This window comes from Lissotriton vulgaris, chromosome 1_1, assembly GCF_964263255.1.
Source record: "Lissotriton vulgaris chromosome 1_1, aLisVul1.2, whole genome shotgun sequence".
NCBI classification, from domain to species: Eukaryota; Metazoa; Chordata; class Amphibia; order Caudata; family Salamandridae; genus Lissotriton; species Lissotriton vulgaris.
Window position 1 is genome coordinate 18,725,176 of NC_141685.1, and position 72,089 is coordinate 18,797,264.

The window sequence follows — 72,089 nt, forward strand, 5'->3', positions numbered from 1 at the left end:
ACAGACTAATTTGCATGTAGCCAGGTTCTGAGCTGGGATGGTGCAGTGAGCTAAAAAACGGCGATGGATCAAGCCCTGATCTTTGGACTGGGTAAGAGTGGTCTGCTTAATTCAGACACTCTGTTCATCACCACCCCCTTTTCTGAATCATCTTTTCTACTTAGGCATATAACTGTCTAACATAGCTTTAAAACATTGCCAAAGTCAATAGCTCTGCCTAAACGCATATTAGGTCCCAAAGGTTTATTTTGAAGGTTTTATATAGCGCTAGCTCCACCCGAGGGTATCAGAGCACTTTACATTTGCAAGGTTGTAAACAAGAAAGCAACAATTGTTATGAGAGAAACAAATGATACAAGGTGGTCTTACAGAGCAAAAAGAAAAATTTAGAGTACATAGTGAGATGAGTAAGTAGAAGGTAAACAATGAAAAGAACAAGAATGTCATTATTGATAACAATTTTACAGTATACCAAGTAGGGCTCGGCAGACTTGGTTGGGTGTGAGAGAATATAGGAAGGCGAAGAGTGGAGGGATTGAGAAAGGAATAGGCTGGTAAGGGAGGTGAGAGGGGTGTGTCAGGAGGGGGGTGTGTGAGTGCGAGAGGTAGGCGGCAGAGTTGCCTGAGGAATATTTAATGAGAAAGTGTCTTTTAAGGTCTCTTTTGAAGCTGGTGAGACCTATTGGCTATGCCAGTGCTTGTTAATACATGTACGTTACCCCCATGATAGGCCCTGGATAGCCCCAAAAGCATGGTGCAGTTTTTAAAAAGTTGGGCATGTACTTTTATGTTTTGTGTGTCCTGGCAGTGAAAAGCTCTTACATTTGTTTTTTACTACAGTGCAGCCTGTCATCCCATAGGATAACATTGGAGTAACCGTGTTACATTTTAGAAGTGTAATTTCCTAATGGTAAGAGATGTTTGGTTTAAGTTTGGTGTCTCTGGAATCCTAAATTAAAATCCTAACTCATGTTGATGTCGAATTTTAAATTACAATTCCAATAATGCCACTTTTAGAAAGTTAACAAAATTGCACTGTTAACTTAATAACACTGTTCCCAACTGGCATTCCTTGGATACGTAGTCTCACGGTAATCCACAATTTGAATCCACTTGCAAAAATGAAAACAGTAAAACTTTTTCTATCTTGTTCCAATTCAAATGTTTGTCATTTAGTGCATCAATTTCATTGTTGCTTCGCAATGTTTACAAATTGTTCATATCTTTGTTTCTTTGCTCAGGTTACATTTTATTCATGTACGCTGTTCACATCCTGAAATTTACATCCCTATGCATTTCGGGACTAAGCCCTTCTTCAGGGGAGATAGGTTCAATCTGAAAATAAAGGGAGGGGATGCTGTACTGTAACCAGGTATGTTTAGTCTGACACAATCTAGAACAAAACTAGATTGTGGATTACCCTAAGACTACATCTCCAAGGAGTGCCAGTTGGGAACAGTGTTATTAAGTTAACAGTGCACTTTCATTAATTTCAAGTTTAACTCCCTGGGGTCAGAGGGAGCTACCCACTAGCACCCAAAACGCATTAAACTAGAGTAACACGCCTACATGTAGTAAACTACAGTGGAATATAGTGTGCCACACACCACGAATAGCACTTTTAGAAAGTTACCATAAAAAATAATAGGGTTGCCCCAGGTCCATCAGAACCTGGGTATTTAATTATATTGGCTTCAATGTGTTCAGTTGGGTGTTGCAATTGCTTTGCGTGAAAAGTTGGTTCTAGAATATATCACCAATGTATGCAGATCAATATAAGGCCTGGAAAATTAAAGAAACAAAATGTACAAGCACCTAGCTATCTGGCACAGAAACTGGCGCTCTCATGTGGGGCCAGATCTTGAAGAATTGCTAAAAACCTTTCACTGAAATCGCAAAGATTCAACAAGAAGAAAACATGTAACCGAACCTTTTCAGGGATGGCGCCGTGAATATGGAATGCTATACCCCCAGAAACTCGACTTAATCCCTCTACGACATCTTTAAAAAAAGAAGTGAAATCGCTTCTCATGGCTAAATTCACTTGAGCATGGACTACTATTATTATACGACCCAACGTATGTTCCACATGGAACCTTATAATGTCCACTGTTCAGCCAGTTTCATGGGTACTGTATCTATATTTTGCTTGATATACATTGAACGTTGTGTTATGTACCTTATGCCCACGTATCTATGATGGGATGTTTATACTATCATTGATCAGCATTGATCCTTATGTTATTTACTTTGTATTTTTGTAACTAAAACACTTACCTTGTAAAGCGCTCTGATACCCGCAAGGGTCTGGTTAGCACTATATAAAACGTTTAAATAAATAAACATAGATAGAGTGTGACCCTATCTCGGATGTAGAAATATTTTACAAATGTAGTTGTCCAAGGGACAATAAGCTACAGAAATCTACTAGCACTGCACATAAATCAATTTGCCTGGCCTACTTCATAAATCAATTATACGGGCTTCCAAAAAAATGTACCTCTTATGTGTAGTGCTGGAAAAAAAGTTCTATAAAATGACATGGTGTCCGCTGTACTGGAAAATCAGTATCATATATTTACACAGTATACATTTTGCCTAAGGTATTGCAAAGCAATAACATACAATAACAAGCATTTCAGACCCAAGCTGGTATTTACAAAACATCTGTGATCCAGCCGTAAGTCAGAAATGGACATACATGTTTGAGTGTATCTCAAGTGCAGCTCTGTTTTCTCCGGCAATGCGAAGGTTAGCTTTTCTAATAGATAGACAAGAGCAGGGGTGTGAGGAATCCTTTCTTAGGAGACCGTTCTGAAGATTTAATTTCAATTTAAAGCAAAGTATCATCTCACAAGGTGTGCAGGGTTCTCATTTGAATGACTGTGACATTGCAACACATAATGGCCATATAGAAAACTTATTGGTGTACCCCAGCTTGACCTCACCGTGAGGCAAGCGGCGGGGTAGACAGGTTTATGACTGAGGTATCGCAGTCTCACCAGCAGTCCCAAACAGAACTTATAGTGATACTTGGTGATGTGTTTATAGGATCGTCAACGAACAAGACCTCCTATTTTTTACAGAGGCACAAAAAAAGCATTAACACTTCCCAAAGGAGAGTTCTACGTGAGAGTCGTGGAAGGCTTGATTAGATCCCAGAGCCATTTCCGTTGCCTGTGCTAGCGAGGCACAACTGACCCGAGAACAAGCGGTGTAGCAATGCTCAAATATGAAATGGCTACACTCGTGATTAGGAATTCTGTGTTTGGAAATGTGTTTATATGCTTATGATACACCGCTGGATGAATCCTGCGTTATCAGTATGAACAAGGTATCAGAAAAGAAGGCAGTGCCATCTAAACGGTTGTGGTTGGAGCCGCGAGGTTTCACCGCTAATACTTACCACAGAGCTGTGATAGAATTAGACTACGGCAGCAGCTTTACCACAAAGGGCCATATGGATGAACACATTTTCCCATAGACACAGAATAAGCAAAACCCTTTGATGCATCTGGCCCAATGATTCCATCTTGAGAGGCCAGCATTTGTCATAATAGTCGTCCTTCAGTGAGGGCCGTCTGCTTTGTAAGAAAATACAGATCACTGCCCAGAGTGTGTCCTGAACCATACATGTCAGACAAAAACCAAAGATTCCTCGCCATCAGAACATCAAATGTTTACCTATTACGGTTTAGAGTATGGTTTGGCCCAATTACTGCTCACTTATGGTGCAGAGGAGGAGAGGCCTGTCCAGGGGTGCAGAGAAGGAGAGGCCTGTCCAGAGGAGGGGCAAAGAGGAGAGGCCTGTCTGAGGAAGGGGTAGAGGAGGACAGGCCTGTCCATGGGTAGAAGAGGACATGAGGCCTGTCCTGAGGGCAGAGGAGGTGACAGGCCTCTCCTCCTCTGCACCCCTGTCTAGGGGGTGCAGAGGAGGAGAGGCCTGTCCTGGGGTGCAGAGGAGGAGAGGCCTATCCAGGGGTGCAGAGGAGGTGAGGCCTGTCCTGGGGAGAAGAGGAGGTGAGCATAACCAGGGGGAGAAGAGGAGGTGAGCCTGTCCAAAGGGGTGCAGAAGAGGTGAGTCCTGTCCAAGGGGGTGCAGATGCGGTGAGGCCTGTCCAGGGGGTGCAGGGGAGGCCTGTTGTCAAGGGTTGAGTTTACTCACAGTGCCGACTCTCCCATGAGCAGAACGATGAGATTTTTCAAATTCCACCACTGGTTTTCCCACAGCCACCAACTAAAGAGTTAACTAGTGGCCGTGCGAACCCAGCCGGGAGAAAGGGGAATGGGACGGAGAAGAGACTGTCTGACCTTCTGGCTCTTCCACTCTACTCTTCCTTTCTGCCGTACTCCATTTTATGCCGTTCTTACTCCCTCTCTATCTTCAAGCATGAGTGGAAATCGCTGTACCAGAAAAGCACACCATTACTAATTTGATTTTTGGACTGTGTACCCCCCTGGACTTCTTCTGGCACTTTGATTCATACTAACTGGGTCACTCTCATGGACTTCTTTACTTTTGTCCTGCCCGCCATTTTGCTGCTGTGTTTTCGGCCGCTTTTCTCTGGACCCTGACCCGCCATCTTATCCATTCCCTTGTCCTTTAACCCTTTGTCCCTCGTTTCCCCTTTGATGATCCTCTGATTTGCCTTTTCTCCATTCCCTTGTATCCCTCCCACCCTCCCTTGGTGCTGTGACTATGTCCCCCCTCCTTAATGGAACTCTGTTCTCCTGGTTTTTTGGGTCTTGACCAGAGAAAATCTACTATTTGTATATTTATGTATATAGAGAACTCTAACTACTAGTATATGTAGTAGGCCTGTACTCTCTACCATTCCTATGTGACTCTTAGAGTTTATCCATTTGTATCCCTTCCCTATGTATATAGAGATAACTCTAATCACTAGTATGTGCAGTAGACCTTTGTAGTCTCTACCATTCCTATGTGACTCTTTGAGTATATCCATTGGTATCTCTTCCTTGAGTGACTTGCAACTTGTACGTTTGCAGTTTTTTCTGTGTTTATCTCTTCCGTGTGTGACTCTACATCTTGTACATTTACAATTTTTTTCTGTTTGTATCTTTTATGTAACTCATGTAATTCCAAGTCCTTATGTATCGCTACCGGTTCTTATGTAAAGCGATCTGACACCTTCGGGTAATGTTCGCGCTATATAAAATCGCATTAAATAAATAAATAAATAAATATATATATTTCCTTACCCAGAGTGCCTATGGCATTTGCCCCTCTTCCATTCTTTAATATAGGTACTTTATTCTTTGGTAACCTGCATTATAAACAACATTTTAGCACCCTTTAACTCTGTGAGTTAATTTATTCTTTTTCACTCATTGGTTCATTCACTCTCTGCCTTACTTTCTTATCTGAATTCTTCTTACTTCTCCCTTAGGAACCTTCTGGAGCCTCCGCCGTCAACCAAGCAACGAAGAAATCAGGAACTGAAGTATTCAATGGGTAAGTATTAATTCTTCTCTTTATATTTCTTTTTTCCTATTTACTTTAAATTGGTATTTCTCTCTAGTTCTAAATTACCGAACGAAGTAACCGACGCACTGAAGCGCTCTAACCTGCGCCTAAGCCTGGCACAAAACTGCACTATTTCTATCAAACTAGACTACAGAAAGAACGTGACTAATCTCTGAAAATCCGTTGGTGAGTGCCTCGGTTCTAAAATCAACCGGCGCACTTCACAGCTGGTCTAGACCTTGCACCCGTGTCCAGGAGCGCTGGACTAGGCCAGCAACTTGCACCGCTGTCCTCCCCGTTGGTAGTACAGGGGAGAATGCCTGGTTCCGCTCTATAATCACCCGCGACCTTTAGCGAGCGGGTGTTCTTTCCAATGCCGGTTCAATGGCAGATACTGTGGAACAAAGAAGAGCTTTGATTCCTTTTTTCTGCGCCCTGACATCTGTCCAGGGGGTGCAGAAGAGGTGAGGCCTGTACTGTGCTGTGGAGGTGAGACCTGTTCAGGGGGTGCAGAGGAGGTGAGGCCTGTACTGTGCTGTGGAGTTGAGACCTGTTCAGGGGGTGCAGAGAAGTTGAGGCCTGTCCTGGGCTGGGGGTGCAGTGGAGGTGCAGCTTATCCAGGAGGGGTGCAGACAAGGTGAGGCCTGCCAAGGGGGTGCAGAGGGAGGGAGAGTGAGACAGAGGGAGAGTGAGACAGAGGGAGAGTGAGACAGAGGGAGAGTGAGACAGAGGGAGAGTGAGACAGAGGGGGAGTGAGACCGAGGGGGAGTGAGACCGAGGGGGAGTGAGACCGAGGGGGAGTGAGACCGAGGGGGAGTGAGACCGAGGGGGAGTGAGACCGAGGGGGAGTGAGACCGAGAGGGAGTGAGACCGAGGGGGAGTGAGACCGAGGGGGAGTGAGACCGAGGGGGAGTGAGACCGAGGGGGAGTGAGACAGAGGGAGAGGGAGAGTGAGACAGAGGGAGAGGGAGAGTGAGACAGAGGGAGAGGGAGAGTGAGACAGAGGGAGAGTGAGACAGAGGGAGAGTGAGACAGAGGGAGAGGGAGACAGAGGGGGAGTGAGACAGAGGGGGAGTGAGACAGAGGGGGAGTGAGACAGAGGGGGAGGGAGACAGAGGGGGAGGGAGACAGAGGGGGAGTGAGACAGAGGGGGAGTGAGACAGAGGGGGAGTGAGACAGAGGGGGAGTGAGACCGAGGGGGAGTGAGACAGAGGGGGAGTGAGACAGAGGGGGAGTGAGACAGAGGGAGAGTGAGACAGAGGGAGAGGGAGACAGAGGGAGAGGGAGAGTGAGACAGAGGGAGAGGGAGAGTGAGACAGAGGGAGAGGGAGAGTGAGACAGAGGGAGAGGGGGAGTGAGACAGAGGGAGAGGGAGACAGAGGGAGAGGGAGAGTGAGACAGAGGGAGAGGGAGAGGGAGAATGAGAAGGAGGGAGAGGGAGAATGCGACGGAGGGAAGGAGACAGAGGGAGGGAAGGAGACAGAGGGAGGGAAGGAGACAGAGGGAGGGAAGGAGACAGAGGGAGGGAAAGAGACGGAGGGAGACAGAGGGTGACCGACAGAGGGAGGTTGAAAAAGGGTGACAGGCAGAGGGAGTTAGTCAGAGGGAGGGAGACGGAGGGAGGGAGACAGACAGAGACAGAGGGAGGGAGACGTAGGGAGAGAGGCAGAGACAGAGGGAGGGAGACAGACGAAGACAGACAGAGGGAGGGAGGGAGGGAGGGAGAGAGAGAGGGATACAGAGCGAGGGAAACAGAGGGAGGGAGAGAGAGAGAGAGAGAGTGTTCAGTTAACCAAGGCAACCCCAGGATGATTCCAAACTGTGGAGCATCAATCAAGTTAAATTGAATCTCTTCCTTTTGAACTTCGACAGAAACAAGTTCCACAATTTCCGTGTGACTGGTTATTGGGCCGGAAGATGAATTTGTACAGTCAACAGCCCTAACTGCCTCACTTCTCTTTTTAGGTAATGCCTTCAGACCAATTTTCGAGGCATATTTGAGGTCACAAAAGTTCCCCGTAGCACCGGAGTCCAGCATCATGGCCTTCCTGAAAGAACTCTGTCTCGAAATCTTAGGGTCATCGGCAGAATGAGGTGTGGAGTGGAAGATCGTAGAGTATTGGTCACTTGATGAGAAATTGGAGTTATATCCTTGTTAGCAACCACCAGCCCAACACCTTCTACTGGTGGTGCAGAGTTTTCCTTCTTGAAGGTTTTTGGCTTCTTGGGACATTCCCTTACAAAATGTCCACTGATACCACAATAAAGCCATAGATTATTCTGTCGACGCTTTTCTTTCTCTTCTTTGGAAAGGGGGCCTCTAATAGTTCCAATTTGCATAGGTTCGACTCCATGTTTTCTCTATCACAAGATTTAACAACCTCTGCTCTGACCCGGTCAAAGCGTGGTACACTGGACCGAAATACACATCATCTTTCACCCCTTCTTTCTGTTTGTCGATAGCCTATCTTTAAAACGAGTTCAATCAAAGCTGAAACTTCTGTAGGCGATTTGGGATCAGTGACAAAGCATCCTTTAAGTCATCTTTCAAACCCCGATAGAACAAAGCTGCCCTTTTGGCCTCCGGCCATTCAGTTTCTACAACAAGTTTGTTAAATTGGGCCATGTGAGTGACAAGCTCTCGATTCCCTTGCCTCAACTCCACTAATTCATTATCCGTAGCCTGTGCCACCTTCCGACGATCAAAAAGTCGCAAAACCTCTTTCTTGAATTCTTCGAAGTTATGTAAAATTGGTGAGTCTTGGGTGACCAGGGGCATTGACCACAGGTTGCGTCCCCATTGAGATACGACAAGATGAATGCTATACGAGATTGTGTACTGAGAAGACAGTGGGCCGACACATGAAGTACAACGAGCACTGAGTTAAGAAAATGTGGGCCTTCATTTCAAATTTGATTTCCTTATTTTCCTCTCTGACTGCTATTAACTCTTGTTGAATCTCCTTAAGAATATTTCCTAAATGTTTGAAATCGAACTCTTCAGCCATTCTGCTCGGGCGAGTATTGACGTGGGCACTTCACTCTGTCAAGGGTCGTGGTTACTCACAGTGCCGACACTCCCAGGAGCAGAACGATGAGATTTTCCAAATTCCACCACTGGTTTTCCCACAGCCACCAACTGAAGAGTTAACTAGTGGCTGTGTGAACCCAGCCGGGGGAAAGGGGAATGGGACAGAGAAGAGACTGCCTGACCTTCTGGCTCTTACACTCTTCTTCTTCCTTTCTGCCGTACTCCATTTTATGCCTTTCTTACTTCCTCTCTATCTTCAAGCATGAGCGGAAATCGCTGTAACAGAAAAGCACACCATTACTAATTTCCTTCAGTTCCTTCTCCACTTTCTTGCTCTCTCTCTATAATATATATATATTTCATTACCCAGAGTGCCTTTGGCATTTGCTCCTCTTCTATTCTTTAATATGAGTACTTTATTCCTTGGTAACCTGCATTATAAACAACATTTTAGCACCGTTTAATTCTGTGAATTAATTTATTCTTTTTCACTCATTCGTTCATTCACTCTCTGCCTTACTTTCTTACCTTCTGAATTTTTCTTACTTCTCACTTAGGAACCTTCTGGAGCCTCCGCTGTCAACCAAGCGACGAAGAAATCAGGAACTGAAGTATTCAATGTGTAAGTATTAAATCTTCTCTTTATATTTCTGTTTTCTTATTTACTTTAAATTTGTATTTCTCTCTAGTTCTAAATTACCTAATGAACTAACCGACGCACTGAAGCGCTCTAACCTGCGCCTAAGCCTGGCACAAAACTGCACTATTTCTATCTAGCTAGACTACAGAAAGAACATGACTAATCTCCGAAAATCAGTTGGTGAAGTGCCTTGGTTCTAAAATCAACCAGCGCACTTCACAGCTAGTCTAGACCTCGCGCCTGTGTCCAGTAGCTCAGGACTAGACCAGCAACTTCCACCGTGGCCTCCCTGTTGGTAGTACTGGGGAGAATGCCCGTTTCCACGCTGTAATAACCCGCGACCTTTAGCGTGCGGGATATCCTTGCAATGCCGATTCAATGGCAGATACTGCGGGACAAAGAAGAGCTTTGATTCCTTTTTCATGCACCCTGACACCTGTCCAGGGGGTGCAGAAGAGGTGAGACCGGTACTGTGCTGAGGAGGTGAGACCTGTTCAAGGGGTGCAGAGGAGTTGAGGCCTGTCCTGGGCTGGGGTGCAGTGGCGGTGCAGCCTATCCAGGAGGGGTGCAGACGAGGTGATGCCTGTTAAGGGGGTGCAGAGGAGGTGAGGCCTGCCCAAGGGGGTGCAGAGGAGGTGAGTCCTGTCTAAGGGGGTGCAGAGGAGGTGAGGCCTCTCCAGGGGAGTACAAAGGAGTTAAGGCCTGTCCTGGGCTGGGGGTGCAGTGGAGGTGAGGCCTGTCCAAGCGGATGCAGAGGAGGTGAGGCCTGTCCAGGGGGGTGCAGAGGAGGTGAGGTGTGTACAGGGGGCGCAGTTGAGATGAGGCCTGTCGAAGGGATGCAGAGCAGGTGAGGCCTGTCCAGGGGAGTGCAGAGGAGGTGGGGCTTGTCCAAGGGGTGAAGATGAAGTGATGCCTGTCCAGGGGGTGAAGATGAAGTGATGCCTGTCCAGGGGGTGCAGAGGAAGTGATGCCTGTCAAGGGGGTGCAGAGGAGGTGAGGCCTGTCCAGGGGTTACAGTGGAGGTGAGGCCTGTCCAAGGGGGTGCAGAGGAGGTGAGGCCTGTCCAGGGGGTGCAGAGGAGACGAATCCTGTCCAGGGGTGCAGAGGAGGTGAAGCCTGTCCTGCGCGGGTAGGAGGAGAGGCCTGTCTTGTCCTACTGGGGTGATGCAAAGGAGGTGAGGCCTGTCCTGTGCTGTTATGAAACCTGCCATGTTGGGGTAGGAGGAGAGGCCTGTCCTGGCTTGTCCTCTAAGTAGGAGGAGTTTGGAATGCCTCAGCCGCTGCTCTCACCGCTCAGAGATGCTCCTTTCCAGACATATAATTTTATTTTAAGAGCTCATAATCCGAGTTTTTGAAAAGTACCCAGAGTTATTATTGAGCCCCAGATGGCTCATGACAAAGGCACACATCTCCTCCAAGCAAGGAGTTTATTTTTTAAACCTGTCTTTAGTGAAGTAACGGAGACTACAACCCCCAGAATGCACTTGCGTATTACATGAAAGTACAGGCATGAATATTCGGGGGATCACTCTACAGAAATATTTGGTACCTCCCAGGGCATCGTGGCAGAGACGAGTAGAACAGTTAATGTGCAAGGACTCTCATTCTCAACCTCTTTCTGCAGATTGTGAGTCCAGTGAGATCAGAGATAACGTGGATCTCTCTCAAGGTGATTTCACTCATTTTTATCTGTTTTGGGGAGAAATACAATGAAAAACAGGGGGTGCAAGTCCAGCGCCCCAGGCTCTGGTGTCCTTGGATCACTGTGCTGGCCCGTGCCTGGTCCTGCAAGAGAGGACGAACCGGGTGTTTAGTCTGACCTCACAAAGGGAGCGAGAGCTGGCTCAGTATCCTAGTCCTCCAGGCCCCCGGCTCAGCAACCTGGTCCTCAACATACTTCGGCTAATGTCCTGGTCCTCACCAGGCTCCGGGTCACATCCTGGTCCACCAGGCGCCGGGTCACATCCTAGTCCCCTAGGTCCCAGCTCACGTCCTGGTCCACCAGGTCCTGGCTCACATCCTGGATCCCACCAGGCCCCGGCTCACGTCCTGGCCCTCACAAGGCTCTGGCTCACGACCTGGTCCACCAGGCCTTGGCTCACGTCCTGGTCCACCAGGCCCCAGCTCACATCCTGGCCCTCACTAGACTCCGGCTCACATCCCGGTCTATAACAAGCCCTGCCCACATGCTAGTGCTCACTAGACTCCAGCTCACCTCCTGGTCCCAACCAGGCCAAGCCAGAGAGGGAGATCAACTGGTTTTTGGCCACAATGCGACCTCAAACAGGAATCGGCCATCTGCAAATCAGCTTTAGACTCCTTCCAATAAGGGCATTCCAGCCTGAAGAGCCAATCCAGATCCTTTCTGAACCGGAACAGAAGCAACCCAAGACTGGTTTCAGCCTATCTGGGCCTCGACTGTAGGGTGCGACTATATTCCAGAGGTGTAGCGAGCACGGGACCCACATCTGGGCCCTGACTGTAGGGTGCAGCTTGATTCCAGCGGTGCAGCAAGCACGGGACCACGTCTGAGCCCTGACTGTAGGGTGCAGCTTGATTCCAGCGGTGCAGCGAGCAAGGGACCCGCATCTGGGCCCTGACTCTAGGGTGCAGCTTGGTTTCAGCGGTGCAGCGAGCACGGTACCCACATCTGGGCCCTGACTCTAGGGTGAAGCTTGGTTTCAGCGCTGCAGCGAGCACGGTACCCACATCTATGCACACCTGTCGTATTTAGGAATAAGAGAAATGATGGGTGGAATGTTTGAGTTCATCGCAGGCTCTAGTAATTACTCTGGGACACATCCCTGTCCAACCTTCTTTTTCTTGCTGTCCGTCGCACCTCAACGTGCAGCCATTCATAGCGTTTCACCCAACATTACTTCCAGATGTCTGCTCCAGTAGTCACAGCAGTTCTAACTCTAATGATCAGCCTGTCTCTCTTCTCCTGATGTTCACCAAAGTAACTGAGGCCAGGGTGAACAAGCAGCTCACCAAATACCTTGAGTCCCACCCACCTCTGCACAAAGTACATCTAGGGCTCCCACAAAGCTCTCTGCAGAGACCGTGCTGGCTAAAGCCACGTGGGATATTAGAGACATTATATATGGGGGTGGGGAGGTGGGGGCTCTGATCTGATTAGATCTGGCTGCAGCCTTTGACACCATCCCCCACTCCACTTTACTACCGAGATTGGGGATGGTTGGTCTTAGGGGAAAGTGTCTGCTTGGTTATTTTCCTCTTTAAAAGATCTGACCCAAGGGGTGGCATCAGCTAACTTCAGCCCCTGAGACGATCACCACAGGAGCCCCCCAGGGACTTGTTTTGAGCCTCAATCTTTTCAATCTTTACTTGGCCAGCCTGATCGAGTCATTCGACATCACCTCTACTCGAATATACACAAAGCATTAGATTAGAATTAAATGCAGATAAAAGGCCCAGTAATTTCAGGAGCTGCCGCCAGGAAGTTGATGATTGGATGAGCTCAAATCCCTGACGCTGAAAAGTGATAAAAACTGAAATAGTGGTATTTGGGTCCGGAGCCTCACGGCACAAGGGTGGCGGCTGGTGTCGTTGGGATCTCTGTCCACCCATTCCATCTGGTCATTAACCTGGGAGTTTGGGTGGATTCGCATCTGTCCTTAAAAGAATACTTTACAATCACCTGCTCTACAGGCTTCTGACTGCTGAAAGTTATCAGAAAAATACTTCCGTTCATCCCGGCTTCATCCCGGCTTCATCTAGGAAGGACCTGGTTCTGGTTCTAGTTCTGGTTCTATCGAGAACGAATTTCTGCATCTCTTTATACGTATCGCCTTCATAGATTGCTGCTGCTACAAAAACAGCAGCTGGGTTGGTTCTGAGGATAAAAAATCAACGTTGATCTCCAACAAACTGGTCAAATTGCACCGGCTTCCTGTCCTGAAACGATGTCAATTTAAAGCACTTTATGTCATAAACACTCTACAATCATTCTTAATTGTCCTTTATTTTTGCCTGGCATCAGCTTGCCGACTGGTGAGATACCACCATGCTTTTCTGGGTAAAGTCTCTAAGTTTAGCAAAATCAGAATAGATGGCTGCTCTCTGCCTGTGGTGACTGCAGGTACCTGGAATGGAATGCCGTCCCACCTGCCCTGTGCACCCAAGAAAACATGAGTTCTTTCAGGAAATAAATCAAAACCTTTCTGCTTTTGTTCAGGGGCTGTGGGATTTTGATACTTATGTGCTCATATTAGTGCCAGGACATTTCTATCCCGAACTAGCTGTGCAGTGCTATATAAATTGGCTCTCATATCCCGTCATAAGCCATCGCTCTCTGGGCCACAGATTGTTGCCGCTATAGACGCCCTAGGAGGAGGAAAGGCACCGGGATCTGAAGGTGTGGTGTCGAGTTTTACAAACAAATACCAGCTGCATACCTGCTGGAGGTGTATGCTGAGTCATGGAAGGGCGGTGTGTCGCTGGCGCCTATACCTGATGCAGTTATATCAGTGCCCCCTAAGGTTGGAAAAGACCCTTTAAGTGTACCTCTTATCGCCCTCTGCCACTGCGTAACAGTGATAATAAATTCTTGCCTGAGGTGATGCGACTTGGCTATCCCTCCTACTAGAGAAAATAGTCTCCACTGTACAGTCGGGATTTGTCCCACATAAATCCACAGCGGTTCATCTACGGACTGTGAGAAAGTGAGTTTCTGTTGCAGTACCCCCCCACCTTTTTTACCTGATACCTGATGCACTTTTTCTTGGTGTGCTCTGGGTCCCTGCCAATCAGGTGCCCAGGGCCTGTGTTCCTTCCCTAAAAACTGTACTAAAGCCTAAACCCAATTGGCATCTCTGGCCACATGTCAGCCCCTAGTAAACGGTACCCTAGGTACCCAGGGCATTGTGACCAGAGAAGACCCCTAAGGGCTGCAGCATTTATTGTGCCACCCTTAGGGGGCATGCACCCTGACACACACACACACACACTGCCTTTGCAGGCTGAGTGTCCTGGTGCAAAACTAAACAAAGAGTCGACATGGCACCCATCCCTGGGTGCCATGCCCACAGAACCCACTGCCCTGGCATACTTCAGTCACCCCTCTAGCTGGGTGCCCTATGCCAGTGGTGTGGGCACAGATGCATGAGCCCTGTGCCCCTACAGTACCCAGAGCCATTCCTGGGCACAGTAAGTGTAGTGATGCCATTAAGAGTATATGGTGCTGGGAGGTTGTGATTATGAACTCCACAGCACCATGATGGCCACACTGAAGACTGACAAGTTTGATATCAAACTTCTCAGCACATTAAACCCACACTGATGCCAGTGTGGGATTTAATGTCAAATCCGAGGGGCCTGACAGCCCTTGCAGGGTATGCACAACTTCATGCCCAGTGGTTACTGCAGTCTGTCATATGCATGTTTTCATGAACTCTGCATTGCACTGTATTTGTTGAAACCAATAAAACAAATTTAAACCTAAAAACCTTAAAAATCGTACCAAATACTGAAACGTAATTACTTATCTGTCTTAGGTAGAGACCTGAATACTGAACCTAGGAGTCCAGCCCTGGATTAGAAAAGTAACGAGAACCTACTTTACCTGTGACTTGAATTTCCTTCCATTGGATATCATTGCTAGTTTTTCACTGAAAAGTTTGTGTCAACTTTTAAAATATTGTTATATTCTTTAAAAAATCATTGCAATAACTAAAACTTTTTTACTAAACTGTTTTCAGCTTAGACCTCAGGACTGAATCTAGGATCCAGACCTGGAGTTACAAAAGTAATCAATAAAGTAATCAGCTGCATTTATGTAGAAAACCCCATTGAGCTCAATGCTATAGTGTGTTTAGAATTGTGTTGCCTACTGCAACCCCTGTACCTATTGTGTTTACAAAGTTTATTGCCTCTTTGTAAAGTAATTACCTGAGATCACTCATATTGAGACAAGTATATTTTGACACCTGTTGGTTCTAAAAATAAAACAGCTATATCTTTTGATACAAAACAATTGGCCTGGAGATCAGTCCTTGAGTGAGTGAAACCTTTTGCTGACTGAGTGTGTACAACAAATGCTTTACACTGTCCTCTGGTACTGCCTTACTGCTTGACCAAGCTAGCACTTTAGAGAGTAAGGTCAGCCCTGACTTTAAGTCAAGTCAAGTCAATGAATTTATATAGCGCGCTACATACCCAGAGGGTCTCAAGGCGCTTGAGGAAGGATGGGGAATTAATTGTCAAATAACCACGTTTTAAGTTGCTTTCTGAATGCTAGGTGGTTCTGAGTAAGGCGAAGGTGAGTGGGAAGTGAGTTCCAGGTTTTAGCTGCCAGGTAGGAGAAGGATCTACCTCCCATGGTGGTTTTGTTGATGCGAGGTACAGTGGCGAGGGCTTGGTTGGAGGATCGTAGCTGGCGGGGGGGGGGGGAGTAGAAGGACATTCGTGTGTTGAGGCATTCAGGTCCGATATCGTAGAGTGCTTTGTGTGCGTGGGTTAGGAGCCGGAAAGTAATCCTCTTATTGACGGGGAGCCAGTGGAGGTTTTTCAGGTGACCAGAGATGTGTTCTTTATGCGGGATGTCTAATATGAGCCTTGGCTGAAGCGTTCTGGATGCGTTGGAGTTTTTTCTGGAGTTTTGCGGTGGTACCAGCGTAGAGGGTGTTTCCGTAGTCCAGGCGGCTCGTGACCAGAGCGTGGGTGACTGTTTTTCTAGTTTCGGTGGGGATCCAGCGAAATGTTTTTTTGAGCATGCGAAGAATGTTGAAGCAAGATGAAGAAACGGCGTTGACTTGTCTGTTCATTGAGAGAGAGGAATCCAGGATGATGCCCAGGTTCCGTGCGTGGTCCGTCGGGATGGGTGCTTTCCCAAGGGCTTCTGGCCACCAACAGTCATCCCAGGCGGAGGGGGAGGTGCCTAGGATGAGGACTTCTGTTTTGTCTGAGTTCAGTTTCAGACGGCTGTGCTTCATCCATTCTGCTACTTCTTTCATTCCTTCATGCAAGTTGGTTTTGGCAGTGTTAGGGTCTCTGGTTAGTGATAGGATCAGTTGAGTGTCGTCGGCGTAGGAGATGATGTTGAGGTTGTGTTGGCGTGCGATGACCGCGAGGGGGCTCATGTATACGTTGAAGAGGGTGGGGCTGAGTGAAGATCCTTGTGGGACGCCGCAGATGACTTCAGTGGCCTCTGACTTGAATGGTGGAAGGCGGACTCTCTGTGTTCTTCCGGTGAGGAATGAGGTGATCCATTCCAGTGCTTTTCCTTGGATTCCGACGTTTTTGAGGCGTTGTAAAAGAGTGTTATGGCAGATCGTGTCGAAGGCAGCGGAGAGGTCGAGGAGGATGAGGGCGACAGTGTCTCCATTGTCCATTAGAGTTCGAATGTCGTATGTTGCTGCGATGAGGGCGGTTTTGGTGCTGTGCTTGGCTCGGAAGCCGGATTGTGAGGAGTGGAGGGATTTGTTGGTTTCGAGGAAGGCGGCGAGTTGGTTGTTGACCGCTTTCTCGATGACTTTGGCCGGGAAAGGAAGGAGTGAGATAGGACGGTAGTTTTTGAGTTCGGAGGGGTCAGCTGTGGGTTTTTTCAGGAGGGCGCTGAGTTCGGCATGTTTCCAGCTTTCCGGGAAGGTTGCGGAGTTGAGGGAGCAGTTGATGACGTCTCGGAGGTGCGGTGCTATGATGGAGTCTGCTTTGTTAAAGATGTGGTGAGGGCATGGGTCTGTGGGAGATCCTGAGTGGATGGAGTTCATCAGACGGATGGTGTCCTCAGTGGAGATTGGCTTCCAATCATTGAGGGTGTTCAGGGGGGTGGGGGTTCTGCAGGTGTCCTTGGTGCTGGTTGTTGGGTCTTTTTTCCAGGCCTTCTCAAGGGAGCGACAAAGTTTCTTGGATTTCTTAAGATCATCGTTGAACCAGGAGGCCTTCTTGCTGCCTAGTTTGATTTGTCGTTTTTTCAGTGGTGCTAGGATGTCGGCGCTGTTGGAAAACCATTGGGTGAGGTTGGTGGCTGCTTGGTCTGGGTTTGAGGAGTGGGCTGGGGGGTTTTGAAGAAGCGATGAGGAGATCCGGTCGATGGTGATTTTGTTCCAGTTTCTTTGCAGAGTGGGTTGGGGGTGGTTGTTGGAAGTGGGCTTGTTGTAGGTAAAGTGAACGCAGCTGTGGTCAGTCCAAAGGAGAGCTGTGGTGTGGCTGAAGGAGACATGTTTGCTGGAGGTGAAGATAGGGTCGAGTGTGTGACCTGCGATGTGGGTGGGGGTAGTGACAAGTTGTTTAAGTCCGAGGTTGGCGAGGTTGTACCTTACTTTGGTCCAGTATATATAGAGCCACTTTCTCACACAGACGGTATTCGCAGTGCTGCATCGGGTAAACCCAGACATGAAGTCTGCTGATGCCGATAAGGCATTTGACTCCCCGGAGTAGCCTTTTATGATCGAAACGTTTAGGCGGCTTGGTATGTCAGGGAGTTTGAGATCTCGTATGAAGCTGCTGGACACACAGCCTATGGCCTGCGTTTATGTAAATGGGCTCAACTCCGATACCGTTCAGACCGCCTGGGAGTTTGAGATCTCGTATGAAGCTGCTGGACACACAGCCTGTGGCCTACGTTACGTAAATGGGCTCAACTCCGATGCCGTTCAGATCGCCTGGGAGTTTGAGATCTCGTATGAAGCTGCTGGACACACAGCCTGTGGCCTGCATTTACGTAAATGGGCTCAACTCCAATGCCGTTCAGAACGCCTGGGAGTTTGAGATCTCGTATGAAGCTGCTGGACACACAGCCTGTGGCCTGCATTTACGTAAATGGGCTCAACTCCGATGCCGTTCAGATCGCCTGGGAGTTTGAGATCTCGTATGAAGCTGCTGGACACACAGCCTGTGGCCTGCGTTACGTTGAGCGCTCTAGCCTTTACTACAAAAGGAGGCCAGGGACTTCAGTCGCGAGATTCTATGCGCTGACACTGGTGCTACCTGCTATAATCTTGGACCCCTCCTGAGGCTTGAGCCGGGAGGTAGAATTGAACTGTTGTGCCCACTGTATGACTTTCGTTGTGTGTGCAATTGTCGCTGACTACAAACGCTTTGCATTACAACACGAGCTGCATTTTTTAGACGCCGATATTTTTAAAAAAAAATCACAAATTGCGTAAATCACTTTGGAATTACTTTAGCACTTACACCACCCCTGCTAATTACTCCCTGCGCACTTGCCGCCAGTAATAGCCGCTTTTAGGGCTGTTTTACCGAGCAGAAGGGCAGTAGCGCTCCCTCACGGCAGACATCTTAGTGGGAGGCGGAGCTGGTTGAGCGCTCTAGCCTTTACTACAAAAGGAGGCCAGGGACTTCAGTCGCGAGATTCTATGCGCTGACACTGGTGCTACCTGCTATAATCTTGGACCCCTCCTGAGGCTTGAGCCGGGAGGTAGAATTTAACTGTTGTGCCCACTGTATGACTTTCGTTGTGTGTGCAATTGTCGCTGACTACAAACGCTTTGCATTACAACACGAGCTGCATTTTTTAGACGCCGATATTTTTAAAAAAATCACAAATTGCGTAAATCACTTTGGAATTACTTTAGCACTTACCCCACCCCTGCTAATTACTTCCCGCGCACTTGCCGCCAGTAATAGCCGATTTTAGGGCTGTTTTACCGAGCAGAAGGGCAGTAGCGCTCCCTCACGGCAGACATCTTAGTGGGAGGCGGAGCTGGTTGAGCGCTCTAGCCTTTACTACAAAAGGAGGCCAGGGACTTCAGTCGCGAGATTCTATGCGCTGACACTGGTGCTACCTGCTATAATCTTGGACCCCTCCTGAGGCTTGAGCCGGGAGGTAGAATTGAACTGTTGTGCCCACTGTATGACTTTCGTTGTGTGTGCAATTGTCGCTGACTACAAACGCTTTGCATTACAACACGAGCTGCATTTTTTAGACGCCGATATTTTTTAAAAAATCACAAATTGCGTAAATCACTTTGGAATTACTTTAGCACTTACCCCACCCCTGCTAATTACTCCCCGCGCACTTGCCGCCAGTAATAGCCGATTTTAGGGCTGTTTTACCGAGCAGAAGGGCAGTAGCGCTCCCTCACGGCAGACATCTTAGTGGGAGGCGGAGCTGGTTGAGCGCTCTAGCCTTTACTACAAAAGGAGGCCAGGGACTTCAGTCGCGAGATTCTATGCGCTGACACTGGTGCTACCTGCTATAATCTTGGACCCCTCCTGAGGCTTGAGCCGGGAGGTAGAATTTAACTGTTGTGCCCACTGTATGACTTTCGTTGTGTGTGCAATTGTCGCTGACTACAAACGCTTTGCATTACAACACGAGCTGCATTTTTTAGACGCCGATATTTTTAAAAAAATCACAAATTGCGTAAATCACTTTGGAATTACTTTAGCACTTACCCCACCCCTGCTAATTACTCCCCGCGCACTTGCCGCCAGTAATAGCCGATTTTAGGGCTGTTTTACCGAGCAGAAGGGCAGTAGCGCTCCCTCACGGCAGACATCTTAGTGGGAGGCGGAGCTGGTTGAGCGCTCTAGCCTTTACTACAAAAGGATACGGATATCCTCCGCGTCAGCGGACGCGTGCAGTGGACGCGCCTTGCCAGCGCCGGAGTCACGCCAGAGTCAGCCCGTCTGCGCCCGTCCGCGCCTCGGACACGCCACGCACCATGGCACCTCTCCCTTCAGGTATCAAGGATTTAGTTACATGCCCCCCTATAACTGAGGCACAAAGTGACACGATCAGCCACTTACGCCTAAATTACTCTTCGGAATGTTTACTAGCCCTTCGACCCTCTCGACATCCTGCTTGCAGGACAATAGATCCTTATTTACAGAAAACTACATGCCAATGCTGTCATTTATCCACCAACCATGTACAAATTAAAGCCTTACAGGTTAGAAACCCTATAAACAATAACAAGATGCCTTCAGAACAGTTTCTATTCCTTAGCATTAATTGTCGCTCACTACCTAAGCATAGAACTGAAGTCTTCAATTTACTCTTGGACGAGGTTCCAGATGCTGTTTTTCTAACTGAAACATGGCTTCAAGACAGCTCTGGACCTGACTTAGCTATGGCACTCCCTGAAACTTATGCAATTGTTAGACTTGATCGAGAAAAACCACCAGGAGGAGGAATAGCAATCATTTTTAAAAAACGCTATAACTGCGAATTTAATAAACTCCCATGTGAGGGCTGTGAAGGCGCAATTTATAAACTTTCACTCACACCGAACTTTACTTTCTCGGGAGCACTCATTTATAGGCCACCGGGATCTGTCTCTAAATGGATATCTCATCTTGTAGAACTTCTTGGACCCCTAATTATGAAAATGGCTAGCTTCACTATTCTAGGAGACATGAATCTACACTTGGAGAAAGATGATTGCCCAATAGTGAATGATTTCAAAACGGATCTTGCATCCCTCAACCTGACCTTAAAGAACTCTGGCCCTACACATAGAGCCGGTCATTTGTTGGATCCTATCCTCTCCAACCTAAATGACATATCGAAACCCACGGCCATTCCTGTGCCTTGGTCTGACCACTTCCTGATTAAATTTTCCCTTCTTGTAAAAAACTCTAATGGGATGAGAACACCAACTCCTATACAATTAATCAGGAAATGGAAAAAACTTGATCTAGAAAAACTTAACTCCCTTCTCGAGGGCCATCTCCCTTGTACAAAATCAACAGTACAAGAGTTTTCTACATCTGTCCAAACTTGGCTCCTAGAAGCCATCGACTCCACTTTGCCTAAAACTATATTAAAACAAAATTCCCACCGTCCCCCTGCTCCATGGTTCACTGAGACCTTGAAACAAGAAAAAAGTATATGCAAAACTGCAGAACGTCATTGGAGGAAATCCTATTGCCCTGAGTCCAAATTGGCCTATAAACATAAACTCTCAAATTATCAGAGGCTCTGTGCCAAAACCAAAGCTGAACATGCCTGCACGAAAATCACTGAAGCCCTATGTCAGTCCAAAACACTTTTTAAAACTGTAAGAGAACTAGCTGGTTCCCTTACACTACAATCTCCCCCAGATTTAAACAAATTACAATGTGATGCCCTTGCAACTTTTTTTGTAGAAAAAGTCGACAAGATCTATCAGGGTATAGAACAAACCACAAAGGAAATTGCCGAGTCCAGAGCAACCCCACCTTCTATTAATATTGGCCCTGAAATCAACACTTCAGTCCCCATCACTCCCATGGAAACAGAGATGTCCTCCTATATATCCCCACTTGATGTAACACCTCCAGCCATTCTAGATAAATGGCCGTTGCTTGACTTAGACTTGGTTCGAAAACTTTTGAATTCCATCAAATCTGGCTCACCAAACGATCCACTTCCGTGTTCTATCCTGAAAAAATTAAATGATAAAACCTTAGGGACAATTACCAACCTTCTTAATAATCGCTACAGGAAGAAATCGTACCAAAGGAATGGAAACATGCAATGATCCACCCTCTACTGAAAAAAGCTGGAACTGACCCCAACTTGCCATCCAACTTTAGGCCTATCTCTTTGCTACCTACCTTTGCAAAGATATTGGAAAAACATGTTCACAGAGTCCTCACTGATTTCATTACCACCCATGATCTACTACCTCTTCATCAGTCAGGATTCCGCACAGGATTCTCTACGGAAACGACTCTGTTGGGCGTAACTGAGAATATCCGTCTACTGTTGGACCGCGGAGAAACGGTTGCCTTGCTGTTACTGGATCTCAGTGCAGCATTTGATACTGTGTCACATGTTGTACTTGAGCAAACTCTCCACGCCACCGGTATTAGGGGCGCCGCCTGCAACTGGATTAAATCTCTGCTAGAACAACGCACCTTCCAAGTTTTCTCCCAATCAGCATGCTCTGACACTATGACCCTCAAACATGGAGTGCCGCAGGGCTCTATATTGAGCCCACTGCTTTTCAATGTTTACATGAGCCCACTGGCCAAAATGATAGAAGAGTCTGGCCTACTCATGTTCTCGTATGCTGATGATTCCCAGCTTATTTTCTCTTTATCATCTTCGGATCCAAATAACATCTCGTCATTAAAAATCGGCCTCACTAACATCGCAGACTGGATGAGAAAACATTTTCTCAAACTTAATGGCGAGAAAACAGAGTTACTTGTTTTGGGCAAAAACAAAGAACTCTGGGGACCCCAGCACTGGCCTGATGTGATGGGCACACCCCCGGTCCCAGTCAAATCAGCACGCAATCTCGGAGTCATCATTGATGAATCATTAAGTCTTAATCAGCAAGCTACTAAGACATCATCCACTTGCTTTGCGATTCTAAAGTGGCTGAAGAAAATCTGTTGGATGTTGCCCAAAAACACCCAAAAATCGGTCATCAATGCTTTGATAACCTCCAGGCTCGATTACGCCAACATGCTTTATCTAGGGGCCAACAAGGCCATAACCCGACGACTACAGACAGTGCAAAATGCCGCCGCAAGATTGTTGTGGAAAATTCCCATCTCCACACCTACCACCAAGTATATCCGCGAATTGCACTGGCTGAAAATCGAGAATCGGGTAAAATTTAAATCCTTATGTCTTATGCATAGGATCTCAACCAACAAGGCACCCAAATACCTTCAAAACCTTGTTCAGCCCTACCGTCCATCCCGCACCCTTCGTTCAGCTACAGCCAACCAATTTGTGATCCCTAAAATCAGGCTGGCGAGAATGGGCGGCAAATCTTTTTCATACCTGGGACCCTCCCTCTGGAATACTCTTCCATTGATTCTTAGGCAGGAAACGAATCACCTGAAATTCAGGAAAGCCCTAAAAACCTGGCTGTTTAACATCTAAAAATCCTGATTTTCTCAATGCACGGAATCATCAGCGCCGGGAAACCCTTTGTTGGGTAGCTGTAGCGCTTTAGAAATGAAATAAATAAATAAATAAATAAATACGTAAATGGGCTCAACTCCGATGCCGTTCAGATCGCCTGGGAGTTTGAGATCTCGTATGAAGCTGCTGGACACACAGCCTGTGGCCTGCATTACGTAAATGGGCTCAACTCCGATGCCGTTCAGATCGCCTGGGAGTTTGAGATCTCTTATGAAGCTGCTGGACACACAGCCTGTGGCCTGCGTTACGCAAATGGGCTCAACTCCGATGCCGTTCAGATCGCCTGGGAGTTTGAGATCTCGTATGAAGCTGCTGGACACACAGCCTGTGGCCTGCGTTACGTAAATGGGCTCAACTCCGATGCCGTTCAGATCGCCTGGGAGTTTGAGATCTATGAAGCTGCTGGACACACAGCCTGTGGCCTGCATTTACGTAAATGGGCTCAACTCCGATGCCGTTCAGATCGCCTGGGAGTTTGAGATCTCGTATGAAGCTGCTGGACACACAGCCTGTGGCCTGCGTTACGTAAATGGGCTCAACTCCGATGCCGTTCAGATCGCCTGGGAGTTTGAGATCTCGTATGAAGCTGCTGGACACACAGCCTGTGGCCTGCATTCACGTAAATGGGTTCAACTCCGATGTCGTTCAGATCGCCTCGGAGTTTGAGATCTCGTATGAAGCTGCTGGACACACAGCCTGTGGCCTGCGTTTATGTAAATGGGCTCAACTCCGATGCCGTTCAGATCGCCTGGGAGTTTGAGATCTCATATGAAGCTGCTGGACACACAGCCTGTGGCCTGCGTTACGTAAATAGGCTCAACTCCGATGCCGTTCAGATCGCCTGGGAGTTTAAGATCTCGTATGAAGCTGCTGGACACACAGCCTGTGGCCTGCGTTTACGTAAATGAGCTCAACTCCGATGCCGTTCAGATCGCCTGGGAGTTTGAGATCTCGTATGAAGCTGCTGGACACACAGCCTGTGGCCTGCATTACGTAAATGGGCTCAACTCTGATGCCGTTCAGATCGCCTGGGAGTTTGAGATCTCGTATGAAGCTGCTGGACACACAGCCTGTGGCCTGCGTTACGTAAATGGGCTCAACTCCGATGCCGCTCAGATCGCCTGGGAGTTTGAGATCTATGACGCTGCTGGACACACAGCCTGTGACCTGCGTTTACGTAAACGGGCTCAACTCCGATGCCATTCAGATCGCCTGGGAGTTTGAGATCTCGTATGAAGCTGCTGGACACACAGCCTGTGGCCTGCGTTTACGTAAATGGGCTCAACTCCGATGCCGTTCGGATCGCCTGGGAGTTTGAGATCTTGTATGAAGCTGCTGGACACACAGCCTGTGGCCTGCGTTTACGTAAAGGGGCTCAACTCCGATGCCGTTAAGATCGCCTGGGAGTTTGAGATCTCGTATGAAGCTGCTGGACACACAGCCTGTGGCCCGCATTTATGTAAATGAGCTCAACTCCGATGCCGTTCAGATCGCCTGGGAGTTTGAGATCTCGTATGAAGCTGCTGGACACACAGCCTGTGGCCTGCATTTACGTAAATGGGCTCAACTCCGATGCCGTTCAGATCGCCTGGGAGTTTGAGATCTCGTATGAAGCTGCTGGACACACAGCCTGTGGCCTGCGTTACGTAAATGGGCTCAACTCCGATGCCGTTCAGATCGCCTGGGAGTTTGAGATCTCGTATGAAGCTGCTGGACACACAGCCTGTGGCCTGCGTTACGTAAATGGGCTCAACTCCGATGCCGTTCAGATCGCCTGGGAGTTTGAGATCTATAAAGCTGCTGGACACACAGCTTGTGGCCTGCGTTACGTAAATGGGCTCAACTCCGATGCCGTTCAGATCGCCTGGGAGTTTGAGATCTGTGAAGCTGCTGGACACACAGCCTGTGGCCTGCGTTTACGTAAATGGGCTCAACTCCGATGCCGTTCAGATCGCCTGGGAGTTTGAGATCTCGTATGAAGCTTCTGGACACACAGCCTGTGGCCTGCATTACGTAAATGGGCTCAACTCCGATGCTGTTCAGATCGCCTGGGAGTTTGAGATCTCGTATGAAGCTGCTGAACACACAGCCTGTGGCCTGCGTTACGTAAATGGGCTCAACTCCGATGCCGTTCAGATCGCCTGGGAGTTTGAGATCTCGTATGAAGCTGCTGGACACACAGCCTGTGGCCTGCGTTACGTAAATGGGCTCAACTCCGATGCCGTTGAGATCGCCTGGGAGTTTGAGATCTATGAAGCTGCTGGACACACAGCCTGTGGCCTGCGTTTACGTAAATGGGCTCAACTCCGATGCCGTTCAGATCGCCTGGGAGTTTGAGATCTCGTATGAAGCTGCTGGACACACAGCCTGTGGCCTGCATTACGTAAATGGGCTCAACTCCTATGCCGTTCAGATCGCCTGGGAGTTTGAGATCTCGTATGAAGCTGCTGGACACACAGCCTGTGGCCTGCGTTACGTAAATGGGCTCAACTCCGATGCCGCTCAGATCGCCTGGGAGTTTGAGATCTATGACGCTGCTGGACACACAGCCTGTGACCTGCGTTTACGTAAACGGGCTCAACTCCGATGCCATTCAGATCGCCTGGGAGTTTGAGATCTCGTATGAAGCTGCTGGACACACAGCCTGTGGCCTGCGTTTACGTAAATGGGCTCAACTCCGATGCCGTTCGGATCGCCTGGGAGTTTGAGATCTTGTATGAAGCTGCTGGACACACAGCCTGTGGCCTGCGTTTACGTAAAGGGGCTCAACTCCGATGCCGTTAACATCGCCTGGGAGTTTGAGATCTCGTATGAAGCTGCTGGACACACAGCCTGTGGCCCGCATTTATGTAAATGAGCTCAACTCCGATGCCGTTCAGATCGCCTGGGAGTTTGAGATCTCGTATGAAGCTGCTGGACACACAGCCTGTGGCCTGCATTTACGTAAATGGGCTCAACTCCGATGCCGTTCAGATCGCCTGGGAGTTTGAGATCTCGTATGAAGCACCTGGGCACACAGCCTGTGGCCTGCGCTACGTAAATGGGCTCAACTCCGATGCCGTTCAGATCGCCTGGGAGTTTGAGATCTCGTATGAAGCTGCTGGACACACAGCCTGTGGCCTGCGTTACGTAAATGGGCTCAACTCCGATGCCGTTCAGATCGCCTGGGAGTTTGAGATCTATAAAGCTGCTGGACACACAGCTTGTGGCCTGCGTTACGTAAATGGGCTCAACTCCGATGCCGTTCAGATCGCCTGGGAGTTTGAGATCTGTGAAGCTGCTGGACACACAGCCTGTGGCCTGCGTTTACGTAAATGGGCTCAACTCCGATGCCGTTCAGATCACCTGGGAGTTTGAGATCTCGTATGAAGCTTCTGGACACACAGCCTGTGGCCTGCATTACGTAAATGGGCTCAACTCCGATGCCGTTCAGATCGCCTGGGAGTTTGAGATCTCGTATGAAGCTGCTGAACACACAGCCTGTGGCCTGCGTTACGTAAATGGGCTAAACTCCGATGCCGTTCAGATCGCCTGGGAGTTTGAGATCTCGTATGAAGCTGCTGGACACACAGCCTGTGGCCTGCGTTACGTAAATGGGCTCAACTCCGATGCCGTTGAGATCGCCTGGGAGTTTGAGATCTATGAAGCTGCTGGACACACAGCCTGTGGCCTGCGTTTACGTAAATGGGCTCAACTCCAATGCCGTTCAGATCGCCTGGGAGTTTGAGATCTCGTATGAAGCTGCTGGACACACAGCCTGTGGCCTGCATTACGTAAATGGGCTCAACTCCTATGCCGTTCAGATCGCCTGGGAGTTTGAGATCTCGTATGAAGCTGCTGAACACACAGCCTGTGGCCTGCGTTACGTAAATGGGCTCAACTCCGATGCCGTTCAGATCGCCTGGGAGTTTGAGATCTCGTATGAAGCTGCTGGACACACAGCCTGTGGCCTGCATTTATGTAAATGGGCTCAACTCCAATGCCGTTCAGATCGCCTGGGAGTTTGAGATCTATGAGGCTGCTGGACACACAGCCTGTGGCCTGCGTTTACGTAAACGGGCTCAACTCCGATGCCGTTCAGATCCCCTGGGAGTTTGAGATCTCGTATGAAGCTGCTGGACACACAGCCTGTGGCCTGCGTTTATGTAAATGGGCTCAACTCCGATGCCGTTCAGATCGCCTGGGAGTTTGAGATCTCGTATGAAGCTGCTGGACACACAGCCTGTGGCCTGCGTTTATGTAAAAGGGCTCAACTCTGATGCCGTTCAGATTGCCTGGGAGTTTGAGATCTCGTATGAAGCTGCTGGACACACAGCCTGTGGCCTGCGTTACGTAAATGGGCTCAACTCCGATGCCGTTCAGATCGCCTGGGAGTTTGAGATCTTGTATGAAGCTGCTGGACACGCAGCCTGTGGCCTGCGTTTACATAAATGGGCTCAACTCCGATGCCCTTCAGATCGCCTGGGAGTTTGAGATCTCGTATGAAGCTGCTGGACACACAGCCTGTGGCCTGCATGTACGTAAATGGGCTCAACTCCGATGCCGTTCAGATCGCCTGGGAGTTTGAGATCTCGTATGAAGCTGCTGGACACACAGCCTGTGGCCTGCGTAAACGTAAGTGGGCTCAACTCTGATGCCGTTCAGATCGCCTGGGAGTTTGAGATCTCGTATGAAGCTGCTGGACACGCAGCCTGTGGCCTGCATTACGTAAATGGGCTCAACTCCGATGCCGTTCAGATCACCTGGGAGTTTGAGATCTCGTATGAAGCTGCTGGACACACAGCCTGTGGCCTGCGTTACGTAAATGGGCTCAACTCCGATGCCGTTCAGATCGCCTGGGAGTTTGAGATCTCGTATGAAGCTGCTGGACACACAGCCTGTGGCCTGCGTTACGTAAATGGGCTCAACTCCGATGCCATTCAGATCGCCTGGGAGTTTGAGATCTATGAAGCTGCTGGACACACAGCCTGTGGCCTGCATTTACGTAAATGGGCTCAACTCCGATGCCGTTCAGATCGCCTGGGAGTTTGAGATCTCGTATGAAGCTGCTGGACACACATCCTGTGGCCTGCATTTACGTAAATGGGCTCAACTCCGATGTCGTTCAGATCGCCTGGGAGTTTGAGATCTCGTATGAAGCTGCTGGACACACAGCCTGTGGCCTGCGTTTACGTAAATGGGCTCAACTCCGATGTCGTTCAGATCGCCTGGGAGTTTGAGATCTCGTATGAAGCTGCTGGACACACAGCCTGTGGCCTGCGTTTACGTAAATGGGCTCAACTCCGATGCCGCTCAGATCGCCTGGGAGTTTGAGATCTCATATGAAGCTGCTGGACACACAGCCTGTGGCCTGCGTTTACGTAAATGGGCTCAACTCCGATGCCGTTCAGATCGCCTGGGAGTTTGAGATCTCATATGAAGCTGCTGGACACACAGCCTGTGGCCTGCGTTTACGTAAATGGGCTCAACTCCGATGCCGTTCAGATCGCCTGGGGCACTGGGCTTAGTGTTATAATTTCTGATGTCTTTGTCTCAAACTGGAGAGTCGCAAATTTGAATCCTGGTTGGTGCACTATGAATAGTGACTTGTATATTTTTACTGTGCTGCCACCACACAGGCAAACTGACCCTGGAGTTACAAGTTAGCCGTGGCGGCTACAGGCCATTGCTTACATTAATGGCCCCACCCAGCTCTCTGGCCCTCTGGACAGCTATCTAAACAGAGGCCATGCCCTTTTGAGAAGCTGGTGACCCCAGTGCTTCTTCAAACAGTTCTTTTATCGTGGCTCTCCATTTTACGCGACCAACTCTCACCCCAATGGCCTCCTCAAATGGTGCGATGTTTGGGTGACATTCGTTCCGCGAAGTCCTGAAGCGTTCATAAAGCACAAGCCCGAAACCCATCAGCCTATATCTTTCAGGATCAAGACCTAACGTGAAGAACAAACGCAGAATTCAAATGTTTTGATAGACCAATGTCATAGTCACAGTTTGATGCACTGTAGTCATTTACCGTATTAGCCGGTCTTTTGTAATTAGGCGCTCCTACCTGGAGACGGTGGGTATGTGGTCACTATTAATAAGGAGTTATTGTCCGCCATTTCCGGATTACTGTCTACCTTGATACTTCGGCTTTTCCTTAACCTTTGTGTTGTTCTAAAAGTACCAGTAACCTTTATAAGGCAAGTTGGTAAGCTTTATAATGTTGTCTATCAGTTGTCGCTTTATCCCCTTCTTGTAAAATATGCAAAACAAACTTGAAATAAGAACACTTTGTTGTGAGAATAGCTATTGTTGCCGCTGATTTCTTTTATTGCAGCACAGCAATGCCTCTATTATGAATCTAACATTGATTATTCGAATAGTATTGATTTAATTCCAGAGTGACTTTTGGACCATTAAGGCGATAAATAATACATTGACCTCATATTTGTGTTGAATCAGTTTATCCTGTTAGAGTCCTGTCCTTCGTCGTCGTTTTCTAGTGAGCGGCCAAGGCTCTAGAAGATCATAGGGCTCTGCCCCTCCTTTTGCTTCGATAGGTCAACTTGAATATGAGAAATATGGAAAGGTAGAAATGCTGCATCACCTGTGGATAACTGACACCTCCTCCCGCTCTTCCAAATGCCCATCCGGTCACAAATGGCATCCTGGGCCCCAAAACGACAACATCATGCCAGATGCCATGTAATGTTGCAAAAGGGGGGAAAAGAGTAATATGCACACATCTGCTGCGGGGATATGTCAGGTAAATTATTGGTTGTGATGGATTCTCTATAAGTACTAAATGACTGATCTCATTGAATATTAAATTATATGAATCAATGTTTGTTTGCCTTATCTGCGCTTCTAATGTAAAGGATGGGGCTTACAGTGAACCCCTCGTTCTGTTTTACACAAAAGCCCGGGACGGAGCTGCATCTTACCGAACTTTATCTACTTTAGGAAGAACTAAAGACTTGCTTTTTAAAGTTGTCTTCCAGGGCCAGAACCAGGCTCTGTAAGCGGCACTAGTTTCAGGGAGATGGACAGATGCTATGGTGATAGGAAACCCCCCTCAACTCACCATAATGTTCCAATCGTCCAGGTTAGAAGAAACCAGAAATGCTTGAACCAAGGGAGCTGTTGAAAGTGTCAAAGGTGACTTATGAACAGCGAGTAAAGACAGGAGTTGGCATTTGAGATGATCTTAAGTGAATCGGAAAGAATGAGAAGAAGTGTGTAAATGGAGTTGCTTTTGTTGTATACTTCGTAAAGAGTTACTGGAAATTCTGCAGCCCTGCCTGATCCAGCTCTTTTTCTAAACTCTATTGTTGTTTAAATGAAATCTTGACCATATGCGTCTATCTTAAGCAAAACCTCAAGCACTTGGGTGCTCCGTGAGCACCTTTACTTTGCTAAATTACTCTGTAAACACTGGTAAATCACCTCTTTTTCAGACATTAATAAGATGTCACCTGATCAACAGAACCTTTAGTTAAATATCTGTGTTTGATTAAATATTTCTTGCTAATTTTTAAAGGCGGTAAAGAAGAAGAGGGAGATTTACTAATATGTTGCGCCGTATTTGCATCACAAAAGTGGCACAAAAAAGCGCAAAATCTTTTTTTCCTAATTTACTTTCCAGCGCTAAACTTTTTTAGCGCTGGAAATAATGTAAAAGTAATGTGAAGCAGCGCATAGCACTGCTTCACGTTACTTTGCACCATTGGGACCTGCCAAGGGGGGTGCTTGGGCGTTCCCGTGCAACCACCCAAGATTTCTCATGCTAAACCCATTTGACCAAAATCAGTAGATTAGGTTTAGCGTGAGAAAACTGCACCCTTTTAAACAAGACACAAGGAAGGAGAAATGAATTAATTTCTCCTTCCTTTTCTGACTTTGCATGGTTGCTGCACTGCGCAACATGCATACAAAGTGGGAAAAGCCTTCCCTCATGTCTGACATAGTATTTTGTACAGGAAGGATGTCCTTCCTGTACAAAACCGATGCTGGACTCACACACACACACACACACCCTAGCGCTCTGGTGCTAAGGTGTGTGCATAGCGCACGGCTGCTGTAATCAGTACCGGCGCAAGGGAAAGGGAAGGAGAGAGCCATATCTTTGAAAATATGGTGCTCTCCTGCTCATTTCCTGTCGCGCCACGCAGGGCTGCCTCGCGTGGGAGGGCTGCGCTGCATTGTGTGGAGATTTGGTAAATCTCCCCCAAAATGTCTTTTACAACTATTGTGAATTCTCATTCCATTATGTTTCAATTTAGTAATTTTAAATATCTTTACATCCAACAGAAAACAAGCCTTGAATGTGTGAAATGACCATCAATAATGAAGCGAATGCTGTAAATCTTCAATAATTAGCAGAAATATTGAGCTACAGTATTCAGGAAAACATCAGCGCAGTTGGCGACAGGGGAACCTGCACACAAACTGACAGATCCTGGATGAAGTATCAAGGGCAGGTCAGTGATTGTAAGAGTCTGAGCTGTGCACCTCCACGCCACAAGACGAAGAAATGACCTTAGGAAAATTAAGGCAACAACAATAACAAACCGCCTCCTGTATAAACAAGTGTTCAACACCAGCTTTGATCATCGGATCGGTATGATGTGATTACCACAGTGCTCTATTTTATAAAATGATGACAGGCCATCATTCCGTGCTCTAGGAGAATTGTAAACTCTTTCCTGACAAACCACAGTAACCAGAGAAGAGCACAACAGAGCAGAGCCAGACAACTGATGGGTAAAGGAAAGAGGAGTTCTTTTATCTACAATACAATAGACTGTCATAATTTGCACCGGTCAGAAGGAAGATGCATCTTTACCCGCAATCGTGCATAGCCATAATCCAATCTAAAGGCACAATCACCTACAAAGACACTTTCTACGTATTAGGAGTGTGGTAAATATTTGGTGGCTATCGCATTTTTTTGTTAAAACAGAAATAAAACATGCAAAATACTGCACACATATAAAGTGTGTGAGAAAAACACAAGTGCTTTATAAGCCATGTCGGCCCATCAGGAAATGCAGTCATGGGATATAAACAAATATATACCCGACCCACAGACACTAACCAAGAAAGAAAAATCATACACATGCAGCAAGAGCTTAAGTTTGTCATCACTACGAAAGCTTCATCAGCAAACCTACACAGGACAAAAACCATTCAAGTGCAGTGAATGTGTCAAGAGCTTTAGTTGGTTATCAGAACTACAAAGACACCAGCGAACACACACAGGGGAAAAGCCATTCAAGTGCAGTGAATGTGGGAAGTGCTTTAGTCAGTTATCAAGCCTTCAAACACATCAGCGAATACACCCAGGGGAAAAACCATTCAAGTGCAGTGAATGTGGGAAGTGCTTTAGTAAGTTATCAAACCTCCAAAGTCATCAGCGAACACACACAGGGGAAAAACCATTCAAGTGCAGTGAGTGTGGGAAGAGCTTTAGTTGGTTATCAAACCTTCAAAGACATCAGCGAACACACACAGTGGAAAAACGCTATCAGTGTAGTGAATGTGACAGTAGTTTTCGCTGCTCTACAGCATTAAAGGATCATCAGCGAACACACACAGGGGAAAAACCATTCAAGTGCAGTGAATGTGGGAAGAGCTTTAGTTGGTTATCAAACCTTCAAAGACATCAGCGAACACACACAGGGGAAAAACCCTATCATTGTAGTGAATGTGACAGTAGTTTTCGCTGCTCTACAGCATTAAAGGATCATCAGCGAACACACACAGGGGAAAAACCATTCAAGTGCAGTGAATGTGTCAAGAGCTTTAGTAGGTTATCAGAACTACAAAGACACCAGCAAACACACACAGGGGAAAAGCCATTCAAGTGCAATGAATGTGAGAAGTGCTTTAGTCAGTTATCAAGCCTTCAAACACATCAGCGAATACACCCAGGGGAAAAACCATTCAAGTGCAGTAAATGTGCAAAGTGCTTTAGTCAGTTATCACACCTCCAAAGTCATCAGCGAACACACACAGGGGAAAAACCATTCAAGTGCAGTGAATGTGGGGAGAGCTTTAGTTGGTTATCAAACCTTCTAAGACATCAGCGAACACACACAGGGGAAAAACCCTATCATTGTAGTGAATGTGACAGTAGTTTTCGCTTCTTCACAGCATTAAAGGATCATCAGCGAACTCACACAGGAGAAAAACCATTCAAGTGCAGTGAATGTGGGAAGAGCTTTAGTCAATTATCAGGACTACAAAGACATCAGCGAATACACACAGGGGAAAAACGCTATAATTGTACTGAATGTGACAGTAGTTTTCGCTTCTCTACAGCATTAAAGGATCATCAGCGAACTCACACAGGAGAAAAACCATTCAAGTGCAGTGAATGTGGGAAGAGCTTTAGTCATTTATCAAACCTTCAAAGCCATCAGCGAACACACACAGGGGAAAAACCATTCAAGTGCAGTGAATGTGCAAAGTGCTTTAGTCAGTTATCACACCTTCAAAGCCATCAGCGAACACACACAGGGAAAAAACCATTCAAGTGCAGTGAATGTGCAAAGTGCTTTAGTTGGTTATCATACCTTCAAAGCCATCAGCGAACACACACAGGGGAGAAACCATTCAAGTGCAGTGAATGTGCAAAGTGCTTTAGTCAGTTATCACACCTACAAAGACATCAGCGAACACACACAGGGGAAAAACTATATGATTGATGTGAATGTTTGAAGAGCTTTAGTCAGTTATCAACCCTACGAAAACATCAACAAACACACACAGGGGGAAAGCAACTCAAGTGCAATGAATGTGGGAAGAGCTTTAGTCCACGATTAGAGCTACAAAGTCATCAGCGAACACACACAGGGGGAAAACATAGAAGGGCACTGAAAGTGTGAAGGGCTTTTGTCAATTTTCGATCCCACACAGCCCTCAGTGAATACACTCCTTCATTTAACTCACATGGAAATAATCCTAGAGATGCAGAGATTCCGGAAAGAATTTAAGAACATCAAAAATAATATTGACCCGTCTAAGGACATAGACAAGAGCAGGACAGTGCAGTTATTGTGAGAGGAATGAATTACGGAAAAAGATCAAATTCAAATTATGTAGGACATTGAAATACCAATGATAGAAGACCTGAATAGCAGTAAAGAAGAAAAACAGATAACAGTATTTGCAGAATTATAAAAGTGTTTGTTTCCAGTGATTGTTGACTTCCGTACACATAGCAAAGTGACATGATGTACCAGGATACACAGTGGGAGACAAGCACAATGTGGATTAAAAAAAACATTGTTGATTTTTATTTGGTGAAAAAGAGATACAAAGAAAAACATTCAATCGCACCGGACCACACTACCTGTAAAAGCAACACTGAACAATACTGGGACTAACAGCGGTATTTTCAGCTAACTTGTCGGATTAGTGATAAAACCTATAAACCCAACACACCCAGAGTGGACATGTTGTCAGGGCTCTGGAGATGGAAGCTTCATTGGTAAAATGCATGTATTACTATTAACAAATGCCACTGCACTATATGTAATGAACTAAAGCGAAGCACAGGTGTTCAAGAAATAACCTATTTTCAGATATAAAAGAGCACATACCTTGTTTTTAAGTAACGTTTGGTGCATCTTTTACACACTGTTATCGGTTGATGGATCAGCTCGTGCCTCGCGCCTTATTACTAAGTGCGACCCGTGACTCCTCTCCGACTTGGCGATGTGGTGAAATAGCGAAATCCCACATCAAAAGCATATATGTGCCAGGACAATCAGTTGCACTCCCAGCAACTCATCTTCCACACTGATTGTCCCTTGTTCTCAAATGTTCTGAAGGATTTGTCATATGAATGCCAGAAGTGGCAGTGACATTCACGAAGCTAAAGCTAACAGGAGTGTGTGGGAGATAGAGAGGGGGAGAGATAAAGAGAGCGAGAGAGACAAAGAAAGGGGGAGAAAAAGAGAGAAATGGAAGGAGGGGGAACAGCACGTTATTTGTACTCACCTAAAAATAGAAGAAGCAGCCGAATACATGCCAAAGTGTGACATCACCAGAGAAACAGGCTGAACACCTGTGAATTTATATGTTTATTTTTAACACCTATAGACCCATGTCATGCCAATAAACAGGGCACAAGTAAGGAAAATAGTGAAGGAGCCCATTATCATATGCAAATCACAGAGACGTCACATGTAGTGACATCACAAGAAGTGATGTCAGGCCCTTATAATAATGTTCACGTGAAAGGTTGACAGCCTGTTTTAAAAACAAAAGATAAGAAACATAAAATAATGTAAATGTAAGTTTTTGGTTTCAGTTTTTATACATCATGTGTTTTTCCCACTTTTAGTTTGTAACTAAACTCGGAAATGACTGAAAGTGTAAATATTTTTAAACAGATATGTGGAACTTGGAAAATAAATTTTTAAACAGTTTTCAGTGAATAAATAAAATTTGCTTTTAATTTGCGCTTGTTTCCTGACATTATTCTTTATCCAGCCTCTAAGCCCAAAAGTGTTTCACATTTACAATGTATTAAGCAATAGAAGGGCTAATTTTGTCAAGTTCTCTGTCTCTCTCTTGCGCCACTCACACAAACAAACACTCAGAGGCCTGTGTCTGCAGTGCTGGGGCACAAAGTAACAATTACCAGTTGCAGACTAAGGATCTAGGTGGAACTGAGTCCCGTTTCTAGATAATAGTGGGGGGTCCCCTTAAATTGTGGCTCCCCCCCCCCCCCGACTTGTGCCGTGCTGATAAAGCAATAGTGAAATTGAGTAATTTATGATGAATTGAAATGAGAGAAAGAGAAGAAGAGAGCGTGGTGCAGGATATATTAAAGAAAACTTAATTTGCAGCAATTCTCCAGGTTACTTTTTCTCAGTATTACGCTTCAGGTCGCTCATAGCTCTCCATCAGTTAAATGTGAGGTTTGATGTAGGATTTGTTGTAAGTGTTCCTAGACCATGTTCCAATCCCTTTGTCCTCGATTTGTCGGCATGGGTTTTGTCCACACACTGGTCTCGGATGGGCCTTCTCAAGGTAGAAGGCGCTGTAATAGGAATAATAAATCAGACATATATGAAATTGTATGTAAACAAATCTGTGCCTTTCAGTGTTCAGGCACCACCAGACTCACATCTACACATGGAATTGAGCACCAAACTAAAGTGACTCCTCCCTGAATAAATATGTGCCATCAGTTATCGGGCTGATCGTTCTACTGATGCTCACAGCAAATATAGTTTCTGGCATTGTGCACATTGGCCTAAATTTTAATTGGTGAAGTTTCACGCAGTTCCGCTGATACGCACAGCTTATAAGGTTTGTGGATATTGTGCACTGTAAGCAGATCACTGAAGATCACCCTTAAGTAGTAACTAGGTGAAAACATAGCTCGTACATCATGCAAAATGTCACTGCCCCTCCCTTCTTGCTGACATCTCCAGGAGTTGCTTCTCTCTCGTGGCTGAAGTGAAAGAAGGTTTTCACACATTATGCTCATGTCTGTGGCATTTCCTTAAGCGCAGAGAGGAAAGCCTCATTGTTAATGCATGGTTTGGGCTCTGAGGGACAAGAATTCTTTGAACACCTTCCTGAACTCTCTGATAGTGACTCCGACACTCTTAATGAATACGAGATCTGCTTCAAAAAGTTGGACTTGCACCACCTCCCCAAAGTGAGTACTGTCCTTGAACGATATCACTTCGGGAGAAGGATGCAAAGGCAGGATTAGTCGGTCGAACAGTACATAACTACCTTGCACAAATTGGCTTCTACGTTCAATTTTGGTGCCGCTTTAGAGGATCGCTTAAGAGATTAGTTCATGTTAGTATGCACACTTGACAAAACAAGACATGCCCTGTGGTAAAAAGACACACCATCTCTTCAAGAAGTGCTGACCATAGCCAAAAGTCATGGGCATTCAAAAGTGTGTGTTGATATTATACGCAAAGACAGTACAGGTGATAAAAAGGAGAACATTAATGTCAAGGTGGTAGTGGATAGATTTGTTAAACCCAAATTGAGCACCACTTCAAAGCCCTTTAACACAAAGAATTTTCAGAGGAAGTGCTTCAGGTGTGGCAACGTTGGCCATATGGCCAGCTTTAACCTGTTGCGTGCGTCGGACGGCCCCTAACATCACAGTGGGCATATGCGGAGGACGACTAGGGGCTGTCCGAACTGCACCCACTCATTAATATGCCCGCTCAGCGAAGAAATTCGCGCCACAGTCAACGGGTTAAAGACTGCCCAGGTTGGAAGGCGATGTGCAAAACTTGTGAGAGAAAAGGTCACGTCTCAAAGAGCTGCAGAACGGGCCACGAGCATAAAAAAGTCAGGGAAGTTTATCTTTATGAAGAAGATTTAGAAGGAATCAATGTTCTCCCTGTCACAGGGAATGCTAGAGATGGCCCTCAGGAGCTAGTTTTGATCAATGATGCTCTAGTGAGCATGCTCTTCGACTTTGGGGCCAAGATACCGCTAGTCCCCAAAACATTTTATGAGTGTAATCTGCTGGGCAAACTCACCCTGTTGAAGCCAGACATTAGACCAAAAGGTTGGATCATCAGACCACCATGAGCAAGACCAGATGAATACACCCGTAGGATCATGAGACCACCATGAGCCAGACCACCCATAGGATCATGAGGCCACCATGAGCCAGACCTGATTACCCCCCCCCCGTAGGATCATGAGACCACTGTTGAGCCAGACCAGATTACCCCGCCATCGTAGGATCATGAGACCACCGTGAGCCAGACCAGATTATCCCACCCATAGGATCATGAGACCACCATGAGCCAGAGCAGATTACCCCACACGTAGGATCATGGGACCACCTTGAGCCAGAGCAGATTACCCCACCTGTAGGATCATGGGACCACCATGAGCCAGACCAGATTACCCACCCACAGGATCATGAGACCACCATGAGCCAGACCAGATTACCCCACCTGTAGGATCATGAGACCACCATGAGCCAGGCCAGATTACCCCACCCGTAGGATCATGAGACCACCATGAGCCAGACCAGATTACCCACCAATAGGATCATGAGACCACCATGAGCCAGACCAGATTACCCCACCTGTAGGATCATGAGACCACCATGAGCCAGACCAGATTACCCCACCCGTAGGATCATGGGACCACCATGAGCCAGACCAGATTACCCACCCATAGGATCATGAGACCACCATGAGCCAGACCAGATTACCCCACCTGTAGGATCATGAGACCACCATGAGCCAGACCAGATTACCCCCACCCGTAGGATCATGAGACCACCATGAGCCAGGCCAGATTAGCCCACCCGTAGGATCATGAGACCACCCTGAGCCAGACCAGATTACACCCCACCGTAGGATCATGAGACCACCATGAGCCAGACCAGATTCCCCCCATAGGATAATGAGACCACCATGAGACAGACCAGATTACCCCACCCGTAGGATCATGAGGCCACCACGAGTCAGAGCAGATTATCCCACCCATAGGATCATCAGACCACCATGAGCCGGACCAGATTATCCCACCCGTAGGATCATGAGACCACCATGAGCCAGAGCAGATTATCCCACCCATAGGATCATGAGACCACCATGAGCCAGAGCAGATTACCCCACCCGTAGGATCATGGGACCACCATGAGCTGAACCAGATTACCCCACCACCCGTAGGATCATGAGACCACCATGAGCCTGATCACCTGTAGGATCATGAGACCACCATGAGCCAGGCCACCCGTAGGATCATGAGCCAGACCAGATTATCTCCCACCCATAGGATCCTGAGACCACCATGAGCCAGACCAGATTACCCCCGACCCATAGGATCCTGAGACCACCATGAGCCAGACCAGATCACCCCCCCATAGGATCATGAGACCACCATGAGCCAGGCCAGATTACCCCACCCGTAGGATCATGAGACCACCATGAGCCAGACCAGATTACACCCCACCATAGGATCATGAGCCCACCATGAGCCAGACCAGATTACAACCCACCGTAGGATCATGAGACCACCATGAGCCAGACCAGATTACCCCCCATAGGATCATGAGACCACCATGAGACAGACCAGATTGCCCCACCCGTAGGATCATGAGACCACCATGAGCTAGACCAGATTACCCCACCCGTAGGATCATGAGGCCACCATGAGCCAGACCAGATTATCCCACCCATAGGATCATCAGACCACCATGAGCCGGACCAGATTATCCCACCCGTAGGATCATGAGACCACCATGATCCAGAGCAGATTACTCCCACCCATAGGATCATGAGACCACCATGAGCCAGAGCAGATTACCCCACCCATAGGATCATGGGACCACCATGAGCCGGACCAGATTACCCCACCACCCGTCGGATCATGAGACCACCATGAGCCTGATCACCCGTAGGATCATGAGACCACCATGAGCCAGGCCACCCATAGGATCATGAGTCAGACCAGATTACCCCCCCATAGGATCATGAGACCACCGTGAGCCAGACCAGATTACCCCCCACCCGTAGGATCATGAGACCACCCTGAGCCAGACCAGATTACCTCCCACCCGTAGGATCCTGAGACCATCATGAGCCAGACCAGATTACCCCCGACCAGTAGGATCCTGAGACCACCATGAGCCAGACCAGATTACCCCCCCATAGGATCATGAGACCACCATGAGCCAGGCCAGATTACCTCCCACCTGTGGGATCATGAGACGAGCCAGGCCAGATTACCCCACCCGTAGGATCATGAGACCACCATAACTTTTGAGCAAGAAGCAACAGCTAAGACGCAGATATTCGCTGTATCAGAAGTCCACAGTGATGGGTCGAAGAGATGCGGTCATGGAGTGCATTGCGTGTATTCTCTTCCTTTAGCGTTCTCTTTTTTGTGTTTTTTTTCCTTTCATTCTTCTCCTTCCTGGCTGTTTTTCTTCTTCCCCTCACCCCGCCCGATTGCCCTAAATTCTTTCATTTATCAACCAAGGGGTAAGATGTTGATTAAAGCTTAATTTGAGCCGGTGGTCGCAGGTGGGGCCCATCTGCACTCTCGTTTTGGAAGCCGGCACTTATTTTCCCTTATCAGACTTTGACCCATAACGAGGGAGTGAAAAACACACGAGCGGGAAGAAAGAGGAAGAGAAAGATTAAAAAAGTGCCAAAGGGAGAATGCAGGGACCTACAGGAGTGAGATAAAGATGCAGAGAGTGTCAGGGGTGGACTAAAGAGCCAAGAGGTGGAATCAAGAATGAGATAAAGCTGCCGAGATTGTCTGGGGGTGTATTAAAGAGTGTCTGGGGGTGGATAAAGAGCCATGAGGTGGAATCAAGAGTGAGATAAAGGAGCCGAGAGTGGATTAAAGAGCCATGAGGTTGAATCAAGAGTGAGATAAAGGAGCCGAGAGTGTCTGGGGGTGGATTAAAGAGCCATGAGGTGGAATCAAGAGTGAGATAAAGGAGCCGAGAGTGTCTGGGGGTGGATTAAAGAGTGTCTGGTGGTGGATTAAAGAGTCATGAGGTGGAATCAAGATGAGATAAAGGAGCTGGGAGTGTCTGGGGGTGGATTAAAGAGCCATGAGGTGGAACCAAGAGTGAGATAAAGGAGCCGAGAGTGGCTGGTGGTGGATTAAAGAGCCATGAATCAAGAGTGAGATAAAGGAGCGACCCTTGACCCTGATCCAGGCAGGTCGCTCCCCACGCCGTACAGCTCTACCTGTCTGTGCCCATGTCCCTGATCTCGCTGCTGCTGCGAGTTCAAGATCCTCCTCCACCCGCAGGCTCCCACCTGCTCCTCATCCCTGGTGGCCCGGTGGTGAGCCGTAAGTATCTGTGTGCACGCTCTGTTCCTCTTTGCCTGTTATTTGTCTGCTGTTGTATTACTTTTTGCGGTATCTGTTACCCACTGTTGTATTACTTTTTAGTATTCTGCTGCTGTATTATTTTGTGCCCACTGTTGTATTTCTTTTCTTTGTATTCTTTGCTTCTATCCCCATTTTTCGCTCTGTAGCTCTCCAGCATTCCAGCCTTCCTCTCCCATTCCCGCCGATGCGTCCCCTGCTCCTCCCTCCCACCTCCCCTTCTAATGGCGGCCGTACCGAAAGCACGCCAAATGCAAACTTGCCTGCGCTCGTCCACGCCTGGACCGCACCCAGCGCCAGACCACCTGGCCACCCCGAACGCCACTACAACGCCAGCACCCTCCACACACTCAACACCGGCCGATTATACACCTGCTTCCTGGCCACCCCAAAGCGCACCCAAGGATCCTACTCCTGCCGGAGCTGCAGCTTCACCAGCCTTCAATACACCACCACCTCAGATGCATACTACTCAACACCCGCTCTGCCCGCAAGCACACCATTGAACTCTGGGACCTACCCGACTCATTCTCTCCGGACAATACCTTCTTGACGGTGACCTGAATGAACCCCTCCCCTTCACCCGATATCGCCATAGCCATCCCGGACGGCTACAAGATCACCCGCAGGGACCGTACCAACAGAGAAGGAGGAGGAATCACCATCATCCACAGGAACACCCTCAGAATCTTGACCAGCACCGACGACACTCTCAGCGCCGCAGAACACCAGCACTTCCAGATCCACATCGACCCCAATACCACCATCAGAGGAACCCTCGTCTACAGACCCCCCCGACCACAGTGCAGCGACTCCATCCCCGACTTCGTCAGCACGCACGCCCTTGCATCCACGTACTACTTCCGCCTTGAAGACCTGAACTTCCACCTCAACAGCAGCTCTACCACCCTGCTCGACAACCTCGACAACCTCGGACTCAAACTGCTAGTCACGACTCCCACATGCTCAACAGCATCTTCTCCGCCAGCAACTATGTCACCTTCAACCACACCACCAAACTCCACTGGACCGACCACCGCTGCATCCACTTCACCTTCAAGAAACCCACCATGCACCACCACACACAACGGACCCCCCGCTGCAGCTGGAGCAAAAGTTACCAAAGACCAGCTAATCACCACCCTTGCCCGAAACCCACCAGCTGACACCACCAACACCAATACTGCTACCCGCAACCTCAGGCAATGGATCGGCGACTGTGCCAACACTCTCGCCCCGATCAAGAAACCCTCAAACAGATGCACCAACAGAAAAGCCATCTGGTTCACCGCCGACCTCCAGGCATCCAAACAGACCTGTTGAAGGGTCGAGATGAAGTGGCACCTCGAACAGACACTGGACAGAAATGCAGCCCAAAAGAGTGCCATCCGCAGACACCACCAACTCATTCGAACTGCCAAAAGGACTTCTTTCAAGGAACGCTTTACAACAACGCACACAACAGCAAAGAGCTCTTCAACATCATGAAGGAACTCTCCAACCCCAGCTCCAACTCCAACAACATCCTGACAACTTCGTGCCATCGCAAGACCTATGCGACTCCCTAGCCACCTTCTTCCACTATAAGATCGCAGACATCCACAACAGCTTCAACAACCAGGCCCTCCCAACAGCCACCGACACCTCAGACTCACCGCCCCCCAGCCACACCAACCAACAGCTCTCCTGTACCCATGTCAACGACGACAACACCATCAAAATCATGAACACCATCCACTCCGGCTTACCATCAGACCCCTGCCAGCACCACATCTTCAACAAAGCAAGCTCCACCATTGCACCCCATCTCCGCCAGATCATCAACAACTCCTTCGAGACCGCCACCTTCCCGGAGAGCTGGAAGCATGCAGAGATCAACGCCCTACCCAAGAAATCCAAGGCAAACCCTAAGGACCTCAAATACTTCCGGCCTATCTCCCTACTCCCGTTCCCAGCAAAAGTCATTGTGAAGATTGTCAACAGGCAACTGACCCTCTTCCTCGAAGAGAACAACATCCTGGACCCATCCCAATCCGGATTCCGCAGCAACCACAGCATCTAAACTGCCTTCATTGCCGCCACCGATGACATCAGGAACCTGCTGGACAACGGAGAAACCGTGGCCCTCATCCTCCTGGACCTTTTGGCCGACTTCAACACCGTCTGCCACCACACCCTACGCACACGCCTCCACAACGCAGGGATCCGTGACAAAGCCCTGGACTGGACCATCTCCTCCCTCACTGGCAGAACCCCGAGTGTCCGCCTCCCTCCGTTCCAATCTAAAGCCACCAAGATCATCTGCGGCGTACCCCAAGGATCATCCCTCAGCCCGACACTCTTCAACATCTACATGGCACCTCTCACCCACATAGCCCGATCGCATGACCTCAATATCATCCCATGCCGACAACACCCAGCTGATCATCTCCCTCACCAAGGCCCCCACAACTGCCAAAACCAACCTCCACGAAGGAATGAAGAACAGCCGCCTGAAACTGAACCCGGACAAGACGGCTGCACCCTGTCCGCCTGGGACGACGCCTGATGGCCGGCCACACTGGGAGCTTCATCGACTCCCACTGACCACGTGAGCAATCTGGGGTCCATCCTGGACTCATCGCTGTCAATGACCCAGCAAGTCAACGCTGTATGCTCCTCCTGCTTCAACACCCTCCGCATGCTCCGTAAGATCTACAGATGGATCCCCACCGGAACCAGAAGGACAGTCACCCAGGCCCTCGTCACCAGCAGGCAGGACTACGCCAACGCCCTCTACGCAGGAACCTCGGCCAAACTCCAGAAACAACTACAACGCATACAGAATGCCTCTGCACGCCTCAGCCTCGACATCCCCCGCCACAGCCACATCACATCCCACCTGAGAGACCTGTACTGGCTCCCCGTCAACAAGAGGATCACCTTCAAGCTCCTCACCCACGCATACAAGGCACTCCACAACACCGGACCAGCGTACCTCTGCAGACGACTCAGCTTCTACACCCCGAACCGCCAGCTTCGCTCTGCTGACCTTGCCCTCACCCTCACCACCGTCCCTGTGTGGGTGAAATACCCCCTCCATCCTCAGACCCCATCCACTGAGTGAGAGACCCCTGTGTGGGTTAAATACCCCCTCCTTCCTCAGACCCCATCCACTGAGAAAGAGACCCCTGTGTGGGTAAAATACCCCCTCCTTCCTCAGACCCCATCCACTGAGAAAGAGACCCCTGTGTGGGTTAAATACCCCCTCCATCTTCAGACCCCATCCACTGAGTGAGAGACCCCTGTGTGGGTGAAATACCCCCTCCTTCCTCAGACCCCATCCACTGAGAAAGAGACCCCTGTGTGGGTGAAATACCCCCTCCAACCTCAGACCCCATCCACTGAGTGAGAGACCTCTGTGTGTGTGAAATACCCCCTCCATCCTCAGACCCCCTCCATTGAGTGAGAGACCCCTGTGTGGGTGAAATACCCCCTCCGTCCTCAGACCCCATCCACTGAGTGAGAGACCTCTGTGTGGGTGAAATACCCCCTCCATCCTCAGACCCCCTCCATTGAGTGAGAGACCCCTGTGTGGGTGAAATACCCCCTACATCCTCAGACCCCATCCACTGAGTGAGAGACCCCTGTGTGGGTGAAACACCTCCTCCATCCTCAGACCCCCTCCACTGAGTGAGAGACCCCTGTGTGGGTGAAACACCCCCTCCATCCTCAGACCCCATCCACTGAGTGAGAGACCCCTTTGTGGGTGAAATACCCCCTACATCCTCAGACCCCATCCACTGAGTGAGAGACCCCTGTGTGGGTGAAACACCTCCTCCATCCTCAGACCCCCTCCACTGAGTGAGAGACCCCTGTGTGGGTGAAATACCCCCTCCATCCTCAGACCCCATCCACTGAGTGAGAGACCCCTGTGTGGGTTAAATACCCCCTCCTTCCTCAGACCCCCATCCACTGAGAAAGAGACCCCTGTGTGGGTTAAATACCCCCTCCATCTTCATACCCCATCCACTGAGTGAGAGACCCCTGTGTGGGTGAAATACCCCCTCCTTCCTCAGACCCCATCCACTGAGAAAGAGACCCCTGTGTGGTGAAATACCCCCTCCAACCTCAGACCCCATCCACTGAGTGAGAGACCTCTGTGTGTGTGAAATACCCCCTCTATCCTCAGACCCCCTCCATTGAGTGAGAGACCCCTGTGTGGGTGAAATACCCCCTCCGTCCTCAGACCCCATCCACTGAGTGAGAGACCTCTGTGTGGGTGAAATACCCCCTCCATCCTCAGACCCCCTCCATTGAGTGAGAGACCCCTGTGTGGGTGAAATACCCCCTACATCCTCAGACCCCATCCACTGAGTGAGAGACCCCTGTGTGGGTGAAACACCTCCTCCATCCTCAGACCCCCTCCACTGAGTGAGAGACCCCTGTGTGGGTGAAACAACCCCTCCATCCTCAGACCCCATCCACTGAGTGAGAGACCCCTTTGTGGGTGAAATACCCCCTACATCCTCAGACCCCATCCACTGAGTGAGAGACCCCTGTGTGGGTGAAACACCTCCTCCATCCTCAGACCCCCTCCACTGAGTGAGAGACCCCTGTGTGGGTGAAACACCCCCTCCATCCTCAGACCCCATCCACTGAGTGAGAGACCCCTTTGTGGGTGAAATACCCCCTCCGTCCTCAGACCCCATCCACTGAGTGAGAGACCCCTGTGTGGGTGAAATACCCCCTCTGTCCATCAGACCCCATCCACGGAGTGAGAGACCCCTGTGTGGGTGAAATGCCCCCTCCATCCTTCAGACCCTGTCCACTGAGTGAGAGACCCCTGTGTGGGTGAAATACCCCCTCCACTGAGTGAGAGACCCCTGTGTGGGCGAAATACCCCCTCCATCAGACCCCATCCACTGAGTGAGAGACCCCTGTGTGGGTGAAATACCCCTTCCATCCTCAGACCCCCTTCACTGAGTGAGAGACCCCTCTGTGGGTGAAATACCCCCTCCATCAGACCCCATCCACTGAGTCAGAGACCCCTGTGTGGGTCACACCTGATGGTTCTGTCTCATGACTTTATTGTGACTACAACCTGCTTCTTTCCTTGTTTTATGAGTGAGCCTCTGAAGGGGGAGGTAGACAAGAAAGCAGCAGAGAAATGCAAACCCTGATGTGGTGCAAAGCAGCGGGAGAGTGTTGATTGTCGGAGGTAGTCATTACGGCAAGGTCCGGCCCTTACAATTGCTGCTCCTCGAGAGGTATCAGTTTTGTTCAAAGTGTACTTTACATTTTATTAATAGCGCTAGCGCGCTGCCAGTGCTGCCGTTCCTAATACTTTCAGTGCCAGTTTGTGACCTGAGTTCTTTGTACTAAATAGTAAAAGGTTGTGCTGCTTATTCGCAGCGAAACCCTCTTCTACGCAGTCCCGGCTATGTTTTTGCTTACTGGAGTGGCATCGTTCAATAATAATGTAAAATATCTTCAATTTGTAGCGTTCCTTAAAAAAGAAAAATGTATTTAATTGCAAATTGTCCTTGATTTATGTGTGTTACAACGTTCCCGTTGTGCGCTCTCTTTCCTCATGTAACTAGCATGTGTGGCAGAGCTTTTTTTTTTTATACAAGACATGCGAATACATTGTAGGTGTCTTATTCCATTCTTGTAAAGACAGAGGCCTCATTTGTCACAATTGTCTAAGCTATTCAGCTAAGTTGTGCCAATGTATCGTTGTTTTTAGACTGAATTAATCTATTTAGTAAACAGGTTCTCTTGGTTTCTTCTAGCGAGCTTAATTCAGCGCAGCTCACGTGCTCAGTATCTATGTTGTAGCTCTCCGTGACAGCAACTTCTGAAAACAAATGTGTGCAGGGCCCTTCTGTTCACCTGGGCAGTGTGCGGGCTCTGCATTCACATCATAATGTTATGCAATTATTTCATAACCTGTTGCAGAGGCCTGCTTGGGAATTGTTTAGCAGTGATACGAGTGTATTTAATACTGAACCTCTCTTGTTTTGCACGTACTCCGGTTCTTAGCTACATGACTGCATTTTTGTCTAAACGATTGCATTTTATTTTCCACGGGGCTGTTTCTTTAGTACATTGTGGCGTCTCGAGGTCACCTAAAAGCGATCATGGGAGTTCTGTACTTTGTTTTCATGTTACACCTGACCTAGTGCTGTCATCCGTACTGGATTGTGCACGTGCCTTGCTCTCCACATGCGGCCTAAGCAGAATATTGCTTGTAAGACCTGAACTCTTCTGTTTTTATAAATGACAAAACAAAAACCTTTTTTGAAAAGCAGTATGAAGACGGAAAAGGGAGAAATGGTCCCTTAAAAAAACATGCTTTGACGAGTTACAGTTCATATTTAATGGTTCTAAAAATGATTTCTTAATTACCATGATTGATCATCTGTGTGCAATTTATATCCCATGAAGTTTTAAAACACATGCCTTTTGCTGGCAGACCCCCTTCCAGTAACATTCATCTTAGAAAGGGGCTGTAGGTTAGTACGTTTGCAATTCTGGAGCTATGCAGAAGCTTCAACGTCTTTCCAAAGCTTATTACTGTTTTAAAGGGCGTATTTCTGATATTTAGCTTTTTACATGGACTTACGTGTTTGGTTTTATTTCAGAGGGAAATGTCTCTGTCACTGAGAGCTTCAGTCATGCTACTGTCTCTGAGAGCTGCAGTCATGCAGTCTGTCTCTGAGAGCTGCAGTCATGCAGTCTGTCACTGAGAGCTGCAGTCATGCAGTCTGTCTCTGAGAGCTGCAGTCATGCAGTCTGTCTCTGAGAGCTGCAGTCATGCAGTCTGTCTCTGAGAGCTGCAGTCATGCAGTCTGTCTCTGAGAGCTGCAGTCGTGCAGTCTGTCTCTGAGAGCTGCAGTCATGCAGTCTGTCTCTGAGAGCTGCAGTCGTGCAGTCTGTCACTGAGAGCTGCAGTCATGCAGTCTGTCTCCGGTTAGTGCTCTTCCTTCCATTTCTGCTGCTTTGCTGCAGTTTTAAGACCTTGTTAGAGTTTCTTGTTGCTCAAATGGGGGTAATTTTCGATATTTATCTGTTTCCCTAATCTTCATTACTTAATTTTGCCCGCCGCAAGACAGTGTCACTCATAGTCATTGAAATGTCACTCATACTTTCACTGAATTATGAAAATGTCACACACAGCAATCTGAAACCTTGGCAGCTATGGGTTGGGGATTCACGGCCCTGTCAAATATAAAGAATCACCCCCAGGACCAGAAACATTAGAAACGCAGCTCAGCCTCATTTTAGCAGCTGTGTCTACTTTGCACACATTGAATGAAATACAAGTCCTCATTTCAATTCACTCCTTAATATAATGCCTGTTCCTTTGCAGAAGTTGAAAAAATGAACACATTGCTGGTATTTCACTGAGGGAGGGAGCAGAGCTGGCATGAGGGGCTGAATCTTAGGCTCCTCAAGAGCACACCATGCAAGGGTGAGGCCTGTCCTTGGACTGTGAGAGTCTTAAACACCCATGTCTGTGTTTTTACAGGAGCCAATGCTTGTTTCCGATAGCACCCATGTCTGTGTCTTTACAGGAGCCAATGCTTGTTTCCCATAACACCCATGTCTGTGTATTTTGCAGGCGCCAATGCTTGTTCCCCATAACACCCATGTCTGTGTGTTTACAGGCGCCAATGCTTGTTTCCCATAACACCCATGTCTGTGTCTTTACAGGAGCCAATGCTTGTTTCCGAAAACACCCATGTCTGTGATTTTTGCAGGCGCCAATGCTTGTTTCCCATAACACCCATGTCTGTGTGTTTAAAGGAGCCAATGCTTGTTTCCCATAACACCCATGTCTGTGTCTTTGCAGGCGACAATGCTTGTTTCCCATAACACCCATGTCTGTGTAGGCGCCAATAATTGTTTCCGATAACACCCATGTCTGTGTCTTTGCAGGTGCCAATGCTTGTTTCTTATAAAACCCATGTCTGTGTCTTTACAGGAGCCAATGCTTGTTTCCCATAACACCCATGTCTGTGTCTTTACAGGAGCCAATGCTTGTTTCCCATAACACCCATGTCTGTGTGTTTACAGGTGCCAATGCTTGTTTATCAAAACACCCATGTCTGTGTCTTTACAGGAGCCAATGCATGTTTCCCATAACACCCATGTCTGTGTTTTTACAGGAGCCAATGCTTGTTTCCGATAGCACCCATGTCTGTGTCTTTACAGGAGCCAATGCTTGTTTCCCATAACACCCATGTCTGTGTATTTTGCAGGCGCCAATGCTTGTTTCCCATAACACCCATGTCTGTGTGTTTACAGGCGCTAATGCTTGTTTCCCATAACACCCATGTCTGTGTCTTTACAGGAGCCAATGCTTGTTTCCAAAAACACCCAGGTCTGTGATTTTTGCAGGCGCCAATGCTTGTTTCCCATAACACCCATGTCTGTGTGTTTACAGGAGCCAATGCTTGTTTCCCATAACACCCATGTCTGTGTCTTTGCAGACGCCAATGCTTGTTTCCCATAACACCCATGTCTGTGTAGGCGCCAATGCTTGTTTCCGATAACACCCATGTCTGTGTCTTTACAGGCCCCAATGCTTGTTTCCGATAACACCCATGTCTGTGTCTTTACAGGAGCCAATGCTTGTTTCCCAGAACACCCATGTCTGTGTCTTTACAGGAGCCAATGCATGTTTCCCATAACACCCATGTCTGTGTCTTTACAGGAGCCAATGCTTGTTTATCAAAACACCCATGTCTGTGTCTTTACAGGAGCAAATGCATGTTTCCCATAACACCCATGTCCGTGTGTTTACAGGTAACGATGCTTGTTTCCCATAACACCCACGCCTGTGTCCTTACAGGAGCCAATGCTTGTTTATCATAACACCCATGTCTGTGTCTTTACAGGAGCCAATGCTTGTTTCCCATAACACCCATGTCTGTGTCTTTTACGGCGCCAATGCTTGTTTAACATAACACCCATGTCTGTGTCTTTACAGGAGCCAATGCTTGTTTCCTTAACACCCATGTCTGTGTCTTTTCAGGAGCCAATGCTTGTTTATCATAACACCCATGTCTGTGTCTTTACAGGAGCCAATGCTTGTTTCCCATAACACCCATGTCTGTGTGTTTACAGGCGCCAATGCTTGTTTCCCATAACACCCATGTCTGTGTCTTTTGCAGGCGCCAATGCTTATTTCCCTGCTGGAGCATGGGGGCAGCGGTTTCGTCAGCAGCCACCAGAGGGCGCTCCTCGTCTGCTGATGAAACACTGAGTTGCTCATGGGATGAAAGGGAGAAGGGTTTCCTCTTCCGGGTCAGCGGCGGCAGAGACAGCACCAGCAGCTGCAGTGACATCACTTCCTGCCTCTCCTTGTGCGTGCAGCTTGCAGCAGAAGAGGAAGGATCCATTGCCTGTGGGGGCAGTTATCTTCATCTACAAACCCTTCACAGATTCCAGATCTGCCCCCCTCAGTCCCCAGATCTGCCCCCTCAGACCCCAGATCTGCCCCCCCCCATTGTCCCCCGGAGGAGGAGGGAGCCTGGACACGTCTGCATAGGTCTCTGCTCAGGTAGGAGATTGTCAGCACCTTCTGCTGTGTTTGTAGAAATAGACTGAATATTCCTGGAGGGAATCTCTGCAGGAGCCGGGCTGAGCTAAGCCCTTCTATCCGGGGGCCTCTGGGGCTGAGCTGGGCTCTTCTATCAGGGGCCCCTGGTGCTGAGCTGGGCTCTTCTATCCAGGGCCCCTGGGGTGAGCTGGGCTCTTCTATCCGGGGGCCCCTGGGCCTGAGCTGGGCTCTTCTATCCAGGGCCCATGGGCCTGAGCTGGGCTCTTCTATCCGGGGGCCCCTGGGCTGAGCTGGACTCTTCTATCTTTGGCCCCTGGGGCTGACCTGGGCTCTTCTATCCGGGGGCCTCCGGGGCTGAGCTGGGCTCTTCTATCTGGGGCACCTAGGGCTGAGCTGGGCTCTTCTATCCGGGGCCCCTAGGGCTGAGCTGGGCTCTTCTATACGGGGCCCTGGGGCTGAGCTGGGCTCTTCTGTCCGGGGGCCTCTGGGGCTGAGCTGGACTCTTCTATCCAGGGCCCATGGGCCTGAGCTGGGCTCTCCTATCCGGGGCCCCTGTGGTTGAGCTGGACTCTTCTATCTGGGGCCCCAGGGACTGAACTGGGATCTTCTGTCCGGGGCCCCTGGGCTGAGCTGGGCTCTTCTGTCCGGGGGCCCCTGGGGCTGAGCTGGGCTCTTCTATCCAGGGCCCATGGGCCTGAGCTGGGCTCTTGTATCCGGGGGCCCCTGGGCTGAGCTGGGCTCTTCTATCCGGGGCCCCTGGGGCTGAGCTGGACTCTTCTATCTGGGGCCCCAGGGACTGAGCTGGGATCTTCTGTCCGGGGTCCCTGGTCTGAGCTGGGATCTTCTGTCTGGGGGCCCCTTGGGCTGAGCTTGGCTCTTCTATCCGAGGCCCCTGGGGTTGAGCTGGGATCTTCTGTCTGGGGCCCCTGGGGCTGAGCTGGGCTCTTCTATCCTGGGTCCCTGGGGCTGAGCTGGGCTCTTCTATCCGGGGGCCCCTGGGGCTGAGCTGGGCTCTTCTATCCAGAGGGCCCCTGGGGCTGAGCTGGGCTCTTCTATCCGGGGGCCCCTGGTGTTGAGCTGGGCTCTTCTATCCGTGGGCCCCTGGTGCTAAGCTGGGCTCTTCTATCCGGGCCCCTGGGGCTGAGCTGGGCTCTTCTATCCGGGGCCCATGGGGGCTGAGCTGGGCTCTTCTATCCGGGGCCCCTGGGGCTGAACTGGGCTCTACTATCCGGGCCTCCTGGGGCTGAGCTGGGCTCATCTATTCGGGGGCCTCTGGGGTTGAGCTGGGCTCTTGTACCCGGTGGCCCCTGGGGCTGAGCTGGGCTCTTCTATCCGGGGGCCCCTGGGGGGGCTGAGCTGGGCTTTTCTATCCTAGTGCCTCTGGGGGCTGAGCTGGGCTCTTCTATCTGGGGGCCCCTGGGGGGCTGAGCTGGGCTCTTCTCTCTGGGGCCCCTGGGGCTGAGCTGGGCTTTTCTATCCCGGGGCCCCTGGGGCTGAGCCGGGCTCTTCTATCTGGGGGTCCCTGGGGGCTGAGCTGGGCTCTTCTTTCTGGGGCCCCTGGGGCTGAGCCGGGCTCTTCTATCTGGGGGCCCCTGGGGGCTGAGCTGGGCTCTTCTCTCTGGGGCCCCTGGGGATGAGCTGGGCTTTTCTATCCGGGGGCCCCTGGGACTGAGCTGGCTCTTCTATCCGAGGTCCCCTGGGGCTGAGCCCCTCTTGAATCCGGGGCCTCAGGGGCTGAGCTGGGCTCTTCTGTCCGGGGGCCTCTGGGGCTGAGCTGGGCTCTTCTATCCGGGCCCCATGGGCCTGAGCTGGGCTCTTTTATCCGGGGTGTTGTAAATTAGCATAAATGGGTTAGCGTTAGCAGAAGCCATTTTGCATTTAGAAGTTATCTTATCCGCTTTTTAGAAGCCATTTTAGTTTCTGGAGGCCATCTTGGCTACCATGTGCTGCCATGTGCTCACTATCTGTATTGTCCTACCTTCCTTTTAGCTGCGCCTGAAGTCTGCCTAGTAACAAGATATATTTAGCCTCCTCCACTTCCACGCATGCTCAGAAATGCCTGGCAGAGTCTGCATCTGTTACTGATTAAGTTTTACATAGGAATGTGTTCACTACGTTCTGAAACTGTTAGCTCCTCCCACTTGGTTCCATATGTCCTTAAATGGTATTCCTTGTGTGCTCACAGGAATCAAGACTGCCCCCTTTCATGTATGCTTACTGTGTAAGTCTGAAATGTATATAAGGCATCAGCCTTCTGACTTCCTCAGACTGCCTCCTTCATTTGCCATGGCCTTTGGACGACGCAGCCTCACTTCATGTAATAAACTGTCCTTTGATATTTCAGAATTCTGTGTCAGCCTCACTGCTTTTAAAGGACTCCAAGGTTCTTGAATTCCACAGGGGCCCTGGGCTGAGCTGGGCTCTTCTATCCGGGGCCCCTGGGGCTGAGCTGGACTCTTCTATCCCAGGCCCCAGGGACTATGCTGGGATCTTCTTTCCGGGGCCCCTGGGCTGAGCTGGGATCTTCTGTCCGGGGGCCCCTGGGGCTGAGCTGGGCTCTTCTATCCGGGGCCCCTGGGGTTGAGCTGGGATCTTCTGTCTGGGGCCCCTGGGGCTGAGCTGGGCTCTTCTATCTGGGGGCCCCTGGTGCTGAGCTGGGCTCTTCTATCCAGGGGGCCCCTGGGGCTGAGCTGGGCTCTTCTATCCGGGGGCCCCTGGTGCTGAGCTGGGCTCTTCTATCCGGGGGCCCCTGGGGCTGAGCTGGGCTATTCTATCCGGGAGGCCCCTGGGGCTGAGCTGTGCTCTTCTATCCGGGGGCCCCTGGTGCTGAGCTGGGCTCTTCTATCTGGGGCTTCTGGGGCTGAGCTGGGCTCTTCTATCCGGGGCCCCTGGGGGCTGAGCTGAGCTCTTCTATCCGGGGCCCCTGGGGCTGAACTAGTCTCTACTATCCGGGGCCCCTGGGGCTGAGCTGGGCTCTTCTATCCGGGGGCCCCTGGGGGTCTGAGCTGGGCTCTTCTATCCTGGTGCCTCTGGGGGCTGAGCTAGGCTCTTCTATCTGGGGTCCCCTGGGGGGGCTGAGCTGGGCTCTTCTCTCCGGGGCCACTGGGGCTGAGCTGGGCTTTTCTATCCCGGGCTCCTGGGACGGAGCTAGGCTCTTCTATCTGCGGGCCCCTGGGGAGCTGAGCTGGGCTCTGCTCTCCGGGGCCCCTGGGGATGAGCTGGGCTTTTCTATCCGGGATCCCCTGGGGCTGAGCTCCTTTTGAATCCGGGGCCTCAGGGGCTGAGCTGGGCTCTTCTATCCGGGGCCCCTGGGGCTGAGCTGGGCTCTTCTATCCGGGATCCCCTGGGGCTGAGCTCCTTTTGAATCCGGGGCCTCAGGGGCTGAGCTGGGCTCTTCTATCCGGGGCCCCTGGGGCTGAGCTGGGCTCTTCTATCTGGGTGCCCTGGGGCTGAGCTGGGCGTTTCTATCTGGGGGCCCCAGGGGCTGAGCTGGGCTCTTCTATCCGGGGCCCCTGATGGGCTGAGATCGGCTCTTCTATCCGGGGGCCCCTGGGTGGCTTGCCTTCCGGCCCTGGGGGTGTTAGTGGGCATCATTTGTGTTAAAGAGGGGATCTGTGCACTGCGCTGCATCTTACTGCACTGTGAGGAATCTGTGCACAGGTTTCTGCTCTGGTAGGAGATTGTCAGCACCTTCTGCTGTGTTTGTAGAAATAGACGGAATAATTCAGGAGGGAATCTCTGCAGGAGCCGGGCTGAGCTGGGCTCTTCTATCCAGGGGTCCTGGGGCTGAGCTGGGCTCTTCTATCCGGGGGCCACGGGGGGCTGAGCTGGACTCTTCTATCCGGGGGCCCTGGGGCTGAGCTGGGCTCTTCTATCCAGGGGTCCTGGGGCTGAGCTGGGCTCTTCTATCCAGGGGTCCTGGGGCTGAGCTGGGCTCTTCTATCCAGTGCTCCTGGGGCTGTGCTGGGCTCTGCTATCCGGGGGCCCCTGGGGCTGAGCTGGGCTCTTCTATCCGGGGGCCCTGGGGCTGAGCTGGGCTCTTCTATCAGGGGGCCCTGGGGCTGAGCTGGACTCTTCTATCCAGGGGTCCTGGGGCTGAGCTGGGCTCTTCTATCCGGGGGCCACGCAGGCTGAGCTGGGCTCTTCTATCCTGGGGTCCTGGGGGTGAGCTGGGTTCTTCTATCCGGGGGCCCTGGGGCTGAGCTGGGCTCTTCTATCCGGGGGTCCGGGGGGGCGGAGCTGGGCTCTTCCATTTGGGGGCCCTGGGGCTGAGCTGGACTCTTCTATCCAGGGGTCCTGGGGCTGAGCTGGGCTCTTCTATCCGGGGGCCCCAGGGGCTGAGCTGGGCTCTTCTATCCGGGGGGCCCTGGGGCTGAGCTGGGCTCTTCTATCCGGGGGCCCTGGGGCTGAGCTGGGCTCTTCTATCCGGGGGCCCCTGGGGCTGAGCTGGGCTCTTCTATCCAGGGGTCCTGGGGCTGAGCTGGGCTCTTCTATCCGGGGGCCACGGGGGCTGAGCTGGGCTCTTCTATCCTGGGGTCCTGGGCTCTTCTATCTGGGGGCCCTGGGGCTGAGCTGGGCTCTTCTATCAGGGGGCCCCCGGGGCTGAGCTGGACTCTTCTATCCAGGGGTCCTGGGGCTGAGCTGGGCTCTTCTATCCGGGGGGCTGAGCTGGGCTGAGCTGGGCTCTTCTATCCTGGGGTCCTGGGGCTGAGCTGGGCTCTTCTATCCGGGGGCCCTGGGGCTGAGCTGGGCTCTTCTATCAGGGGGCCCTGGGGCTGAGCTGGACTCTTCTATCCAGGGGCCTCTGGAGCTGAACTGGGTTCTTCTCTCCGGGGGCCCCTGGGGCTGAGCTGGGCTCTTCTATCCTGGGGTCCTTGGGCTGAGCTGGGCTCTTCTATCCGGGGTCCACTGGGGCTGAGCTGGGCTCTTCTATCCGGGGTCCCCTGGGGGGCTGAGCTGGGCTCTTCTATCCAGGAGCCCCTGGGGCTGAGCTGGGCTCTTCTAGCCGAGGGCCTTGGGGCTGAGCTGGGCTCTTCTATCCAGGGGCCCCTGGGGGGCTGAGCTGGGCACTTCTATCCAGGGGCCCTGGGGCTGAGCTGGGCTCTTCTAGCCGAGGGCCTTGGGGCTGAGCTGGGCTCTTCTATCCGGGGGGCCCTGGGACTGAGCTGGGCTCTTCTATCCGGGGGTCCCTGGGGCTGAGCTCGGCTCTTCTATCCAGGGGCCTCTGGAGCTGAGCTCGGCTCTTCTATCCGGGGGCCCCTTGGGCTGAGCTGGGCTCTTCTATCCAGGGGCCTCTGGAGCTGAGCTGGGCTCTTCTATCCGGGGGGCCCTGGGACTGAGCTGGGCTCTTCTATCCAGGAGCCCCTGGGGCTGAGCTGGGCTCTTCTAGCCGAGGGCCTTGGGGCTGAGCTGGGCTCTTCTATCCAGGGGCCCCTGGGGGGCTGAGCTGGGCACTTCTATCCAGGGGCCCTGGGGCTGAGCTGGGCTCTTCTGGCCGAGGGCCTTGGGGCTGAGCTGGGCTCTTCTATCCGGGGGGCCCTGGGACTGAGCTGGGCTCTTCTATCTGGGGGCCCCTGGGGCTGAGCTCGGCTCTTCTATCCAGGGGCCTCTGGAGCTGAGCTGGGCTCTTCTATCCGGGGGGCCCTTGGGCTGAGCTGGGCTCTTCTATCCAGGGGCCTCTGGAGCTGAGCTGGGCTCTTCTATCCGGGGGGCCCTGGGACTGAGCTGGGCTCTTCTATCCGAGGGCCCCTGGGGGTGTTTGTGGGCATCATGTGTGTTAAAGAGGGGATCTGTGCACCGCACTGCATCTTACTTCACTCAAAAATCTGGGCACAAGTTTCTGCTCAGTACGAAATCTGTGTGTACAGCATTGGATCTTATAGCACTATGAGAAATCTGTGCCCACTGCACTTGTTATTACTTCTTTATGAAAGATGTGAGCATGCTACTTTTTAAAACGGCACACTGCATTACTTTTTGCTGCACTACGAGGGTTGTTTACAGAGTTAAACTGCACACTATACTGCTGTTTGCTACGCTGTTAGGAATCTGTGCACGCTACACTGCTCTGACCCCCCAGGATGTAGCGGCATAGATTTTGAAATTTAGAGGCACAAAAATGGAAATTTAGCGGCATTATTGCGGCACTTTATTTTACTCGTAATCATTCCTTTTCAGTCTTAAATCAATGTAAACTGATTTAGCAGAGTACTCCACTGTGAACTAGGCATGTTTAAAGTGCCCAATCTGCACCTTGTAAAATTCACAACATCAAAAATCTCCCAAAGGTTATGTAACAGCTGCACAAATAATAAGGCAGGCCTAACTCGCACAGCACCCCTCCCCTTTAAAATAGGACTTAAAAACGTTCGCCTCATAGAGCTAAATGCACACTGCACTATTTTGTATTACACTACGAACATTCTTTCCCACTGCACTGGGGAAATCTGTGCAAACTGCAGAGCTTTTTTAGGTCTCGCTGAAAGCCATCTCGTAGGGATGGTTTGGCGAGATTATAGTAAGGCTTTCGAAAAGTCTCCCCAAACTGCGGATTAGGTACAATTCATGTGAGCTGGGCGCATGCGCATCGTCAGCAACATCGCACACCCACACCATTAGTCTGAGCCTCGGCATCAGACTTCAAAGGAAGCCGCTCCCCCACCCCCCATCAGACTTCAAAGGAAGCCGCTCCCCAGTCCCCTGCCACGCAATGCTGCTCCCCCGCCCCCACCATGCAATGCCGAGAGCTTGTTTCTCCCGTCGCTTGTTTTTTTATTGTGTGCGCCCTGCGTGGATGAGCACTTGAGTTCTCTCTGTGAGGGGTTGTGTCAGCTTGTTTTTCTTGTACTTTAGTCATTCTTGAAGGATCAGAACAACTTTTTGCTTGAGGTTTTCTGCTCTGTTGTATGGCTGGCTTGGGATACCACCGCCTTCACCCGGGTTCCTCGTGGGAAGGTCACGAGGTGTTCCCTGTGCACTGTCACAGCGGGAAAGCTGCTGCTTAGTGCAAATTCCATCCGTGTCTGAAAGACGGAACGAGGGTTCAGTGCCTGGGGTGAGCCTGCGTGACCTTTGAGAGCAGTCATTCAAACACCCCACTGCAATAGGGTGCAAACCTGGAGCTGACGGGCTCTTACTGTAAATCTTGCAGAACTTTAACCTATGAATGAGCTTTGGGGTGCTTTCTCTGAGGGGCTTGGGGGGACCATTTTATCCCTCAGAGACTGAGCTTGTGGTCCCTCTCCGTGCTGCCAAGCAGCCCGTTTAGCTGCAGCGTGACATAACAGGAAGAACACGTCTGACGAAGGACAAGGGTAATCCTCTTTCTAAGCAGGGTTTCCCTCTGCTTTACGCGTCACACAATCTATATTAATATTAATCACCCCGGCTCGAACATCTTGTGACGATTTCAATGGAACGAGCTGTTTCTGCGTCATTTGTTCTAAATCAGCTCATATCTGGCATATTTCCGTTTGTTGCATTGAGGTTTGAAATCTTCCAAATACACACGCTGTGCGCACCACAGGCAGGGCAGGACACACCACAGGCAGGGCAGGGCACACCACAGGCAGTGCAGGGCACACCACAGGCAGGGCAGGATACAGCACAGGCAGGGCAGGACACACCACAGGCAGTGCAGGGCGCACCACAGGCAGGGCAGGACACACCACAGGCAGGGCAGGGCAGGGCACACCACAGGCAGGGCAGGACACACCACAGGCAGGGCAGGGCACACCACAGGCAGGGCAGGGCACACCAAAGGCAGGGCAGGACACACCACAGGCAGGGCAGGACACACCACAGGCATTGCAGGACACACCACAGGCGGGGCAGGACACACCACAGGCAGGGCAGGGCACACCACAGGCAGGGCAGGGCACACCACAGGCAGGGCAGGACACACCACAGGCAGGACAGGACACACCACAGGCAGGACAGGACACACCTCAGGTAGTACAGGGCACACCACAGGTAGTGCAGGGCACACCACAGGCAGGGCAGGACACACCACAGGCAGTGCAGGACACACCACAGGCAGGGCAGGACACACCACAGGCAGGGCAGGGCACACCACAGGCAGGGCAGGACACACCACAGGCAGGGCAGGACACACCACAGGCAGGGCAGGACACACCACAGACATTGCAGGACATACCACAGGCAGGGCAGGACACACCACAGGCATTTCAGGACACACCACAGGCAGGGCAGGACACACCACAGGCAGTGCAGGACACACCACAGGCAGGGCAGGACACACCACAGGCATTGCAGGACACACCACAGGCAGGGCAGGACACACCACAGGCAGGGCAGGACACACCACAGGCAGAGCAGGACACACCACAGGCAGGGCAGGGCACCGTCATAATACCCTGCCAACGTTCCTTCACATTCCTTCAGTGCATTCTTTGTGTCAACGAATTAGCTCGTTAATTTCTAAATCTATACATTTCTGGTGAGATTTAAAAGTGTGATTGTTTTTTTTTTAATTCCCGTTTCCTCCTGTGTTCTCCCCACGATCAGTGCCGGACGCCACTGATGTCCATGTAAACCCCCCTAGGCCTTCATCTAGGCCAAGGACTGCCTTCCACATACATTCAGCATGTGGCTGGAGGGCGGTTGAGCCCTCACCTTTCCACTCCATGCAATGTGCATGTAAATGACTAGGCCATCAGTTCGGCTAAGGGCTGCCTTCCACATACATACATGTGGCTGGTGAGCAACTGAGCCCTTACCCTTCCGATCCATGCAATGTGCATGTAAATGACTAGGCCATCAGCTCGGCTAAGGGCTGCCTTCCACATACATTCAGCATGTGGCTGGAGGGCGGTTGAGCCCTCACCCTTCCACTCCATGCAATGTGCATGTAAATGACTAGGCCATCAGCTCGGCTAAGGGCTGCCTTCCACATACATACATGTGGCTGGAGGGCGGTTGAGCACTCACGCTTCCACTCCATGCAATGTGCATGTAAATGACTAGGCCATCAGCTCGGCTAAGGGCTGCCTTCCACATACATACATGTGGCTGGAGGGCGGTTGAGCCCTCACCTTTCCGATCCATGCAATGTGCATGTAAAAGAAAGAACATGCCTGATTTATTGGTGGCACTGGCCTAAGGGCTTAAGCTGACCCCTTGGCATGTTATGGACATATTATTGGGTGGCCCTCGCTTATGTTGCCCCCCCCCTCCTTTATAATGTTTTAGGGATATTTCTCAGCATAAAACCATACGAGACACAATGATGGGTTGCCTTATGCTCTGATTGAGAAGAGTGTGGTCAGTATTTACTATATAGGTCCACAAATGACTCTGTAGCCATGGCATAAGTTATCCCTCTTGGCATTTTATGGGAAACTTACCATATTTGGTGACCTTCTCAAATGCTGTTTTTTAGGCATGTTCTGGGCATACTAACCCGTAGACTGCCTAAATCACACATAAAGTACATTGACATACACTGTATGGAGGTCCTACTTGGCATAATGGGAACTTGGCATAAGGTCATCCTTGACATATTATAGGCGTATTGCACAGTAGAAGGGCCATGTCTGCCACGTTGGCTTGCTATGGGAATCTTTATGATGAAGATAACTAGCAAAGGCTTGGAAGCAGCATGTGATAGCCCTCCTTGGCATATTCTGGGCATTATGCTTCATTATGGGGCCATTCCTGGTGTAAGGGTGACCATGACCTCAGCCGGCCTTCCTTGGAGTCTTGTGGGATTCCTTGGCATTAAAAGTTTCAGCACAGGTATATCAATAGCATTTCCTGACATATTGGTACCTCGCATGTAGTGGTCAAGCAGAGCTTCTGATGGGCATCGCAGGCCCCACTGACACATGATGGTTATCTAAGGCATGTTGTTGAGATAGAAAAGCACATGAGACGGAATCTGCTGTATATGTGAGTGCCAGGTGAGCACAAAAGCTGATGTTTGATGACTAGGCTTACAGACTTTACTGAAAATCAAACTGAAATCTTTGAGTCAAAGTAACATCTGGCAGTAGGAATCAATATAAAAATTCAAAGAAAATGTGCAGCTAATGTCCGAGGGCAAAAGTCTTGCATATACTTAATAGATATAAAGCGATATTTGAGTGATCATTTATGCAGAGTTTTGGGCAGTTATTGCTGATTTTACTTCCCTGGTAAATATATAAGACAGGTGACTAATATAATTACCCTGTCCTGAACGGCTATGATTGGAAAGACAATACTAGAAGTTCAATACATTCTATAAATCGATATCAATAGATCAGTCCTCAATATGCCTTCCCTTGTCTTTGCAATTGTGCACATTTGGTGACTTTGCCAGCCAATATTTGGCTAATACGAAAGCATCAATACCTTTTGCTATAACCCTTTTTGTTTAAGAAAGAACGTATGTTCAGTACAAATGGAAATAGGAATGAGCAGCCAAGGCAGAAGCTGGTTCAGTGCTTCGTATATCACTGCACTCTCAAAATACTACTATGGAATCAAAGGAACTAGGTCAAAACATTTGGCATCAAACAAATGGTATGTGCTGGCTAGCCCTAAGTTTCGAACTGTTACAACATAAAAATGTGATCGGTGTATTGGGTAAGGGAATTATGTAGTATGTAAGAAATGTGTGGGTACGGAACACATGTTGTGACACACGTTGGTACTGATCATTTTCTTTCTTTTTTTCTGTAAATCATCTTTTTTCTGGTTTTAGGTCTCGCCTACAAACTGCATGCACTGTTTTGTGAAACATATTGTTTACAATTCCCCAAACCCACCCACCACATACCATTTGCTTTTTAGGTCTCGCCTGGCGACGCAGCGCTAAAGCGCTGTCGCCAGCGAGATCTATTGTCAGCGACTTGCCTCGGAAGTAGGACAGAGCGGGCCACGGGGCGATTGGGGTCTGTGGACGTGCTTGAGAAGACGCGCTTGCTTCTAAAGTGTGTACAGCTGGTGTTTGGCGGCGGGGCGCGGCGCGTTAATTAGGCTCGAGGTTATTTTCCCTTTTTTTTTTATGCGCACGCGCGCTGCAAGCGCGGCACGCTCCGTCATGTTTCATTCAGCCGGGGCCCTCAGCGTGTGATCCGGAAGGTGCTGGGTGGATTTATTGGTTGATTCCGCTGGCTGCTCACCACTTCACTAGACGGCGAGCTGCCGTGTCCTGTGCTCTAATCCGGCTCCCCGACCGCAGCCTCACTTCACGCCTCTCAATCCCTAGCTTAGCGAGCTCACCCCACGCCGCTGCCTGCTCCCTGGCCACACACCGAGCAAGGTGTCTCCGATCACCGCCACTCTTCTTTCACGGGCCGCGAGTTCACCCAACGCTGCTGCCGGTACCGCACACTCTGCAATACTGGGCCAGGAGTCTCGTCCGGGGTGGCGCGCTCCTGCCCCCACCGCAGCTTGCCTTGACATCATTCAGGCCAGACCCGTGCTTGGTGGCTCCTCTCTTTCCCACGATGCTACGTTTGGCAATCCAGCGACGACAGCAATCCAATGGTAAAGGCAACTATTACCTGGGGGGGCTCATTCAGTCCTTAAATCCTGCTGCTCCCCCAGGTGCCCCCATGCCATTGGGCGCTTTGAATGTCATGACCCAATAGCGCTACCTCCTTTTTCGCGGGCCTGGTGACTGCCCGCCTCCCACTCAGCCCCCTAGTAAGGGTTTGTCGCAGGTCCCTCACCGTCCGGCTTCACCTCCCTGGCCCGCTTGTTTTCACTCTGAGATCTTTTTCTTCTGCTCACTTTCTCTTTAACAGTTTCACTTGTTATCTTCTTCACACTTTCTACAAGGATATTTTAAGGCATTGTCAAAATAAGGAATTATCCAGGATACTCACCTTCTAAGGGGCACCCTGGTAAAGTGAGAGGGCAGCCAAAACTGCTACTATAATAATGTTGCTCATAAAAAAAACAGCTTTGTTTTTAATTTCACAGTAGAGCATGCTTAAAAGAAACTTAGGGCCACATCTACTAAGGATTTGCGTTGGGGAAAAACACAACTACAAACACAACACATGCAACCACAACCACACACACACACACACACACACAACCACAACCACACACACACAACCACAACCACACACAAGCACACACACAACCACACTCACACCCACAAACACAACACACATAACCAAACACAACACACACAACAACAACCACAAACACACACACACAACCACACACACAAACACACACACACACAACCACACACACACAACCACACACACACAACCACACATACAACCACACACACAACCACACACGCAACCACACATACAACCACACACACAACCACACACACAACCACACACACAACCACACATACAACCACACACACAACCACACATACAACCACACACACAACCACACACACAACCACACACACAACCACACATACAACCACACACACAACCACACACACAACCACACACACAACCACACACACAACCATACACACAACCACACACAACCACACACACACAACAACAAACACACAAAACCACAACTACACAACCACACACACACAACCACACACACACAACCATATATACAACCACACATACAACCACATACATACGCACACACACAACCACACACACACCCAGAGCCACACACACACAACCACACATACAACCACAGACACACAACCACACACCCAACCAAATACAGCCACATACACAACCACACACACCACATACATACAACCACACACACACACACACAACACACAAAACCACACACACAACTACAACCACACACACAACCACACACACAACCCCACATACAAGCACACATACAATCACACACACCACCAGATGTCAGTGCACGCTTTTACCAGGCACACACTACGAGCCGTCAGTGCACGCTTTCACCAGGCACACACACCACCAGCCGTCAGTGCACGCTTCCACCAGGCACACACACCACCAGCCGGCAGTGCACACTTCCACCAGGAACACACACCTCCAGACATCAGTGCACAATTTCTACAGGCACACACACCACCAGCCATCAGTGCACACATCAATTGTTAACACATCCACAATTAACTATTGTAGCAATCGCAGTATGGCGCACTTTACTTTTAAACATATTCATCTAAAGTGCAGCATAACACCATTGCTACAAAAATAAATACACATTTTTTTGACCTACAATTTATAGACTTTTGTTGCAATTGGTGTTGCAATATTTAGCAATGCCAATAGCTCAAAAAACGTAATTAATGCAAGACCTATTGCATTGCAAATGCTTGTTACTACTTGTTAGACTTGGGATCTTTTGGCGTGTTTCCCCTGAGTTTGCATTCTGCCCTCCCGGTTTTGACTCTGTTTTTGCTGGCGTAGTGTTTCTGCGCACTTTTCTCACTGCTGATCAGTGGTAAAGTGGAAGTGCTCCTCTGGTAAAGTGTGTTATGGAGTGGTGTTTCCATGATTGGATATTTGATTTACTTATTAGTCCCTAGTAAAGTGCACTGCATGTGCCAGGGCCTATAAATCAAATGCTACCAATGAGCCTGCAGCACTGATTGTCCCACCCACGTGAATAGCCTTAAAAGATAACTCAGACCTGCCATTGCAGAGTCTGCGCGCAGTTGGTAACTGCTGTGTCAACCTGGCAAGTGTGCACACACTTGCCAGGCCCTAATCCTTCTTTTTTTCTACATGTTAGTCACCCCTAAGGTAGGCCCAAGGTACCCCTGTGGGCAGGGTGCAGTGTATGTGAAAGGTAGGACATGCCCTGATGTGTGTGGCATGTCCTGATAGTGTATTGCAGCCCATTTCGTTTTTCATTATTTTAAGACTACCTGTTCCCCATAGGACACAATGGGAAGTGTGTTTATAACATGCTATAAACATAACTGGCCCTGGGAACTAGGTAGGGAAATAAAATGTAGTATGCCTGAACTCAGAATCTAAAGATGCATCTTTTAGTGAAGGCGATTTTTACATTCTGTGTTTGAAAATACCACTTTTAGAAAGTTGGTATTTTCTTGCTCAGTCATCCCTTGTGTCTCTGCTGGAATGTGGATTGCCTGTCTGGGTTTTGGATGACAGAAAGCTGGGGAGCAGGAGTGGCTCCAGATAGTTTGGTTAGGGTCACTAAAGGGTTGAATAGACCTGGGCTGCAATGGGGGAAGGGGGAGGAGATTTCCTTGCACCCCAAAGGGCCTGGTCTGCCTCTGACAATGCAGTCTCCACCTCCTGCCAGGAAATCACACCAAAGAAGGCAGAACTGGTTGTGGCTGGGCACAGACACTCTCTGCCTAAGAGATCAAAGGACTTTGGGACATAAATATTGGGGCCCAGACCCCTGAACTTTAGAACTCTTTTGGACCAGGAAGACTGCCAAGAAGAAGAGCTGGGGAAGCTGTGAGGAGGACCTCTCACTTTGCTGTGTGCTTTGCTGTGTTCGCCTGCAGTGGCTGCTTCTGTCTTGGGCAGTGAAAGGACTGGACTGAACTTTCTGCAATCTGTTTTTTGAGTTTCTCCAAGGGATTGAGTTAGAGCTTGCCCCCTGTTCATAAAGTCTCAAGAACAGCAAAGACTTTAAGCTCTTCTTCCTTCAGCACTGGGGACTGTGCATTTTGTGCTGCAACAGAGGAAAAGCCACTTGATGATGTCTATGACGCCACTGCCGACTCAGTGTCCTGACGGCACTGCAGAAGGCACCGCCGCAATGCCGCAAACTTGGTCTCACCAACGACTCCTGTGGAAGCTGCCACCGAGCCTGTGGTCGCACCGTGACCTGTGGGCACCGCACTCCGCACCGCTTCGCGACGACGCCTTGGCAGCGCAGAGGGCACCGCCGCACCATCACCTCCGACGCCTGTTGACGCCATCACCGAGCCGCTGCTTACACCGCACCCTGTGGGCACCGCACTTTGCACCGCCTCGCTTCACGACGATGCCTTGGTTTCCCCCACGATGATGCTCCACGCTGAAATCAATGCAGCTGCTTGCACTGTTGTTCGAGGCCACCGCTCGTAAAGTTACACGATGCACCACCCTCATCCCGCACCTCAGCCTTGGCCTACCGACGCCCGCGCCATCGACTCCAGTTCGTCAGCCGACTACAATGCTTCAGCAACAACGCTGCTTGCACCGTGATGTGCCAGCATCGCGACCAGCACCGCCTTCATCTCGCACCGTGACCTGGGTCTCACCGATGCCACAACCGAGCTGCTGCTCGCACTGCGACCTGAGGGCAACACAAGCCGCACCGCTGCGCTTTGCACCGCAGCACACGACGCATGCCTAGTGCTCCTGACTCCAGAGGAGATCGACCCGCAACGTGTGTGACTCTGAGGTCCCTGACGACTCCTGTACGACCTCCGGAACCGTTGCCTGTGGACGCCGTGTTTTCAGAAGCGCAACGAGAGGTCATCGACTCCCTACATTTCTAAAAGGTACTGTTTGTGGGTGTTCCCGACACCGTAAGCTGGCCCGCTACGCCGTGGTCAGCCAGAACTATTTGGATTTGTTGTCTCACGACGCTGTGATAGCCCCAGATGGAGCTATAGACATCAAGGAACCATTTTTAAAGCATATTTTGATAAGTCTAGATTTTGAAGTACTGTATGGTGGATTTTTATCGTCTTTGGTCTTGTCTTAAGTATATAAAAATATTGCATATTTTTCTAAACTGGTGTGGTGTCCTTTTGTAGTGCTTACACTGTATTACTGTTGGTTATGTGCAAATGCTTTACACACTGCCTATAAGATAAGCCTGACTGCTCATGCCAAGCTACCAAGGGGGTGACCAGGGGTTATTTTAGGAGTGTAACTCCCTTATCCTGGAAGAAGGGTCCCTATTTGGACAAGGTGCACACCCTTGCCAACTAGAGACCCCCATTTCTAAGACTACTCTTTAAAAAATATGTGCACACACCTCCTTTTTTCTACACTGCAGTAAATCTGTGTACTCTGCACTGGATTTTACTACAGTTTGGGGGCATTGACAGTGAAGAGATCTGTTCACTTCTCTGCTTTTACTACTCTTAGGACCTTATGCGTGAATAATAGATTTGGTAACCGGGGTCGCAATCTGCTCACCAATTATACCAAATGCATTAGTAGTTTGCAAATCGACCTACGAAGCTAAGGTGCACTTGGTAGTGAAATGAGAACCGAAAACGTACGGTTTTACTAGGTACGACAATTTAGTGAATGTGAATTTGCAACACGTCATGGATCTCAGCAGGATCCCTTATTTCCTTCCTCTCTTTGTGTTAACATTGTACTTTTAAATAAAGCAATCTCTTCTTTAAAAAAAGCAACTCAGCCCCATTCCGTAAAGTAAAACTGGATGCCTTTATAAAACAAAGTTACGCAAACCTTATTTGGAGTAGACAGTGGCCCCATGTACTATTACTATTCCCATGTACCCCAGAACCCATACCCACCCTAAAAGTAAAAAATCTCCATTACTTATATTATAATGTTTTGTAATGGCATGCGTTGTAATGGCATGCGTTGTAGTGACATGCGTTGTAATGGCATGCGTTGTAGTGACATGCGCTGTAATGGCTGCATTGTAATGGTATGCGTGTAAAGGCAGTTGCGTTTTATCAGCTGCATTATGAAGGTAGTGCGTTGTAATGACTGCGTTGTAGTGGATGTTTCCCGAAGGACATGTACCAAATGTGCAGTCTTCGGGCTGCCTAATATGAATGTTGCCAGGCTGAGGTTTTCACAGCCCTGTGGGCGTGACCTCCTCAGTCTGGCAAAAGTGCCTTGAGGCTCTCCCCCTTGTGATGAAGGAGAGTGCCACTGATTGCCTCGGACTTGGGCGCTACCATTTTAAGCCCTGAAGTGCCCTGGGCAGAGTGTCAATCAGTGGCACCTAGTCACAGCATGGGGTGGAGTCAGAAGTTTCACTGACTGCATCTCGACTCTGCCTTCCAATTATCCAATGAGGTAAGGCAGCAGTCCCAACCCTCCTACTGAGCTGCCTGCACACCGGACTCATCCTCTGGGCCTCCACTGGGCAAGGGGCCGACCACAGGTTCTGAAGGGGGGGGCGTCTAGTGGGTTTCTCTCAGGCCCCATTCAGCCTGCTTCCTCCATCACTAGCAGCCATAATCGATGTTAGAGGCAGCGTACGCATGCCAGGATCAGTCGGACGACCGCTGGTGGTGCAGGCGCAGTCTGGTCTGTTCTGGCCTCTCGGTTGCAGTGTGTGGGAATGCCATCCTCATGAAGTGGGTCGAAATGGAAAGAGCGAGAAGGGTCCCCAGTTCGTCAGAGCATGTCTATTTGATTTACAAAGGTAGTGTGCTATACATGGAGAACTTAGCTGAGGGGAAAAGGTGTTTTCATACGGTTTAGAAATGTTGGAATTTCGCCTTTTTACAGAACTCCCCAAGCGCGGAACAAGCATTGGATTCAAAGGGCTTCAGCCCCCCCCCTTCACCTTCGTGTGTGTCAGCCTCACACACAGCCGCACCCGAGTACTTCACAGGTCTTTAGAAGACCATCTACATGTTACTGAGGCTTTGTTTTTTCTTTCACCCCTTCTTAGAGCCCCTGCATCTTCACTCTGCCAATTGCTGGAACAATCCGCACCCGACCCGAAATTTTGATTAGCCCCTCCTGAAACTTTACTCTAGTTGCGCCTCTGGATCTCCCCACGGGAGACATGAATGTTCTGACTGCTGAGTTGATTTTGGAGGCATTGTCTATAGTGGTATCGAAAGAAATTGGAAAATAAAGATGTTACTAAAAGAGAACACTGGTGCCATTATACATCAACATTATACTAATTTTCTTGGGCACAGTATTTCCCCATTCTATCATTTTCATTGACCTCGATTGCTCGTGGTCAGCACCCTAGTTCAAGACCACACGAAATCTACTGCATGCCCATTCATCCCTGTGGCCTCTCACTTACCCTGCAGTCAAACACCAATTTGAAATGTTGCCTTACTTTAATCTCTTGTGTGCCCCCTGATAGAGCCAGCTCTGTTCTGGAGTCTTGCCCTAATGACCTTGAATATGTCTTTAAAAGAGTGCTTAACTACAGTTTTCATGTAATTTCTTTTTAATATGGAACCAGCATGTGTTTCAGCTTTGTGTGCCCTTTGTTGCCAGGTCATTAGAGCGCACAGGAACACTCCTTCAAATTCTAAATGTGTTTACATCGATTATTCTGGGATAGTGAGGTGTGTTTTCAATATTTTTGTAACACAGCAGCATTTATTTATATATATTACTGAAAACAATCATGCATCGTCACTTTAAATAAATGTGGAAAAATACCAGCTGTAGCGTCGTCTTTTGCTTGTGGCAAAAATAAATGTGGATAAATACAGAAAAAGTGCCCCAAAAATAAATGTGGATAAATACAGACGGAAATGGCAAAAAAATAAATACCATAAAACCGGGAGCCCTAATTATAATTCCTTGAGTACCAAAGGAAAGGACACCAAATAAGGTATATATCAAATATATATGTATTTAACCTAAACACAGCCCCTATGCACTCTTTATGAGGTCAGAGGTCAAAGTACATTACAAAAATCTCAATTAGCATATGATAAGTTGCACAAATACAGTTATGCCCTAGGGGCCTCACAAACCATATACTAAAATAATGGTATAAGAACCATGTGTGGAATAGAAAGCAGGCCTGGGGCCTGTGGAATCGCTGGGGCTACTCTAAACAACCAAAGGTTAGGAAATAGGAGGCCCACGGGAGACGCTTGCAGTGTCTAAACACAGCTGCGGGTTACCATTGACTTTCCATGGGAAACGAAGAAGTTACAAAAGTACAATTTAAGGACACTTCCGGATGGACTTGGATGGAACCCTTTTAAACTAGGACACTTTGAGAGTCAAGACCCACTGGAGCACCGGAGTACTCGTCTTACCTCAGCCAGGGAAGCCGGGTGCATAGGTCCCTTTTCTTGTCGGGTTTCGTTGTCGTTTTCAATGCAGAGCTGCAAAGAAATGCTGCAGGCGACCAGAGGAAAAGTGTCCGGGTGGATCCAAGGGTGGATCGAAGATCTGAAGAACCTGAAAGCAGAAGGGACAGAGTTTGGGTCACTAGCCAGTGACCAGGAAGGTACCAGGAAGGAACCAGGCGATGTTGGGTGATTTCCGGTGAAGAAGTTGAGCTTGTCTCTTCAACCACGAGGTCCAGGAGGCATCGACGATGACCAGGCGCTGGATTCGAGCTGTACCACAAAGGATCTAGTTGACTGCAGTGTCAGTATCCGGATTGGACCTAACAAGCCTTTGCAACGGCAACCCATGCATGATGTCAAGATTGGCTCTGTTGCAGACCAGCAAGGTCTGTGGTGCTTCTCGTTTGCAGGGAAGCTGGAGCAAGCCTGGAGCAACCAGGAAAGTAATTTTGTTGTGAAGAAAAGTCTTCAAGGGGCTCATTAGTCAATGGGTCAGGAACCGGGTAGATGCATCGAGCTCCAATGCAAAAGCAGGGCCCACGGGACACTCGTGGAGTGTGGGGTCCTGTGCTTCGGTGCAATTGGTGCTCATGGCTGGAGCTTCTCGTCCCCAATGCACAACTGTGAGGATACCTCAGGAGTCGATGCAGTTAGCAAACTGCAGGATGTCCAGTAGTTCCGGTCCCACGTCTCTCGTTTCCGCCACGTGTCTCAGCTTTGCTGTGGATGTGGGTCGGGGTCAGAGAAGTCTGGAAGTCCATGACCTGTGTTGCAGATTCTTCGGGATCCGGCAGGAGCCTCAAAAATGCAGACCGGCAAAGTTGCTGTTGGAGCCTGTTTGTACAGGGTGGTCATTCCTTGACCACAAGGGAGATATCTTCCAGCTTCCAGTCAGAATGGAACGTCGAAGGTCCAGGATATTTCTTGCAAAGATTCGTCCAGGGTAATCTTAAGTCCTGGGGACACAGCTCCTATACTTAAACCAAGTTTGTGGGCTGGACTACCTGAAAGGTCCCTCCTATGGGTGGACCAGGAGAGGGGGTGGTTACACCCCCTTTCCTTTGTCCAGTTTCATGCCAGAGCTGGGATTCACTCAGAAGCGGCCGCTCCACCACGCTCCCTGGCCACTTAAGTATCTGTGCTTTGACAGCAGCGCGCATTGCTTGGTTATTTGCATCTCCTGTGACGCTTTAAAGCCCATTTCCTCTGTGCATCATTTGTCTCGTAGCGCTTCATAGAAATCAGCTGTTTGATTGCCATAATTACATGCGAAGTGCCTGCTGCATATCGTAAGCCTCGCTTTGTATTTAAAAGAACATATTCATCAGCGCGCTTTATAATCTTAGCGCTTGATTGCTCCCAGTGCCCACTGCTGTAACTTTATTCGTCCTGCGCCTGGAATCTTCGTGTTTATCCTGCGGCCATTTTACTGTTTGTTGTCCTGCCTCCTGGCCCATCTGTATACCCCGCCCCCCGCCTCACAGCTGACCCTCCCTCGCCCCTCCCCTTCCACTATCCACATATGACAGATGCAATCGCGCGCAGCGTCCACGCGCTGCGGCCGCGCCGAAGGTGCGCCAAAGGTAAGCCCGTCTACGCCCGGCCGCGCCTGGACCGCGCCCAGCGCCAGACCCCCTGGTTCCCGCAATGCCCAGCCCTCTCGCATCACTTACGATGCCACCACCCTCCTAGCCCTTAACCCCGGCCGTTCCCCCAACTGCGTCCAAGCCGCTCCGGGACACACCCATGGACCCTTCTCGTGCAACTCCTGCAAGTTTGACGGCACCAAAACCAACTCCTCATCCACCACCACCAACCTGAGACCTGACACCAACCACCTAAAATGCATCCTGCTCAACACCCGCTCGGTCCACAGACACACCATCGACCTCTGGTATCTACTAGACACCATCTCACCGGACGTCGCCTTCCTAACAGAAACATGGATGAACGCCTCTTCAGCCCCAGACATCACCATCGCCATCCCGGAAGGATACAAGATCATCCGCAAGGACCGCATCAAACAAACAGAAGGAGGCATCGCTATCGTCCATAAGAACTCCATCCGCATCTCAACCAGCTCAGACGTCAACCTTGCCAGCACCGAACACCTCCACTTCCAGATCCACACCGACCCCAAGACCACACTGAGAGGCACCCTCCTCTACCGGCCTCCAGGACCCCGTGCACAATTCAGTGACGACATCACTGACTTTATCACCCCACACGCCCTCCCCTCCGAGGACTACATTCTATTGGGAGACCTCAATTTTCACCTGGAAAAGAGCAACGACAGCAGCGCCACCACCCTTCTGGACAATCTTACCAACCTCGGACTCAAACAACTTGTCACTACCCCCACCCACATTGCAGGTCACACACTCGACCCCATCTTCACCTCCAGCAAACATGTCTCATTCAGCCACACCACAGCTCTTCATTGGACGGACCACAGCTGCGTTCACTTTACCTACAACAAGACCCCTACCAACAACCATCCTCAACCCACTCTGCGTAGAAACTGGAACAAAATCACCACCGACCAGATCTCCTCATCGCTTCTTCAAAACCCCCCCGCCCAGTCCTCAAACCCCGACCAAGCAGCCATTAACCTCACCCAATGGCTATCCAACAGCGCCGACATCCTAGCACCGTTGAAAAAACATCAAAGCAAACCCGGCAGCAAAAACGCCTCCTGGTTCAACGATGATCTTAAGAAATCCAAGAAACTCTGTCGCTCCCTCGAGAAGGCCTGGAAAAAAGACCCAAAC

The 72,089-nt window shown here is 49.6% G+C and overlaps 1 pseudogene across 1 annotated transcript; it reads left to right on the top strand.

Annotated features, from left to right (window-relative positions):
* Positions 1-5,410: 5,410 nt before the first annotated feature.
* On the top strand, positions 5,411-35,329 carry LOC147736992 (uncharacterized; annotated as a pseudogene). The gene is made up of 3 exons (XR_015308414.1): positions 5,411-5,476; positions 9,077-9,141; positions 31,304-35,329. The product of XR_015308414.1 is annotated as an uncharacterized LOC147736992 (transcript).
* The last annotated feature ends 36,760 nt before the right edge of the window (positions 35,330-72,089 follow it).